We start from the raw sequence: 72,089 nt of genomic DNA, 5'->3' as shown, positions 1-72,089 counted from the left end.
GGTCTTTGCATTAGGACACAGCCAACAAAAATGTTTACTTTGTAACAGAACTACTATGGTCTGAATAATAAATCAAGACCAAGTAATTACTCATCACCTATTTGGGGATGGAAAAAAGCGATGACGCCAGGGAGGCTGGGCTCAGCCCGACCGAGCCCCAACGGCCACGTTGGGAATTAATGTGGCTGCTACTGCTGGAATTGGGGAATTGCATTTGCATAATGCAGATCCGCAGGTCTCACCCTGAGCCTCCAAACCATGTCCAGTTGGGAGTAACGGGAAGCCAGTGTGGCTGGATCAGGGAAATAAAACCTATTTCAGAGGCCTCAACTGGAATTATGGGCTCCAAATTTTAAGATGAGTCTTCTAAACGATAGTGATGGAGGACAGCATATTTTCTGTGGAGCCACTCCTAAGCAGCCCATAGACCACACGATTCAATACAAAAAGTGAAATTCAACTTGTTAAATTAACACAGAAGCTATGATTAAAGCACAAAGCAGGTGTTTTAATATCTTTGGATATAAGACACCCTTGTAAAAATGTTACGTTTTGGGGACCAAAAGATTTTGAAACAAACAGGAAAAAAAAACAACAGCCACAAACCCCTCAAATTTGTTGACACAGTGAAAATTAGCAGCAAGCATCAAATAGATATGGAGACAAAGAGTCACATGCTAAGAAAACTCCTTTTGGACAATTTCAGCCATAGGTTGCCATACCAACAAGCTTAAAACAGGGGAACTGATGTAGCTCCTTTATGGATTTCAGTCTGTTAATATGTAGCAGCCTACAACCTGGTCTTGTGTTTCAGAGAAGGTTTTTCTGAGTCTTAATTTAAATTTACCTAAATCTTAACCTGTCTTCACAGATCAATGTCTCATTTTCTGGAGTTTCAAACACAGGCAATTTTTGATTTTGTGTTGTAGGCAACTAGTTTTATGCAACTTAGACCATTAATCTAGTCAATGGACATTCAGCTGTACTTTATAGTAATAAAACATTGGCAAAGGATATGTTCCTACAGTCATAACTGCAACCAGCAATTCCTTTGGAGTGTGCTGGGGCTACACATTAAGAACAGGCTACAGACTGTTTTCATGGTAGAACCGTAACACAAGCTTTGGGCATAGGAACACCAGGAACATCCAACACATCCCTTCAAAACTGGACAACTATGACATACAATCTCACTTACGACTTGTCTTACTGCATCTTAAAAGTTGGATGTCTTTGTTGTCCTTTTCTAAAAAGTTGTCCAGAGCTTCACAGTTTTGTTGATGATTAGAAATCTTTGATTTCCATCTTAACCATATTTGTGACCAGTTTAATGTTTTGCCTTGCTGCCAACGCTGTTCTTCAGATTAACTTTTTTCCCCTACCTTTATTATTTACCCACACGATTTGTTTATAGACAGCAATTATGCCCCTTCTCTGCCTTCGTTTTACTGAAAGAGCCAAACTTTTTTTAGTTCCACTCATAAAACAGACTCTCCGTTTTCCCAGTCCTCTATGCTAACCTTTCTTTGAAGCTGCTCCAGTAAACCACTCTCCCTTGAATATGGGTGACTAAAAGTTACATCTTATTTTGTGTATACAAAGCCTTATTTACAAGCATTAAGAGCTCACACATCTACTGTAAATAGTTGCCTGCACTCTATTTGCCTTTTTCGTGGTTGGATCACAAGGTAGCTCACAATGATCCTCTGTTCAACTGCTGTGCCCTGCAGTAGTTGTTGTACACCTTGACAGTACAAATATTACTACTTCTCTTACTCAGTTTCTAGTTGATAAGCTCGCAGTTCACAAGAAGAACTGATGTTGGTGTTCCCAAAGTCATGTCCTCACCCTTTGTACCAAACAATATTAAATTCCCAGTCATTTAAAAACTAGGCTGTCCCAGGTATTACAATCATTCATGCATCTATGCCTCCAACATTGTTGACAGCAACATATCTGAATGGCACACTAGCACACTAACTTTTTTCTTCCCTCCCCACCCCCCCACCCCACCCCCCCTGCCCCAATCCTTGAAACTGTCTCCTATTCATCTCCCTGGAACCAACACTAATGTTTTCTTCCCTTGGGTAGTTTTACAATACCTGCTTTACAATACCAAACCCTACCTTCTCCTCAAGTAATAATTTCCTATTTAGCACTGCACTAAATGCTTCACTGAAAAACAAATTTGTGAGATCTAGTACAGTTGGCTTGCCTATAAGATCAGTTATTGCATCAAAGAACACTATAGGATTAGTCTGGCATGATCACCTTTTGTTAGAACTACACTACGTTTTTATCACATTCTCCACTTACTATCTTGTCTAATAATACTTTCCCTCATACTTTGTTTCAAAGTTGCATACTTCTCAGGCCAGACTAACGAGTTTGTAGTTGCCCGGATAATTTTTCCACATTTCCTTATGTCTATGGATAATACATTTGCTATTCCACAGTCACAACTTCAGCTTGACAAATACATTAAAAATCTTCACTGGTGGAATTCCACTGCACACTGCCAGATTTTTCAATTTTTTTTTTGAATGTAGATTATCTGCTACCTGCATCTTGAGTGCATTAAGTTCTTCAGTCATACTTCCACCTCAGATGTGCCAATTTTCACTCTACGCATTCATTCTCATTAGAAGTCTTGGTTTCACCTTCACACTTCAAATTATCATCTTTATTTAAAAACTAGAGGCAAAGTATCAACTTACTTATTGGGAGACTACTTTGATTGCATCACTGCTCAGCAACCTCACTTCCTCGTTCCTTATTCTCTTCTATTTGTATGGCTAAAGAAAGTTTTGCTATTTAACTTCCTTTGCGAGGACGTGGTCAGCTTGACCTCTGGCAATTCTGAAAGCAATACAGAGGCTCGAGAAAGTTTTTAGCAATCTGGTTTATTCATCTATATGTTGACTGAGCTGCGAGACTCAAGTTTGGCAGGACATGTGGAAGAAAAATGGATTTATAACACATTACAAAACCAGAAAAATACTGCCAGCTATCTAGAAGTGTGCAGAGTAGACTCTGTAGAATAAAGATGACAATTTAGGTATCTAAAGGACATTAAAAAGATCTAATGAGAATCATGTATAAAAAGGATTTGCCACTGAAATAATCTGAGTGCAGCCAAGACCCAAATTATCATTAGAACCTTATTTTCTCTCTAGAAATCATGCTTTGACAGCATGCACATATGCTCTCAAGCACTGTGAGCTTGCAGGAAGCAAAGTTATCTGTGAGGGAGGTAGCTTAAGGTCGGCTCGCTTATTGCATGACACTCATTATTATAGCATCACTCAGGGAAATACAAGGTAAATTTATATCCATGACTGCGGGTCATTTTTGCTTCTGAGACGTCTAAGGGTAAGGGTGATTGAGGTTACCCCATCCTATCCACCTCTTTCCCCACCTCCAGTGACTGCCATTTGGAACAACCAAACCTCAGTTTTATCATGTCATTGAACAAATTCTGTGAATGATAGGGAAAATTATTTTGGAGCATTTGCAGTAATACTAGCTGACTATTAGAACTAATTGTACCAATTTCTTGTCTTATTTTACAATCGACTATCAAGTTTTTAATATAATGCAGCATCTAATGTCTTCCAGGAAAGTGTTGGACAGATAACTCGTCCTGTCTTAGCCTAACCAGAGTCTAGTGTTGGAGCGAAGACACTTCATAAGCATTGGACCTTGGATTCAGACTGAGATTTCTGAGAAAAGTTTTATCTGTGTGCTGTTTATTAGCTTCTCTGTTCCATGCTACTTGAACAGGGTACAAGCAAATGTAGGACTATAAAGCAATGCTACAGTCTGGTACGAGGTTCAATGTGAGGTCCAATTGATATGACTTTGACATATCCATTGTGAGATGACATAAGAAGCAAGTTTTCCTATTTTAGGGAAACAGTAATGTTTGATCCCAGTATTGTTAACAACAGCAAGCACGTGTGTTGTGTGTTTTTCTGAACACCCAGAATTGCTGAGAGTGTGTAGTCTTTGGGACAGGAGCAGGGAGAAGGAAAGCAGCTGTTCCCCCTACCTTCCTGGTCCCAAAGCGGAAAAGTGATTTGCTGTACTCCAGCCTCAAGAATCATAATTATGAATCAAGGACTTTGATGGTGATATCCCAAAATAAGAACCAGCCGTTTTCAGACTCAACATTTATCAGCAGCTTGGACACAGTCCAATTCTTCTAATTGAAGAAGGCAACATCTGCAGTCACCACATCCAGGTCATTCCTTGCAGGGTCATTGGCACGGATGCATTAACACAAGTACAGGACTGCGCCTCACATCTTTTACTCCCAGCTTCCCTCTCACCTTAGGTGAAGCCCTCAGGTTGAGGGCCCTGACTGAGACAGCCATGCTTCCTGCAGATTTGGGACCGTGCCACAGCACTGTAGAAGCTACTAAATGGTAATTAAGGGTAGCCTTGTGAGGACTCCATTTTAAACAAATGACACCATGGTCATTCCAGTGAATATCCAACTTCTGGAGGCTTTCCTTACCCTCCAGCACCCTGGCTGTGCATCTCAGCTTGGCATGCCAAATCTGAGCATGTTCGTCTGAACATGTTAAGGAATATGTGACAGCCTCAATCGGATCACAACATTACTGGAGAATGAGGTAAATCAACATGAAAATACTATGAGGGTGAGATCACCTACTCCTCAGTCAGTTCAGCATGGGTCCTGCCAAACTGTGTGCCAGGCAGCTGTGAAAACCCCAGGAGCTTTATTTAAAAAGTGGCTACTGAACATGTCCACATGCTGCCGGTATTTTAGGTCTTACTTAGCCTCTAATTGCAACAGCATCAGATCGTGCTAGTTACAGCAGGGTTAAGCCCAGCCACCCAGCTACAGCATCAATGTCTGGCTTCATCTGTGTTGAGCTGCTTGTATAGACACACCCCAAGTTGGATATAACCACCATAAGTAATCGAATGGAAACTGCGAGGAGAAAATATAACAATAATTGCTTTTGCCTTGATGTGATCACAGATACAGTTAGATTCCCACCATACCGGAAAAGTTAAACCAAGATACCAGGTAAGCGCGCAAGTGGTTCGCTGCAACCAAGTGCCCCTACACAGCTGCAGTCAATGTTTTAGACACCTTACATGCTCACTCAAAGCACCAAACTGGACAGACTGTATTATATCTAAAACTATGCTGTGTTATTTTTTTTTCCTAAGAATATCCTTCAGAATGGCCAGCAATGTCTTTATATCAGCACACCAGGATTTCTAGCTCAGGTGATGGCTGTGAAATACAGTCAGACTTCCCTTTCAATCCTACTTTCTCACTTCCTCCAAAACCTTTAAACTTTGTTTGCTCGGTTTCATCCCCAAGGCAAATTGGTCTGGGAAGTCTGCAGATCTGTTTGGCCTTTTGACAGTTATGGGAGAGCAAGGAAAATGTTTGGTTTGTTTGTTTTGGTTTTTTTTGGTTGGTTGGGTTTTTTTTAATTGAAAAAGTTAAAGTCGATTTGCCTATCAATAACAAAACCAGCAGAACAGAGGGCGAAAAGCCCTCCAAGCCCACCATGTGTCTCAACTGCCAAAGAAAACTCAAGGAGAGGAGGAGAAAGGAAAAAAGAAAGCATGTAAGCAGTTGTGGGGGGAAAGTCACATGAATAACCTGAGGAAATCATATCCTGAGTGCTACAGGTATTGAGAGAGCTCTTCCTTTCCAGCCTTGCAGAAACTGCTGAGAGAATACGCGTGCAAGAGATTGCAGTATCGTTGAAATATGTGCAGTCCTAGCCTGCAAACTCCAGAATCAGAAGCAATTTTTCCTAACATCAGCAACACAGAAGAACTTCTGAAGTTCTCAAGAAAAGGTGGATTCCGTCATTTGAGGTTCTGTGCATTTGTCATGTCTCCACACACTGCAAATGTCCAATAGCTCACAACATAACAATGGCACAAGTACAGTCATTGTTACTGTATGGGTAAGAGGTGCAAAACCAAGAATTATGAGAAGAATATATTTATGGTATTAGGGAAAGAAAAAAATTACACATGCTATGCTAAAAGGGGTGTTAACTAAGCATTCACTGACAAAGAATTTGAAATACAAAGAATTGATGTATATGAAGTTGAAAATATTGTGTGGGGAGGGAACTTATCAGTACTTTTTTTTTTTTTTTTTTTTTTAAAAAAAAAGTAGCATCTTAACCTCAAATTTCTGAGCTCAGGGTTGATGAACAGGGGTCACTAGAGGGCTTCAAGTTAGGCCCATTGCTCCCTTCAAAGTGTGAAAATTAAAACAAGCTCTGCTGCAAATAACCAGCACTTTTCAATAATTGCTGCCATGCTAGTGCGTCTGGAGATATCTGAATGACATATCTCTTCATTACCAAAAGGTAACTGCATCTTCATTTTGACTAATATAATTTTAAAAACCATCATACCAGGTGCCTTATATTTGGAAAATCTTGAAAGCTTTTAGATGTACAAACACCCTTCCCACCGCTCTTGGCTTATCTTTTATTTACCCTACTGGGTATACAACAATTGATGCTTCTTCAAAGCAAGGACTTCCCAGCTGATTAGCTGTGCTGAGCTGGCTAAGCTTATTAAAGGTGATTAATGCATTCAAGTATTTCCCCCCCCCTCCCGCTCGTTAGTTCAATTTCTTGCTCATTATGCTACTGGTCTTTTTATATTAAAACAGACCACCTGGATAGCAGAGAACTTCATAATCTCGGTCCAACAAGATCAACACCTGTTGTACATGTAATTAATCATAAGGCACTGCACGGCTGTATTCAGTTAAAAAGCTAAGATTATCTAACAACAGAAGCAATACACCATGTTAGCAATCAGCTTTTGAATCCTTAAAATGCAGTTAAAAAAAATCAGAGAAGTGAGTCAGTACAAAGGGGCTCATAATTATTCTCTCTCCATATTTAGGAGTCCATATGGCATTTGTGACGTATAAAAGTCAGCATACAATTTTCTGATGAAAAATTCAGTTCTAAAAAAATTCACATTCTCCTCAAGGCTGAGAAAAATCAAATGGTCTCTCTGTCAATGACATTTTTCACTATACATGAAGAAATCAAAGAAAGTTTTTGGATATTACATTACATTTCAAAAAGAACCCAGAGGTTCAATATGCTTTACTAGTCTGAACACGGATTGGGAACCACAAAGTCCAATCGTATCTCTGTCTTTGACTCACTGTGTGGTTTGGCAAGTAGCTTAACTACTTTGACTGTGTTTCTTCATCTGTACAATGTGGGAAAAAATACTTTCTAACTTCATTGGAATTTTGCAGGATTTAACGTATATAACATGCTTCCAAATACTAAAGCCTCATACGAGTATTATAAGCTTAGCTCTGGTGCATTAAAGTGGAAAAGACATTTTCTTTTTAACAGTGAAGAGAAAAGATATATCTCTAATCCACAAGCAGGAGATTCACTGTAAAAGATAAGACCAGAAAAATTAAAATTGTTTGTTTGTTTTAAAGAATTACAACATTACAATATACATACAGGAAAAAAAGAAGCCATATAAATACCAGCAAATGAATAAAGCACCTTGTGCAATTACACACACACCAAAGAAAAGCATCACTAATCCTAACGCTCAGGCCACCAGCCTAGGACATTTTAAATGAATCTGCCTGAATTTTCATATTGCAAGCTTCAACACAGTCTTAAGGTAGACTGAATGAAGAACAAGAAAAGGCAAATTAGAAACCTAGATCTTGTTAGCACTGTAAAGATGGTTAGGACTGACCCAAACCCCATGCACTATGTACAACCTACAGTTAGGGGTGGGTGCTGGATGGTCAATTCAGATGAATGCAAAGATGACACATGCATTAAATAGTAGTAGTAGTTATGCATTTTTTCCTAGAGAGCTACAGGTTCCTTCAGGGATGTTGTGCGTTTTATCACATCATGACCTTCAACTGAGCAGGTGTAGAGGGATTTGCATCAAGGTTACCGCCTCCATTATAGCTAACGGCACACAGGTCTAACTGCCTGCATGAGCTAAGCTCATACATCTGTCCTGTTGAACGTGCGGCCCACACTGCCAAGTTTAACAATGCTAACTGAAAATTCATTCAGACTTACTCAGGCCATATGATATTTAGTGCAGATCGGAAAAGTCCCAAGACAAAAAATACTCTGCATCTCCTCGTTTGCTTGTTCCCATCCGTCCCCCTCATCGTGCCCATTTTCTGATCTCCAAGTTCTTCACTCTATCTAATTACATTTCCTCCGGTAGCTTTTGATCAAGATTTTGTTTTGCCACCAGTAGATGAGAAGAAATTGGCACGAATTATCTTTAAAAAAAATACATAATATACGTATGGATCCACTGTGAACTTCTTTGCCTCCCTTCATTTATATTTCATGTCTGTATTTTCTGTTCAAGAAAGCTAAAGATCCACAAATACACACTTGTCTAAAAGCAGGTAGCTGACTATGTAGCTGATTTCAAATGGCTTGATTCCTCTCCTCCAGACTGAGAGAAAGCCTTTAGGTCATATAATTGTATAGGACATATATCATACAAGCTGAGGCAGGCAGAAGGTCCCACCCATTCTTCCTGAACAATCCTCATTGTTATCACCTGCTCAGCACTGAGCTGCAACCAACTCATTAGCACCACTGCCAAGAGCTAGGGAAGCAAAGGAACCACTGAACACAGGTCCAATGAGAAGATGATTAGAGATACAAGTATCAACCAAACTTCGGCGATACTGCAACCCACATCATTTTCATAACCTTCCATCTTGGATGGAAGGGAAGGGACTGAGGAACTAGCAGTCAGTCTTCAGGATTTACACACAGCAAGACTAAACTCCATCCTTTCCATATCTTACCGTTAAAACTGAAAAAAATTATCCTAATTAGTGACATCAGCAAAGACCCAAGTGCAGATGGAGTGAAGACGGCTTCTGAGGATCACATTGTGCCAGACACTCGTAGCAAAGATCACATGTGCAGACAGACACACTCCCAAACTTCGACTGATGCAAAAAGTGTCTGGGAATCTAGACAATTCACATCAGTTTCTGCAGATGTCTCACTTGTTATCTTAAACAAAACCATATCAAAAACCTTGGTGTGTTTAATTTGCAGTTGCCAATTTCAGTTTTGTCACTCTCAGCAAGTTATGGCTACGCTGCCAGTGCTGTCTGCTTAATTCAATCTACTACCAGTTCAGTAAAAACTCACCCTTCTGTGTTTGTGAGAAATACATAACATACGTAACATGAAAGTACCTGAATTTCCATACTCCTCTGGCCTGCCTAGGGCTTTTACAGATCAAAAATAATATTAACATCCAACTCCCTTGTTCCAAGATTCTTCTTATTTTTTTAAAGTGTACATTGTCACTCAGTGGCTACTTTCCTATCCTTCCAGGATATTATCTCTCTCACCTACACAGTATTTCCACCTCAAAGGGACTTCAGCCCTCCAGTCACCTTTGACTGTAAAGCATTGCCAAGCGTGCCGGGGAGTGTGGGTGGACCGTGCACAGATGATACTCAATTCTGGAAAGGGAAGCATCAGCAATTCACGCACAGCAATGAATCAATTGCTCACCAAACTCCTTCTGGTGAAACCAAACAATACATTTGTGATGCACTACATTATTTGACTGTATTTTCAAAATACTATCGTAACATTACTTATAAGTGTGATGATACAGGAAAGGGATATGCCATTTGAAGTGCTTCAGAGATACTGTTTCCTTTTACAGATGGAACAAAAATTGTTTAGTAGTTCTCTGCATCTTTTCCCAGACAGATTTTCTGTGCTACTGATAAACAAGGGGGCAGACAAGGGGAAAAAAAGAAATATTTGCAAGTTTCTTTTACATTTTCTGCAAAAGGTTAATTTAGAAAGTTTCCAGCAAAGAGAGTTTATAGCATTTTATTAGATCTAATTTAAAAAAAATAAATAAATATTTGCTTTAAAAGAGGACTTTTTGGAAGACTAACTCCTAAGTCATACTGTCCAAACCAGACTCTGTTGTATGTGCTTTCTACCCCTGGATAGTTCATTCCCACCCTTTGCTTTCAAATTTGATGTGTCATTTTCCTTAATTTCCTAAACTGCTCCAAAACAGAAAAGAAAATCCACAGAAATTTTACTGTCTCTGTTAACTAGCCTGAAGACTCTCTCCCAATTACTGTCTAATCTAACCTTCACACTGAGCAACTCCCACCTGCTGCTCACAAAACATGCCAGCTCCTACTTTCACACACCTGAAGCTATGAGAATCTTCTCCCAAGCTGTAGATTGAATGCCAGACAAAATGATGCGGTTGCAATGATGAAATTGCCTGTACCGACGGATATCAGAGGGAAATGGTGAAGAGGTAGATCATCTTACACCTGGGAATGATAGCTCCAAAATGGACTAGCCTTGCAGTGCCTATAATTTCACAAAATCATAGAATGGTTCGGGTTAGAAGGGACCTTAAAGATCATCTTGTTCCAACCCCCCTGGCATGGACAGGGACACCTTCCACTAGACCAGGCTGCTCAAAGCCTCATCCAGCCTGGCCTTGAACACTTCCAGGGATGGGACACCCACAACTTCTCTGAGCAACCTGTTCCGGTGCCTCACCGCCTCCACAGTGAAGAATTTCTTCCTAATACCTAATCTAAATCTCCCCTCTTTCAGTTTAAAACTGTTACCCCTCATCCTATCATTATACTCCCTGATAAATAGTCCCTCTCCACCTTTCCTGTAGGCTGCCTTTAGGTACTGGAAGGCTACTTTAAGGTCTCCCCGGAGTCTCCTCCGGGCTGAACGACCCCAGCTCTCTCAGCCTGTCCTCATAGCATAGCTGCTCCAGCCTTCTGATCATCTTTGTGGCCCTCCACTGGGCTTGCCCCAACAGGTCCACATCCTTCTGCTATCCATGGGATAATTGCTTGGGGTGGGTTGGGGGCGAGTGCAGTGCTGCCTGCCCAGCTGACTCGGTCATCACTGTGCGAGCCACCAGCCGCCACTCTTGCCATTATGGCCTAGGGATTCAGCAGAGACATCAAGGACTGAGCTACTCCTTCATTTTACAGATGGTTCATTAACTGGGTGGAAGCACATGAGAGCACTTGGAGAGCAATAGGAAGAGGCAAGGGGCAGGAGAATTAGACTAAAGTTGTTTGGCAGCAGCTTCCAGATGAACTAAAAATCACACACAGCAAAAATAGCAAGGGTGTATTTGCCAGCTGAGAGTGGCCACGTGCCAAGTTTGAGGTCTTAAAAATTAACTGCTTTTGAACTATACAAGAACAACAACAACAAAGATCTCTTATTTAAGCTCAAAAGATTTTTCATGCCTATCTAAGCTACTAATGAGAAAAAAGGAGGAAAGAAAGAGACAATATCTTCAGGCTGAGGCTGAGAATCAGAAGAGTCAACCCCTAAGCAATATGTTTGATTATATATTAATATTAGGGGCTTAATTACACTAAACAAGATTGAGGCATCCATTTCAACTTCCCAGATAAATAATTTACACACATATACACATACATACATACAGCAACCTAAAGGAGTTCTCACATATCCCCACTCAAATAACTGCTCAAAAGCAGTTTTTAGGCAGATCGTCTCAAGTCCAAAAATACCAGGTATCAATGAGAATATTCCCCCAACAATTTGTTATCTGAAAACTCCCTTGGAAGTCAGCCCTCACAAAACTTCACATTTGCCAATTTTTGTGTAGTCCTTATTACACATTTCTATTTACAGTCAAAAAAGTACCTGTACAATATTCAGTGCCTTACTTCTGAAGGCTAAGGGGCTCAAAAGCTGAGACCTCTTTTCAATGTAAGAATTTGCACAGAGTCAAAATGTGCAAATTCTGTTTGTTTGTTCCTATTCAAAAAACGGCACAGGAACCAGAAGCTGGGCTTTCTGCCCCATCCCCCATGTTTTTTTTGTTTTAAAAAGCTACACATTATTTCCGTATATTTTTATATTACTATGATAAAATCACCACATTACGTATATACATGCGCCCTTCAGAAGACTAAACTTCAGATAATGGGTATTATAAATGCTCAATTTGAGGCATCAGTATGGCTTGAAATATGGAAAACTACTGAAAATTTTCATCATGAGATTTTTTCCCCCCTATATTCACACACATCCATATGCATGTATCTATCATATATAAGTAAAAAATGTTAACATCTTGAATTGCTGACCCAATATGAGAATCACTAGCAGCTTCTCTTATAAAGGACATGGCAGAGCCCTTTCCGTTTCTACTTTCAGTAAGTTTTTCAAACATTCAAGACAACATTTTGGATGCTCAGCTGTGATTACTTTGCTAAAATGTAATGCTACATACATTAACGAGTTTAATTCTTGGAATGCAAAAATGGTTTCTCTTTCTTTTTAGCCATAATTTGACAGTGAGAATTGCGAATTTACCTCCCTGCCAAAATAAGTTTACCTCCCAACCAAACAGGGCGTTTCTTCCATGGAAAACCATGAATGACTAAACTATGAAAAATGAAAGTTGGCAGGTAGCTTTTCTGAACTTATGTGCTTCCTGACCCTGCCAGAGAGAGTTAAGCTGGGTCAATATGCAAGTGAGAGAGGAAGGAAAGGATGGGGTGCTTCCAGAAGTGCAGTCTCCTCTCCCCGCAGCCAGCAGTGAAGCAGTGCTCCTGTAACATGTTTTTGAAGATCACTGTGTTGGAGCTGTTTGCGATAGTCAAATATTTCATTTTTCACTTTCATGAGCCCAGAGATGCAAACGCGGATGCCCAAGCCAGCTTCCACTCTGCCTGGATTTCTCTACCGTGTCGTCGATGTTCTACTCAAAAATGATGTGCGTGTTGCAACTGCACGACCTACCCCAGCACTGGCTGCATTTCAAAACTAAGCAACAGGAGCCATCTCAAAAACCCAGTCATGTGAAACTTCAGCAGTCCTTGACAGTTTCTGCTTTTGGACAGCTTTCGAATGCAAGGCTCTCGGTCATGCTCTGGGGAGGAGAGTGGGTGAACTCTAGAAGTAAAACTGTTCCTTCCCTCTAACCCCCTTCCCTTGTTACAGCACACTCAGGGTGTCTTCTTTTCTCCCTTACTATTTAAATTGAGACTTCTATCCCTTGAATATTTACTTCACAAACACACATGGCTTTTCAGCACATCCCTGCCTCCCCCAGCTCTGACACCCACTTCATCACAAGCATGACACAGAAGTTTAAGGCAAGAGTACATGGGTGCGGTGGGGACGAGAGGCATACCCTGAATCTGGCAAGCAGGATGGAAACCTGTTCCTGTGATCCTTTTCCCCTACCTGTGAAGGACTTCATCCAAGAAAGCATTCAGAGCCTTTCAGAAATGGGATGGGGCTGCCCAGCACACAGAATTCAAAGGAACATTTTGATTTCCCACATAACTGACTTGACCTACGCTGCCCACAGTCACAGACTTTGTCAGCTGGTTTGGTTGTCTTTTTTAATTATGTATTTGCCATGGAAAAGGAAAACAAAACTTTGTTCTCACACATCTCTGGTCCTATCACATCAGAGCACTTATCTCTTACCCTGTGCTTACCTAAGCTGCAAGCTATACATTCAGAAGACTGTTTTGTTCAGGGTTGTACCTCCTTGGGAGCTCAGTATCTCCTGACAGCATAAACATCTACTGAAATTAATGAGATGGTTTGGAAGTTGCCTGTGAGAAAGCAAGTCTCACCAATTAAAACTTGCTGAACTGGGACTGTGGTGAGTTATGACCAATACGGAAGCTGCCACTACTTGCAATGTAACCTTCTTTCATTAATGTAAATGCATACATTTGAACCATAGGTTTTATTACCAGGAGCAATTGCATAAGCAGAATATTCCGCTCTTCTTCACTGCCTCAACTGAAACTACCTAGAGAAGTGAGAAGTCTTTTCCAGCAGGACAGCATCTAAAGAAGCACCATACCTTCACCATACAATAAAATACGTGTTAGGGGAGAAGAATCAGGTAACACAAGGAGATCATTTACAGAAGAGGATTAGGTTCCTCTGTCCACTATTCTCTCAAAGAGTGTTTCCATGTGTCTACTAATCATGGACCTCAAAATACCGTAGTAACTCAAAGGTCAACATCTCCAAGGCTTGGCCACTTCAGACAGAAATTTAACCTTCTAAAAAGCATCAAACTCACTTGTTTTGTCTTAACTAAGTCCCTGGAAATCCATACTTGTTATAGCCACTACCTGGAACAACCCTGGCTAAACACTATTGTGAGCTGAACTTGGGACAAGTTTCCCGATGTTTCCCCCTAACTCCATTCCCGAGCAGCACAAAAGAGATGGCTTTCAAGAGGTTCCTAGAGTCGTTTCATGAGATAAGAAATTTGGAGGTTTTTTCCCCCCGTCGCCACAGCCACTTCCCACAGAAATATTCTGAGATCTACCACTGGGACAGAGGATTATCCACTCAAAACTAACATATAGCAAGTAGCATTGGCCAGATGAGGGGACAACAGGAGACACCACAGCACAACACTTCCATACAACTTAATGGACACTCGGGATGATAGCAGGGTGCCACTATTTTAAGGGGTAGCAATCTTTGAAAATGTCCCAGCAACTACCCGATGAAGAAATGTTGACATCTCGAGTATGTAGCTGACCTCTGCCTCCACCTAAATGCACTTGTCAAAAGACTAACCCGATGACCACCTCCCCATCTGCTGTAACGAAAGGAAACTAATGAACATTCTTAGCAGGCATGGTAAGAGTTTTCTGGTATATCCTTAAGTTTTTCAATCCTCTTTTTCAAGACTTCTTTCTCTTATCTTAACCGTGTAACATCCATTAATTGGAGACTGTTTTGTTTTGAGAGTGAAACACGCAACTTACTGAGTGAGTTTCAGTCCGTTGCAAGTTGTCCACGGTCACGTTTGTGGTTTCCTTCAAAGTCACTCAGCAAATTCTTTACGTGAAAAATAATCATGCCTGTAGGCAGCTTGTGTGCAGATTGTTCAGCAAATGATACTTAAGTCTTGTTGGTCAGTTTGAGCAGGCCCATGTTTGCCTTTTTTTTTTTTTGGAAAGGAAATGTTTCTCAAAAAAAACCAACCAGATTAAAGGGGAATCATGCATATTCACAAGTTCGCAGTTTGTTCATAATGAATATTTTATACAAAAAAAAAAACCAACCTGCTCCAACCATTCATCTAAACTTTATGATAAAATGAGCCCTCCTTTGAAGGAACAGACAAGGGCATTTTCCAAGAGCAGGTGAGAACTGAAGCAGCAGGTCAACTATATGGCAAAGGTAAGTTTGTTCTGAAAACCACAAGAAGCCAAACTTCCAGAGGAACTCCAGTTTCCTCTGAACAACCTCATTTTATTTGCTATCAGCTTGCAGCTACAAGGTTAGACCAAAGAGATTGCAGTCAGATTCCAAGATCACTTTGAAAGCTTGCTTTATTTTCCTAACTCTACTTTCCATCTCAATTCCCACCTCAAATATGTAAGTGTTCTCCTATACATTCCCCTTATGCTCTGCATTCCCCTTCCATAAAGAGCATATTTTAGTTGTGGATGAGACAATAATAGTACATGATCATTCATGCAAAGTATGCACATATAAAAAAATATGTTGTTGTTCATTTATCAGCAGTTAGTTAAGTCTGTAAAATATGAGGCAATCCCTTAAGGCTCCGGGAAAGTTCTGCTGCGCTCTGATATGGCAACATAATGTTTTTGTTGTATCCTAGTAGACAGGGAACATTTTCATTGACAGCAAAAGGCTCGTAGTGGTTACACCTTTCAGCCGAAGGCTGATCAGAACGGAGTATCTGCTCTTATCTGGAATCATCAGTTGTAAAGATTTCAAGTATACATGTAATTTTTATGCATGTTGAGCCTTAGCTTGTAGCTATTTTAGCATTGGAAAAAGCATCCTCTTAAGTGGATTATTTGCAAGGTGTCAGCTGATCAGAAAGCTAGATGCGTCCCACGGAAAATAATAAAAAAAAAAGCCAACCACCGAACAACAAAAACCAGGGGTGAATAGTTCCCACTGAAGGTCGGCTTTCTGACCACGTGAATGAGATACCCCACCGCAGTGCAATTCCTATTGCATAAGTCAGTTCTAAGAAGATTGCCTCGCTGTTGTCAGGGGATGTGCGACAGATTCACAATTTTCTGTGCTTGACAGCCAGAGTACTTGTCACTTAGTTCCATCTGGTAGAGAGATAACATTTCATTAATGTTCATGCTTAACCTTATAGCTCAGAGCTTTGACTCTGCAAAGTCCTGAGCATCTCTGAAGAGGTGCTGGATGCTCAGCACCCAACTAATTCGGCACATTTCAGCTGCCTGCAGGATCAAACCCTGACTTTCCTTGGGAAAGATACAGTATTTCCTCCCCTTGGCTCACTGCTGGTTTCTTTCCATTTTAAAACTCTCTCACAGAATAAACTCAAAATCCATTGTAATTGTCCAGGTTGCCATTTTTAATACAGATGGTGCAAAATAACTTTATGAAAATATGACTTGCTGAGCCGACTGGACAGGAGATGTCAGTGGATATGAAACAAATGCTTACAGGTCTCTTGGGCACCAGGTTATATATTTCCGTAGCTTCAGCAAATCAAACCCTTCATTCCTGTCACCGCATTTAGTATGGATTATCCTAGGCCTGGACATTTGGAAACAAATTAAGAAAACAGAGCCAGGATTCCCCGGTTCCCTCTCTGCTCTGCCATGGGCTTTGGCTCTGTCTCTGTGCACAGACCTCAGGTTGTCACAGAGACCCGACGCAGGACCAGCTGATCCACCCACGTACAAACTATCCCCCAAACAGGCCTCCCTTCCAGGAATAAGGTCTGATCCTGACCTCGGTCAAGTCACTTAACCTCTGCTAATCCACCTGTGAAATGGAACTAATGAAATACAGGGGTATTGTCAGGCTTAATTATTTAATACTCTTTCAGGTACCTCGAGATCCTTGTGGGAGAGACAGTGTACAGCTGCACAGCATTATTATTTTATTAAATGAAGTACCTATCAGTATTTTACCCTCAGTAGAATGACTGCTGAGGCTGAATTGCCTCTTCACATTAGTTGTACGCATTGATGAACAAAAATGCATTAAGAAGTGGTGCCGAGGGAAATGAACTTATGCTTCACCCAGCACTTCTGCAAAATGATGTCACTGAATCTTTGAAATGAAGCTTATTTGAGTTTCTGGGGAAGGGGCTGCAGTTAGCCACCAATTTAAGGGGACAGCCTGGATAGGAGAGGCTCACTGTTTCCAATAAATAAATAAATAAAAATTAAAAAAAAAAAAGGCAGATGAGCAGGGAAGAGTTTCTGGTAGTGCCTTGGCTGTGCTCAGGTTTTCCAGTCTGATAGTGGTCCAAATATTCTCCTGATCCATTAAAGGGAAGGATACACAAAGTCTAAAACTCAAACGTCATTAATGCACAGCATCTGAGAAAACAAAGACTTCTTGGACAATAAGTTACCCAAATTACAGCCACACATGCTGCAGGGGGAAGGACAGATGGTACAAGAACTGGAGATACAAGAAACAGATTTGTGACCACAAGGAAAAAGAATCAGGAGACATTTCTACCCAGCTAGAAATATCCAATACTTAACAAAGCAAATACCAACAAATCCTTCTCAGGGGGAACAGAAAAGAGAGACTGAGGGGTCAGAAAAAATAGCTATCTTTATGATATAGGAATTACACAGTTATGAAAGGAGGCCTTTCAGCTTTCCTAAAAGGGCAAGGAATCCTCAAGGATTCCACAGTAGGAAACATGGAAAGAAAATTCAGCGAGGTGCACAAGGACAACAGGCTGGTATGCTCCCTCCCCGAAACACAACCGTGAGACAGAGGCAAAACTGAGTGGGAGGATGAAGTCACCTGGCAAGTCTCCACTGGTGATGATACCTTTGGAATAAGTGACACAGCATCCCGTTGTACTACACGGCTTATATAAGACTTCAGGGAAATGTAGAAGCCCAGGTGGGGGAATATTAGTCCATGTTTGGTTTAGACCACCAAATCACATCAGGGAGCAGGATGATTTAATCCTTGAACACTTGTTTAACGTACAGAAATAAAAAACACATTACACATGACTCCAGTTTGCTAGAAGCCCCCACTGTTTGTAATGAGATATTTCTCAAAATTACAGATACTTTTTTAACGCAACACTTATGCATGACAACCTTTACACGAAGAATCTCTATTTTGTACTTACTATGTTTCTGAGGCTTCAAAACGAACGTTACCAAACTGCATATCAGCAGTCACCAAAAGGACTGGTTTTGACCCAAACTCATTCAGAATAGGTGCAGGCAGCTCCACAGACAGTAGTACCCAAAGTTTTGCTTCAAAAGTCAAGGACAAAGCTCAGTGGGAAGGAATACCTAGATGCAAAAGGTAAGAAGGGAAGTCTGAGGTTCTTTGTGAGGAGCTGATTAGGAGGCCATAAAGCTTCTTCCTAAACACAAGTCAAAACCATTTCTACTGTTTCTGCAGTGTTACTGACAACTTTACCATCTCCATGTAGCAACCAGCCTATAATGTTCCTAGAGTTTGTTCACATGTATGTAAACTACACGAAGTACATTCCATTAGTAATTAACATTTCCAATTCTTTCCATTAGCAGCAAAGAATATTTATCATTTAAAAAATTAAGCAATGTTTACTAGTGAGTAAATCCAGATAATCTGTAACTAAAAATAATAAAGATAGTACCTTAAAAATATGCATTTTTCTAATGTTCTTTTAAGATTGGAACATCAGAGTGGTTCCAGAAGATCCCAAAGATAAGAATACACAAAAAGACAAATATTCATATATTATATTCATATATTATAGAGTAACCAGTGAAGCTGCAGCATATTCAGAATAACGTGGCCTGAGTGAAAACAAACAAAAAGCCCAATAAACCTGATAGAGGTTCAGCTAATAAAAAATTCAAGTTATGATTTGAATCAACACCTCTCAATACGATTTGATTGAAAACAATTACATATAACCACACAAATATAAAGTTTTCCACATACATACATATATATAAAGTACATCAATTCTTTGCAGAGGTGACAAGACCGATACAGCTACTTGCAGAGAAATCTGGTTTGCAGTGCTTGGTCCAGTGTGACATTTTGACAATAAAAAGTTGCAACAGTACAGCTATCAGTAGCACACACTTCCCAGCTAAGGTATAGTTAGCTCTGGTACAGAAAGCAATCACAGAAGGGAGTTCTGAGCAGTTCTCTGCATCTAAACGCACATCTAACACTGAAACTTGCAGACATACAGTTATGATGTACAAGATAAAGCATTGTTAAGTGTGTGAGACACCCCTAGGATTGACTGATAGTAAATAACAGTAAGTGCAGGGCTGTTGTACAAAATAATTCACATCAGTTGCTAACCTGGAATCATTCAAACAGTGCATTTCAGTACAGAAACGTTAAAACTATAGGAACGAGGAACTCCTATAGAATAGAGAAACAGGTGCTTCTGCAGCTCTGAAAGCTGATGTTAGAGAAGTCACCCATGAGCAAATCGTCATTTTGTTGGGTTTGGAGTGAGGCGAGGCAGGGGGGAGGGTGGTTTTACATCTGTAATATTACGGTATGTCACATTAAAATACACAGACAAAAACGGAATTGAAATAGGATCAGATTCTCAAATGGTGTCAGCGTAACACTGCTATACCAGCTGAAGACACAGCCCTTAAAGTCTGTGAAGGCCTTTGAGCCATACAAATGCAAAGTGAGGTATTCCTTCATATTGGTGATGAATCACTGCCTTGTTCCTCTTAAGAACAAAGATAAACAAAGCAAGGGACATAAGTCAATACAAAGGCAAGATAAAATACATGCAAATACAGTTATGGCCTATTAAAATATACTTAAATGATCATTTTCCTCCTTCCTCTTCTCTTACTTCTGAGCAAAGTTTCTTCCTTGCCCCAAAAGTCTGCAATACTGATGTTGATCTCACTTGCAGTGGTAGGGAAATCTGCTGGAATCACGCACATAGACATATTTTTGCACAAGGCGGCAAAAATCAGTCATCGGTTATTTGCTTCGTTGTTCCTTTCAGCAAATCAAGAGTGCCATAAATGCAAAAACATTTTCAAGCTTTATCAAGTATAATCTGACAACCCCCTCTGGTAAAACCACAGATATAAATAAGCATATTCTTCACACACATTAATCTGCTACTCATGACAACACAGGGGTGACCTACAGGCTAAGAGATCCTGCATACCCTTTCTCCTTGAGCCATCTCAAAGTTTTCACTCCCCCAGAAGTTGCGTTTTCCTTTCCTTTTATCCATATCCAACCTCTACTTTGAGGAAACACTGTAACATTGGGTATCCTGAAGGCTATCCTTAGTCCATATATAGTGTTTTCTGGTTTGCCTAATTGCTTTTGCCAATTAAAAAAAAAAAAACAAAAACAACAAAAAAAAACCCAATTACAAAGAGTCTGTTATTAAACGAACTCCCAAACAATGATATTCCCATCTCAGTAATACTTCTCCAAGATAGGAAAGAATCAATTATCAAAGGTAAATCACACAGCTTATACCAACAGTATTCAAGGAGGCCAGGGACCAAGCTCAAGCATAAGCATCCCGGTTGTCCACTGCTAATTCAACCTGTTTCAGGCCACTTCCGCTCCTTCCAAAACAAGCCTGCAAAGAGGGGATCAGCCCTGCAGCCAGAGAGGATCAGGAGGTGCTACTTTAGCAGTACAGGCAGGAAGAGAGCAGCCAATTCAAATCCATGCAGGAACCCAACAGAAAAGTCAAACATCGTAGTCGGACACCTTGCACCCCAATAAGAACAAGAACCACACAGAATGGTTGGGGTTGGAAGGGACCTCTGGAGATCATCTAGTCCAACCCCCCTGCCAGAGCAGGGTCACCTAGAACAGGTTGCACAGGAACGTGTCCAGGCGAGTTTTGAACGTCTCCAGAGGCGGAGACTCCACCACCTCTCTGGGCAGCCTGTTCCAGAGAGGTGGTGGAGTCTGCCACCCTTAAAGTAAAGAAGGTCCTCCTCATGTTTAGGTCAAACTTCCTATGTTCAAGTTTGTGCCCATTACCAGAAACTCAAATTCTTCTTTTCATCAAGTTTAATATAAAGAACTGAGGAAGGGGGAAGGGAAAGCCAACGACATCTGTCTGCTGCTACCAGTCCAGTCGTACTACTCCCTTTTGGGATTGTCTGGATCACAGCCTATGAAGGCAGTCCCAAATCCAAAGATTTCATGGCTTTAATATAAGTTATCAAATGAGGCAGTTTAAGTGCGTATTCCTCCATTCCTCCATTATTCCGCTGTGCTTACAAAGTTTAAGCCATTCACTCAAAAAGAAAGAGTGCAGGCTGACTTCAGCAGCCAGCCAGGCGCATCACAAACAAATACCAGCTAGTTACAGAGCAGAGGCCTCACGAGCAACTTGCCGGCTGAAAATTGTTCAGAAGCAATTTGGCAAACACCAACAAGTTGCAAAGAGAAGCGAGGACCAGATTATGAAGGATTTAAAAGTGGGGGGGGAAAAAACAAAGCTAGATTTGCTATGAATTATTTGATCATCTCTAGCAATATGTGAAAAGATTAATCCATTTTGATGTCTGTTTATTCTTCTACTGTTTTAGAAAAGACATCTACGTGTTGCTACATGGTATTCAGTAATGGCATTATTCCTGTCTTAATGCATGTTTTTCAGCAAAACTGTACTTTAATTAAGTTATGTTATCTAATCCCAACAGCTGATGAATTATCTAACATATTTTATACCCTCTGGTGTTGAATCTGACGGGACAGGATCTATTACCCTACAAACTCCTGAACTCACATTTAAACTTACCATTGTCCCAAAAAAAAAAGTTCCCTGCATTTATTGCTTGGAACTCCATGGAAAATGGTGACTTGAAGCTGTGCTCGTTTCAGGACAGGAACCACCAGGAAAGGATAGTGTACAGCCCAGTGTGCGCTAACCCATACGCACTCCAGCAGCGGTAGAGCAGTCAGTACAAAAACCAGCTTTCTACATGGATGCAAGGGTTTGAAATGATTTTTCTCTCTATGGCTACATGGGCAACAGAACATACATTTAACCAGTTTTGGAGTTGTGACCTATGTAGGTCCAGGGCTGAAGGTATACAAGCTGCTGTGAGGCTCTCTTCCAGCCAGCGCTAAACATGCATTACTTGGGAAACTCTCCTCCTGTGGAGCAAAGAGAGTTATCTGCAATATCTGAAGTGCCCAGGTACTGTGACGAGCAGAGAGCTGGGGGGAAGGGGGTGCAATCTACGTGGCTGCCACTACGAATGGGTTTTGAAGTGTACAGATAGTGTATCTTTCCTTTTCCCAAAACGCTGTAAGACACTCCACCGCTTGTGATAACGCGCTTTCACAGGCTACTTTAACCCCTCAAGGAGGTACTTAATGAAGTCGAAATAATACAATAACTGGTCTTCTGCTGGGATTTCAGTCTCCGGATGCTGATAGAAGGCTAGGTTTCTCATAGCCCCTTGACTTTGGCAGGATTTCTAAAAGCATCAAAAAGAAAGAACAGCACAAACCCAAACGCATACCCAGATCCAGGCTTAGCTGTGTTTACTCTGGACATCTCTGTTATCAACTGTGAGTTACCACAGGAGCCAAGTATATTGCATTACCAGCCCTGCTTTACAGCAGTAAAGCTTAAGCACAGAGCAGTTAATGGATTTGCCCACGGTCCTGCATGTGACCCGACCCACCCCCCAGCGAGTCCTGCAGCACTGACCTTGCATTCCCCTTCATTCCCTCATCACAGAGGCATTTCTGCACCATCTCCCACACCTTCTCTCATGCTTGGAACAGCTTTCCAAGCTCTAGTCAGCACACATCAGCCCCTCACCTCATTCAAACTGCTCCTGAGAAATCCCTTTGCCTACGAACATCAAAGAGCAGGCCCTGCGCTGAGCTCGTCGTTCACACGGCATGAGAATCTGGCCTCCCCTGTTGGTATAAACAGAGGACCCAATAAAATATAGGTGCATCTAAACTCAGAAACCATGAATCCACAAGCTGTAATATCCTGCTCCGCCCTTTTCTGATGTCTGTTATATCCTCATTTATCACATCTGTCACTTAAGCCAGTAAGCGATTCATGAAAGGGACCCCAGCCTCTGGCTGTTTCCTAAGACGTACCTAGAGCAAACACGGGGATTATACAGTTAGACAGAGAGTCCCAAGTCTCCTGCTGTAACAGCACAGTTACAGTTTCAGACAGCCTGACTAAAACGTTGTGAATGCATGAAAGCAAATGGAAACATTCTGTTTTGAAAATGTGATGTCTGGGCACTTTCCCGTGGTTGAACTTATTTTTCTAAGGAGTGTTTGTCTCAAGAGAAGCTAAGCCTGCTGAACCTTTTCCAAGACTAAAGAAAGCATATCAGTCCAGACGCCAGTTGTCCCAGTGAACATTTTTCCTCCGTCTGTCCCCAGGCTGTCTGACCTCTCCCCTCCACCGGTGGAGCCGTCCTGGGCTGAGTCTGTTCCAGCTCCCTGGTCTGCAGAGGTCAGAGGTACCTCACGATCAAAGCTGCTATCGCAAACACCTCTGCGGGATTACAGCGTACCGAGAAACCGGGGCAAGCTTCCCGGTACTGTCAGAGTTGCTACATCTGCGAGGAATAATGCAAAGTCTTTCTCTTTCATTGCCCTTGGAATATGCCACATAGCGCAGCACTCCCTCATTCCTACCTCCTGGGGACGGCCTCAGCGCTCCCGTTTGCCTTGCACATAGATCAGTGAATCCAAGAGCACAGGTTAATCCCAGGTGTAATTCACTGAAATAACTAACAGCTTGGGGGATTTGTTTGCTTATTGAGGGGAGAGGAGAGAAAGGAAGTGGCATCTCTCTGTTTGCAAATGTGACCCTGAATCCTCCCAAACCCAGCAGCGTCCCACCTTCTCTCCAGCTCAGCCAGCTGAACCGCTCACACCAGCGCCCCAGGTCCATCCACTGCCACCACTCAAGCAAGCTCTTTTGGCTAGAACAGCTCGCCTAGAATGAAATAGGTCTGGGAGCAACCACACCAGCAGGTCGCTCCTCCGAGCGGTCACCCCAGGCCACCGAGACAATTCTGGGCAGAGATGAGAGTGAGAGGCTGATCTCCTGGGTCCAGCCCTGCTTTAATCACAAGGTGCCTCTTCCTCGCCCCAGGGAGAGCAGAGCAGGACACCGGGGCTCCTGCCACCAGAGGAGCTACATTCAGCTCACCAGCAGAGTGGACAGTATCTGTGCTGCTCCTGGCAGGACTTCAGTGCAAAGGTCATTAGTTGCAGACACACAAATCACCTAATTTGCATCTCTCTAAAGTGTAGCTGTAAAAATACTTTAGGGAATTATCAGAGGGTGAAAGGAATAATTTTGACGGAGCTAATGAAAAATGCCATCTCTTTATCTACAGGTACCTTTGCTGCCAGGCCTTCTCAGCCCAGCCCTGACCTGCAAGGCTGAATTTCTCACAGGAGATGAGAGCAGAAGTTCAGTGTCTGCAGCTCTGAGCTCTGCTAAGTCCCACAGCTCACAGCAGTGAGTTTGGTTTGCAATGTGGTGCGACAATGGAGGTTCCTGAAGAAAGCAGCCACCAGGCACCCATTGATTTAACTCGTTTTCCTACAGACACTACTAATCTGGGTTGGATTCTTACGTACAAAGAGATCTGAAGCTTAATGCCATCCCATGAGGTATCCAAGCCCAATAACCATTGGATTTTGGAAAGAGATTTGCCTCTGGAAGGACACACCACTGTCAAGCAAGCTCCAACATTTTGTACCTCACCTGAGCACAGTTTGCAATGCTGCACTCCCATGTCTCTTCAGCCAGCATCTCCACCTTCTCCGCTTTCAGAGGTGGATTTAATTAACTATAGCAATTAATCAGGCATCTCAACTCCACCCAACCTCAAATGTCACCTCGCAGCACCTGCTTCACTCTAAAATTATCTCCATAATAGTAATTATTCCAGGACCTCACAGGACTTTTGGCAAACATGCCCCCAAGTGGACCATCCCATGGGAAATGCCAAATCATCACGTCCACAGAATAAGCCTCTCCCACTGCAGCTCAGGGAAGGCATGCTGCTCTCCAGGTGTATCAACCAACACTGGCAGACTGCAGAAATCCACAGTTATTTGGAAACCTACTGCACTACCACTGAGTGTCAGGTATCCCTCTGCTAGCTTCTCCTTGGATCTCAGTATGCAGGACAGCGTCATCCAAGGAGGACAGCCAGGTATAATAAAGCTCCATAGGGATCACACATAGAGGGTCTTCCAAAATCTGGAAGCACAGTCCATAGCAAGTTAAACTAAAGGATTATTCTTACTGGCAAATAGGCAACAACACATTAAACCTTTCGCTATGGTTCAGTCATCACAGACACTTTGCTTCTTGAAAACATTGTGAAAAAGCGAGTGAAATGTAGGTTCACTATAGCAGACACTTGGGTCCCCAGACCCAGCCCTGGAGGATACTCCCTTCCCATATTCTTGTTTGATACAATTATATGCAAAAGGATTAGTCTGAAAAGTCTTGAAGTGCACAGAAAGGTTACGAACAGTCGGTAAGGGAGCAGAGATTAGATCCCATGGGCTGTTAGGCACTAGTAGAGTGCATTTGCCCAAGGCTATTCTGTGTAGGAAAGGCTGTGCTGTTCATGACATTTTACTAGTTGGGCAGGAACACATGACAGAATATCTGACAGGAATATGACAGCAGGGTCTTTATATGGCTCAACAATCTTCACATGGATCAATGAAGCAGTACTGGTCCAACTCAGACTGAAAGAAGTGCCAAGAAATAAATAATTACAAGGGTGGAGCTTTTTTCTCCCCCTTTTTCTTTTTAAGAGTCTTTAAATCAACAAACAGCTACATACTCTACCTATTTTCAAACTCCGCCATAGCCCTTGAGGCTGATATTGCAGACAGGCTAAATACCATACCTAGAGTTTCACCTGCACCTATCCAGTAGGAAGGATAAGCACAACCTGATCCTTCCTGAACCCATGGACAAACAGCTCATGGATTCTTGGAAAAGTATGAGCAACTGGGTGAAGGAGAAGGACAGAGAGAGGTGACCCAGATGGCTGCCCTAGAGATCGCAGATCAGACCTGCTACAGTCAACCACAAGCAACGTTCTTCAGTGTAAGCAGCAGAGAGTGCTGACATACCTAGATTGTAGCACCAGGTCCCCTCTCAGCTTTCTGCAGCACAAGGGACTGCGCTGGCAAAATACTCATAATTTTGTGGGTGACTACAGGCACCAGTGGTATTTCCAAATTCAGTTTCCAAAGACAATTGCACTTGCTCAGCCGAGGCCAGAGCTCAAGAATACTATGTATTCAGCAAATACAATGCTTTTTTTGTCCAAACTAGCCAAGCATTTTGCCATTGGTATTTCCTCTTGCATTATTTAACTTCACACCTGAAACCGTAAGGCATAGCTTGCGTGGTCTGATCAAGAGATAGAACCACTTAGCCAACGTGCAAGTCTTGAAGATAAACAGCACAGAGATCTGGGAGGTTCTGTCACTCTCTCGGATATTTCTTCACATATAGGCAGTAGGACCCAAAGCCACCAAAACTGAAAGCACCGTTCATGGGTCTCTGCTTTGGATGCATGTTGCAAAAAAACCATACAAGAGCACTCTTCCCACCTGGTCTCCTTGGGAAGGACTGTGGGTGTGCTGGTGACACCACCACCACAAGAGCCCCTGGTCTAGAGGATCAGACCCACCATTGGCTCCAAACACAATACAAGGTCCAGCCAGTAATGTGACCTGCAGCAGCTTAAAAGCAAAATGCTGCCAATTAAATGAAATTCTGCTGGCTCACTTAACCTCTCATTTGGGAAAGAAAAGCAGAGCATCCCTGAAAATTTGGTTTGCTTAAGTTAATTAAAAGTAATTAGAGCATTTTTATTACTCAAACACAAGGAAATGTATTGTTACACAAGTCAGTGATCTTGCAACTCTTGTCTTCTGGCCTGGGCTTCCAGAGACGATGATGTTGGTCTTTAAGATGTCAGCCCTCATTTTTAAGGCTTAAACCTGTTACAATATGGAGAAATCCTAAAAATAAGAACCAAATGCAGCTGGCATTCAAAAGTCTACATGGGGAAAGCTTGGCAACATTCTTGACAACTATTTTATTTATCAATTTATTTCAGATCAACAGGGTTTGATATTGCACGTCAAACTTGGATCTGTATATTGAAAGAGTTGAGAACAAATTCAACAAGTCAAACTGCTTCCTGCAGGCTTTTAAAAAAGTTATGGGTTTGGGGGAAGAGTTAAACAGCAAAATGGGCTTTAATTTGAAATGTCTTTTTTTTTTTTTCTTAATAAAAATGAGAGAAGGCTCAGATAACAAGAAATGAAAGATACTGGTTTGACCAGAAACAACTTTTGCTTGTGATGATTTTTTATTTGGAAAAAGAAGAATTAAGTCCATTTCAATTGACCCAAATTAGTCTTTTACAGGGAGACACTGAATGTAGAAGTTGGAGGGTCTGTGACTGCTGCATTTAAGTTGTCAGCATTGCTACCTACTTCATTTCCTATATGAAAGAGGAAAAAAGTAATTAAAACAATGAAGTGACTGAGCAGAGCTGGACAGTCACTGGGGACATCAGGCCAAGCCCTACTGCATTGAGTGGAGAGCTCCGGACTCCACCATCAGCCATAGCTCTCTGCTCCTTCAGCACCTCAGTCACGTTTCCCAGGACACCCACAGCCATACTCCTGTAAGCCGCCGCCACCACAGGCAGAGTTTGGACCCCACAACCACCACCAGTCCCTCCCCTTTTCCTCCTCCAGGGGCCACCAGCCACACTAGTGTCATGAAACCAGCCAGCTGGTCACGTCTCACCACCTCTCCTCAGGAAGGCATGAGATTGGGTAGCAGAGCCCTATACTTATTTAAAGACCATATACTTTACGCAACAGAAACCATCTTACTCCATCGCTGGTCTCCGGCACGGAGGCTGACTTCTGGCATCTACGGCTACACCCCTCATCTTGCCCAAGAGCAGCTGCTCCATTTCTCCGCTACAGAGAGCGGTGGTTTATTTTGGCATGTTATTCTTCTTTTGTAAGAAGTATTTTGTATTTGTATAACCATATAATTTTGTAGCTGGAACTTTCCCTTCCTTACTTAGCAGGTGATGTTGTATGAGGGCAAATAGTAGTCATCGGTTTGACATGTTGAGGCTCATCAGCTCTTTGCTGGGGAACAGTTTTTGTTTCCAAGGTCTAGACCATAGAAGGACCCTTGCGGCAATGTTAAGTCAAGCCTCACTAAAAAACAAGGCAGAAAAAAACCCCAATCTTCTGTGAGTTACAACTGTATCTCAGGTACTTGCTTAGCCTCTGGGCTCTTTCAGGGTCAGAGGCATGGAGCTAACTCTTTCTGGTTCCCGCTGCTCTAAGTGAAAAAGCCATATTCACAGGCAGCCTGCAGCACACACTAACATTAAGGCTACTTTAGCTGATAAGAAGTTTTTAAGTGCATGCACATAGGGACGGACAAGAAGGTGGCAGATATCTGTGGAGAAGGCATGAAGGTGAGGAAAGAGATCACGCTCAGTTATGAGAGCTAAAGCCAGATCAAAGCTTAACCCATGAGCAAACCTAAAGTGTCCTGTGGTCCCAATGGGGATAACCACCAGCAAGAGATGTCTGTTCAGATGAATCACGAGAAAACGTTCTGTTCTTCACAGGTGTCTGATCTACTCATCCAGGACATGGTTCAGTTTCCTCTTACAAGAGGCCATAGTCACAGATTTCAAATTTTGCAAGCGACAGAAAGGCACACGAACTTGGCACTGTGACTCAGCCCATGCCAGCAAGAGCCCTGAGTCACGCCGCTCTCACCCACATCTGACCTTTCCCCAGGAGCCGGCAGCACCAGAGCCAGTTATGGCACCACAGACTCACTTCACTTCCAGTTTCTTCAAGTAAGAGGACAGTTTCGATAAAATCAAATAAGCCTGTGCCTGATGCTAGTTTCTTTCATCATAGCTTTCAAACAATGCTCAGTTCAAATTAGTCTCATTTGTACTTGTTGCATAAAGCCATGCATTTTACCTACATGTCATTGTGCTATGGTGAAGATACAGCGCACCCAAGAAACATCTAGGAATCTCACTTTCTGTCCAGCGCACAGATGTTGGAGACTAAGCATTATCGCTGCAAAAACACATTAGATCGGTTGACAAAGGAATGACTTAAATCACTCAAAGACCAAGGGGGAGAGTGACAGTCTTTTCTAAATTTACATATTTTACTCTTTAGCAAGAAACGAAACAAAATCTACATTAAGGACGCGATTGAGATTTACAAAGTGTAAGCACTTGGAGTTACAAACTGCCAGAATTTCAGATGTCAGTGTAATCTCAGTTCAACACTCTTGTGAATGCGCACTAAGAGACAGGTTTTACTTATTCGTATCACCCACCAATGAATGCAGGCACCTCATGAGAGGAAAGCAGAGCTGCATTATCATAACACATTGACAGAAGTTTAGGAAGGAGGGGGGGGGGAAGGGAAGAAAAGAAAAAACACCCAAAAAAAGCAAACCACTGAAAATAAACTGGGTAACATAATACTGGATAGAAACAAACTGAAAATGCATGGGGGGTTACTAGCACAATAGCCCACGCCAGACAGATACAGTTAAAAGACACACCTCTATGTCCTACAAATCACAAAGAGTGATTTTTAGCAGTCAAAAGTAGAGTGGACCTTAACACTTTTGTTGGGCTTTTTTCTGGTTGTTTTTAAAAAAAACAAACACACACACAACAAAACCACACAAAAAACCCAAACACCATACAACAAACAAACAAAACAAAAACCCCCAAGATTTTCAGCATCATTTCCCCCTTAATCTCAAGGAGTATTTATTTCTGAGCATGTACTTCAAAGTAAATTACTATACAGATAAAGAAGAGTATTCAAAACTGAGCAAAAATGTAAGTAGCCCACAAGTATCTCCTATGTAACTGCCTATCTCCATTTCTATCTTCAACATAGATGCAGATTCATTGGAAAGTAAAAAAAGGTCATGCTACGTATTTCTGAAGCACCAGACAAGACAAAACCACATTCAATTATTTAAAATATTATCCAGCTAGTATGGCATTGCTTCCTACCTCTAGGATTGAGAAACAGAAGGTTTTCTCTAATTAAAACTACAGCTTGGTTTAAATTTTAAGGCCACTCCTGGTCATCCTTCTAAAACATAGTCCAAAAAATGGTTTGTCTCAGACTTGATCCGGCTACAGCCATGGCTGAAGGAAAAATCCTCAACTGAATGAAAAACATAAAGTATAGCTCTAGGGAATAAGTGTGTATTCTTGGAACAGATAAATTAAACTCAAATTTATGGCAAAAACACCATTTCAAGCTTTTGTATTACATATTTTCTCTGTAACTGAAAAGAAAAGCCCCACAAGACACAGAGGTAAAACAGATTCTGTGGAGTTGCCCAGAAATGCTCTCTCATTAAATGTCATTTTAAGTACTGCTAGCATTGCCAGCTCAAAGTGTTTAAGCACCATCATGACTTTTCAAGCCCTGAGAATCTTGTTATTTGCCTTATGGCTTTTTCACACATTAAATGCACTCAGATCACAATTCAAGCTTGACTCCATAACCACCTCGGTAATATTGAGACTCCATATCATTTCAGTAGAAACCCAAGAGTCAAAATATAGAAAAGCAAAAGATTTTAATGTAACTATGATTTGATGGACTAGAGGGTGTGAGCACAAAATATTGCAAGAATAATAATTAAAATCACAGGAGTTGGAAGCGCTTAGGCAACCTCAAGAAATTACATTTTCTAGTGCGTCTTCAATCAAGCTCACATGCCTCCAAGGGCAGGGGTATCACAACTCTCATCAAGGGGTGTTGCTGCTATCACCTTAACTTTATCATCAAGATTTTATTTTACGTCTACTTCTTTCCCACAATTCTAGCTCACACATGTCTTTGTTTACTTCCCTCCTCCTGCACTGCAGCCATTCAGATATTTAAAGAGGGGCTTCCTAACTCGCACTCCCTCTGCTGACTCTCCAGTGGTGCAGTGGATTTTTTTTTTTTATTTTTTTTTTTAATTTTGTTTTTAATGGGCTATACACAACACTTTCCATTCTGAAAGCATCCTGGCACTCTCACGCATCTTTTTCAAGCGGAAAATGAGAATCCAACCCACCAATCTTTAAAAGGTTAAAGTCAGGTGGGTTAGTGGATTATTTTTTTTTGGTGGCTTGATGCAACTGGACAGTGTCACTGATTTGTCTGTGTTTAATTATGTGTTCTGAGCAAATCAGAGACCGTTTACAGTTCCTGTAGTATCAGCATAATGTATAAAAGCAGCCAGCTGCTCGTTCTTCCCAGAGACCTTGATATCATCAGTAGCCCTGGATTGCACACGCCACAGCCTTGCTATATATACATAGTGTTGCATGGTGCTTGACCTAATATTATACTGATGAGCTCACTCTGTACCTAAAAGATGCTGCAGAGAAGGAGAGGGTGAGAGAAGAGTTTAGTTTTTGTGCCTAAAACACAGAGTTGTGGGGGTTCGTGGACTTCAAATTCAGGTATGGAAGAGGACCATGAGGTCATCTGCTCCATCTTCCTTCGCTTGGTATGTGTACATATACATATATATAAAAAATAAATGCATGCATATATAACCTTCAGCAAGATCCTTTGTTTTCCCTAGTTTACTGCCGTATGCCCCAACTTCTTAGGTGGCCGTACCAACGTCTTAAATGCTTTTTTTCTTTTTTGAAAGAAAATTCACCCCAAACCCCCACACTTTATGGTAGGACACCTCTCCTGGCTACACCTCTCCTATACCACACTGATTCCAGGCTTTCCACTCGGTAACCAGCCTTGTGCCCCTTTTGCCTACTTGTGGCCAGTTTAACCTTTCCTGACAACTTCCATCCGTTCTCAGTTTAACCTTTCCAAATTACTACATCCTTCCGCTTCCAGCCTGCCCCCCGTCTTAGTCCATTTACAATGAAAGTCATAATTTGACATTGCACCATAAATTCAGCAATTCAGTGAACAAAGGAATCACCCAGTACTTCACAAAACATGCACAGGCCCATTCCTTAGTACAACACAATTCTGATTCAGTAAGTGCTGTCAAGAGGATTTTACAAGAAGCTGAGCCAATATCAGGGAAAGAAAAAGAGATATTTTTTTTCTTAGTAACATACCATGAACATTTGTTAGAATTGAAAGGCAAATTTCTGATTAACCAGATTTATGACCTCTTTAACGTTCAAGCATTTGCAAAAAGTGAGTGCAAAGTTCTGCGCTCATGAATATTCTCCTACCTCACATGAGCAAACTGTCGCCCAAGGTAAATTCCAAATTGTTTGTGTTTGTAAGATCGGGAATGCTAATTAGTTATATAAGTCACAATGTATTGTTTCTGTTCCTTAACTTGATGACAAAACTACTTAACACATCTTAAATTGCTAAGTGTGAAAATTACCGATATACAATTTATCACTCATTTTGGATTGGTTAATTACACAAGTTCCCACACAGATTGCCTATGGCATATTTGTCTAATGATCTAATTATTCCCTGAAGAAATTAGTGAATAACTTTACATGACAAACCTGACAATTTCACAATCTGCTCCTGGACAATTTGTAAATAGATAAGTTTGATGATATTTTGATTTTTATCTATTGGTGAACTAGTCAATCAGAATTGCGGGTCTTCATCACCTCCATAAAAATCAGACTGTTTTTATTTAAAATAACTATTTCTCCCACAGGCGAACTGGGTCTGCCCCAAGCATTACACATTTGTCTGTTTGTTAAATGGGTTGAGAATATGATTAAAGTAAATGGAAAAATAACCTAAATCAAGCGTGCTTTAGACAGCTGGTGCCTATGGTTTTCTCTTTGGAGAAAGCTGAGCAGCACGTGCAAAAATAATATATCTAGAGGATCGTGAGGACTTATACAGAGGTCACCTGGAGTCTCTGCCTAGAAACTCAGTCCACTACAACTTCACCTGATTTTTAAGTCCTAGACCAGCAAAGAACTGAGCATCACTGTTTTGCCAACTGCAAAATACCAAAATCCTTGTGCTGTCGGAGTCCAGCCGTACCAAGGTTGATGCTTGGTATGGGGGTCTGTATTCAGCACCTCTGCTCACAAGGCGACACAGGTCAAGCACTACAATGTTCACTGTGGCTCTGCAATGCAAGACTCTGAATAAAGGGGTCCCATAAAACCTTCCGAAAACTGATCCCTTCACTTTTGGATAGATTGGGCTGTGACTGCCAATGCTACTGCCACTGGGTCTACTTGGAGCTACCAGCGCAGGACAGCCTTGCTCCTACATTCAGCTTACCAAGAACTTCTTGAGACTAGACAGGGCTTTAAAGACCCTGAGATTGCATTTCTTACAGTGCTACAGGTAAATATCTTCAGAGGGACTTATGAAAGTCAGTAACAGCTCAGAAGTCTTCAGGGAAGGGCAAAAGCTATTTTGTACTGTCCACAAAAACAAGAAAAAAAACACCAAACCAAACAACAAACCAGTGAGAGAAGCACTGAGGCTTCCTTGTAGGACAAAAACCATAGACCAAATAGACCAACTGCAAAAGGACATGAAAAACTGGCCTTTTGGAGCAAAGCGAGCCTGGTTTGGTTGCTATGGCTAGAAAGAAAGTGGTTTTCCCTGAGTTAGCCTCATTTAAAGATACTGAGGCATTGACTCCGCATATAAAACCTATTTTTACCCAATACTGTACACTTCACATAATAAAGTCTGACAACAGGGCATTTCAGTGGCTAGGGGCATAAACAGCTTGCAATAGAGTACACATATAGACATGTAATCGCTAGTCTACATTATCTTCACTCTGCCAGATATACGAAAAACGGTGTTAAAATAGTAAAGGTCACCCTGAAATAATCCAGGGAAGGGATATTCTGATCCATACATAGCCCTGCTCAGTCACAGAACAGGTTCTGGTGACCACCATCGCTGCGTGGAAGTTGTGCGTCTTGAGAGTGGAAAGCAAGGACCCCACCTGTGTCCCAAGAGGCTGAGATCCCTTACCTATTGCTTCCTGGGACCCTGTGAGAAGGTGGTCTTTAAATTACAATGAAAAGAAATAACTGACTGCCACGGTGACAACAGGGTGACCTCATGGAGCTCTTGGACGCAAAGAGAGCAGAAGTGAAGTAGCTATGCCACTTTCTGATCGCTGTAGTGCTGCTAACCACAAAATAACAGAAAGCAACTCAAAGGCTAATTCCAGCCTGGCAGTAAGGTTAAATATTTTGCGGGGTGTAAGCGCTTGTCAATTTTTTAACTAAATTTTGGCTTGAAAAGAAAAACATGCTATCAGAACCTGCATCTTTAAGGACTGAAACCCCGGGGGAGGAGAAGGCTGGAAAGCCTTGTTGTTATGCACTGCCAGTTGGAACCAGACCCAGATTAAAGCAGATTTCTCACAAGAATGTGAAGCATTGAGTGATGGCTGAATACCACATGTATCGCACCTTCACCACCAGATCCCTGCTTCTGTCAGTACCTCCACGGGCTACCACGCTGCAGTCCCCACTGCAACCAGCGTCAATTAGAAAACGAAAAATCGCTTGAACGCACCAGACAAGCCACTCAGCTGCGCTTACCGCTTGCTTATGCAAAGTCCCTCTCTCCCTTCAAATTTCAACCACACTTCATATTTCAGACTGAAAACAGAGTCCAAGCCCGAACGTTTCTATACGTACAACACCTACTACTTTTTCCGCGCTATCAAACCCGCCTGACAGATCAATCACAAAAGACACGTTCTATTCTTCAGCTCAGCACTCCCCTCCGATCACACGAACAGGTAGCACTCAGGCAGCAGCAGATTTCTCAAAGTGCATCCAGCTGTGCATCACGTAGCTCTGCTTTTATAAAGAGGATCAGATAAAACAGGAAAAAAAAAAAAAAGAGATGACATTATAAGGCACAAGCAAGCTAACAAAGGGATGTGCTCGCTTATATCAACAAAAGCTGAGGATAAGGTGTTAACAGAGCCTGACAAGAAACACTTTGAGTGACATGAAGTCCATTTCCAATGTACCAGAGGACAACACAGCCTCTGCTACCCATCCTTCGTCTGACGCAGTCATCGACAGTGATGAACCGGGGGGTTAAGAGAGAAGTGACAATTCTTTTGAAGGCCAGATTTTTTAATATTTGCATCTGTAGCCTTGCTGTAATGAAAACCTTCATGGCTATGGCAGGCAGAGCATGCTGCTTGCACAGTGCACAGGTGTGCTGTGAAAGATGGAGTCACCTTCACCTGAGGATTGTACCCCAGGAGATCAGGCAGGCAGCTGCTTCCAATATTTATAGGTCCAGGAGAAAATAGAAAATTATGAGACTAGGACACATACCCATCCTAAGGGAGTTTGTTGACTTTAATTGACTGAAGTGAGATAAATAGGACAGTATTTGGGAATTATAGATTAATTACCTGTATAAAAAAAAATTGTAGATAATACAAATAGCAGCCATAATTTGAGTACCCAGACTCAAAAAAAAAAAAAACTAAAAAAAAATACCCACACCACAAAACCTACAACTTTACTTTCTCATATAATAGTATGGGAAGCACATTTGCAGGCCAGAAATAACGAAAATAATCAAAAGAAAGCATTAACGCAGCACACAGTTAACCAGTGGAACTCTCTGCCACAAGGCATTACCTTCCAATTGCTTGGCTATGACTGAATGAAAGGTTTTTAAATGGAAGCTAATTGCTGGGGCTACAAAGACCCAACTGGTTTGTGTCTGTTATCAGTTTTCTTGCACTTTCCTCAGAGGCATTTTTTAACTGGGCGTTGCTGCAAATGGGATGTTGCAACAAGTGGACCTTTAGTTCCAGCCACCACAGCAATTGCATTTATGAATTTTGTGCTGCTGTACGTTGAAATAGCATCTTTAGAAAAAACCCAAACTGCATAAGAAAAGAGAAATCTCAGAATAAGATCTCGAGGCAAATGTCTTAGTCTCTTTCTAGCTAATTCAAGAGTTACCTATAGCATATACAAGTAGTTCTAACCACACGGTTATTTTCATAATTGCAAAGGTTGGAAGTTTAATTAGACAATCATAAGGAAGCCCTCAAGCCAGCCCATTTTCTTAAACAGCTTTACCTAGGCAATGGGAGCAGCATTGTGTAACGCGGCGATTTACTCTGAATAGCATAATGTTCCCTTATCTTTTTTCCTGATTAATTTCCTGACTGAAGTAGCACATAAAACCAAGCTGGTTAGACAACATGTGTCAGGAGCCACGTGTCCTATTCAAATTTGAAATGGAGAGAGGCAGAACTGAAAGAGATCAGGTCTCCCCCCTTTCTTTGCACAGCCATTCCGGGTGCACTGTGCTTCCACCGTGACCATCTTCAGTGGTTGTGGGAGCTGCGGTCTACGTGGGATGGATTTCTTTTTTTTTTTTTAAAATGTTTATGGTCCTCAGGGATACAGAAGGCGGCTTGAGAACAGAAACGCAGTGGAACTGGGGTTTGTGATGCAATTCCACAAAGACTTGATGGCCTCACAAGAGCCGCTGGTGCAAGCAGGAGACCATCACACCAGGCTCTGGGCTGCTTCTCTTCACCACCACTTCTCAGTTTCAGTTGCCTCCCTCCCCAAACACACCTGCATGCATGTACACGCTCACCCCCTTTTCAGGAATTTTACTATTGTTTTCAAGATGGAAAATAGGGGGAAAAAAAAAAAAGTGAATCTGAACTCTGCCAGGGCCTCCAAAGCACAGCAAGGAGGGATGAGGGTTGGACTGCTGAGGATGAAGATGAGCAGCGAGTCACAAGTGAAACAAACCCCATGGCCAAGCACTGGGGTCCGACCATGGCTAGGGGAGAAGAAGGGGGCTCAGCGGAAAGGCTCTAGTCCTCACCAGCCTCCCCGTGGACACCAGCCCCCGGCTGACTTTCGGCAAGACACAGTCGCTCTGTACGTCTGCTTCCCTCCCGCGGAGCATAAACAGAAGCAGCTGGGCCCAGCTCTGCTCCGTCCCACATCTCGCCTTGCCATTTGCACCCACGCGCAGCTAGCGGTACCCAGCTACAACAGCGGCAATGTTTTCCACACACGTGACCGAGGTGCAAACGACAACCCGAGGCGCTGGCACATCCACTGCCTGCCAGCCTGGGCCCCGCTCACCCCACCTCCCCCTCCTCCTCCTCCAGCCCCTCTCCTCCCTCCGCCTGGTCCCCGTGGAGGAAAACAACCTCAATTTCTGGGGGGCTTGTTTTCTCCTAAGCAGTGAGCAATCATTCCCCCCTCCCCTCACACACCAGCTCGGGAGCAGAGCTTGCTTTCCGCCCTCATCACCTGTTTCGCTCTTTCTGGAGTCCCCCATTTCCCAGAGAGTTTCCAGCGACAACATTTAACCTCGATGTTTAAAAGCCCTGGCGGCAAAGCACAACATTCAACTCACAGCCAGAATTTTGCTTGACCTCAGCCCCCATGCATCAGGCTCCCCAGCTGTGCAGCATCCCTAATTAATCATACCCATTAGGGTTCCTGCCCTGGACAGTGCCCGTGGGAGCAGCTTCAGGGCTGAATTCAGTACGGCTTCACATCTTTTTCTTTTGCGGAGGTGATACTACATTGCCAGCTACGCTTTTTTACCATATGAAACACCAACACACTGGCAGTTAACGAGCTACAACACAGAACCACTTGGCAACACAGAGAAAATGGTCAGAAAATCCCCAAGCAAGGCGGGGGGGGGGGGGGAGGGTGGGTGAAATGCAATGAATTGACAGTATTAAGCATGCAAGACAAATCTAAGGCAGAGGCTGCCAGAGAGCAAAGGTGCTGTCCCAGGCCTGAGGATGGCCTCACAGAGGGGGACCTCACCAAGGGAAGCAGCCGCTACTTAACCATTAGACAGATGAGGCACCTGAGTAGCTTCTGGAGAGCAAAGGAGGTGAGAAACCAGACCGATTTTAATGTCAATTCCCCTCTTGAAGTCAACAGATGTGACCACCTGCCACAGCTAGGGATCCAGGAGCCCACAACGTGCCACCCAGTCCTGTGGGACCTCTGAGTTTGAGACTGTCCCAGGTGTTAATTATGGCACAGACAATACCCGTTTGTAAAAATCATGATGTAAATGTACCGAAAATGCCTGCTGCGAGCAGCGATGCCCTGGAAGGCAGGGGTTCAGGCAGCCCGGCTCTGCCTCAGGGTGCTGGTACGAGCGGCTGATGGAGATGAGCTCAGGCAGCATCAGATCCGAGATGGGGGAACCGGGTTTTGTTCCTGCTGCAGGAATGAAGTTTGGAGCTGTCTTCGCTTGTAACACCACATAATTCTAGATGGCTGCAGATTTATTACTGTATTTTCGCAAATTTGGAAGGTTTCCACCTTTGACCACATAAAAGAAAGAAACATTTTCCTTTTCTCAATGTGACCTCCATTTTCTATTCTGAGACAAAATCCATTATAGCAATGCCTGGAAAAACAAAACATCTAATCATTTTCCCTGAGAATTCCTTTGCATTCTGCAATGGATTTAGCTTGGCCAGAGACTTTTTTTCCCCACACCCCTAGCAAGGGAAACTGCTTGCGAGATTCTCAATTTTTGAAAGATAATGATGGCTCAGTGTTCACTGTAGTGATTTCTCATGTTATCACTTTGATTTGCAATCACCGTTGAAGGCCTACACCATGAATTACTTACCAATTAAGCAGCGCTTGCATGGAGACTATGTATTTTACACCTTGACAGCTATTACAGTCAGAAGCTAACTGGAGCTTTGGCTTAAATGGGAATTATCAAATACCGAACAGTCTGAAGCAGAGACTCAAGCTGACTTGGACGGAAGACATAACAGAGATAAATTTGCTGCTAGCATTTTATCTTGGGTAGGAGTAACAGCGGGAAAGACAAAATCAAACTATCCATATCTTCCTTGCTCTTTAACAGCAGATTTTTTAATCCTCCCTGAAGACACCCAGAAAAATTATTTATGTTGTGGAAAAACTATTGGGGAAGATAGCTGCCCTCTGCTACAACTAATATGATTAATATCCTTGCGTCATTTTTTTTTTTTTCTTAGGGAGAGGAGGGAGTGATCTCACTACTCCAACCACGTTATACTATTAGATACCTTTGAAACAGAAAAATAGGCATGTAAAAAAATGTGAAAGTGAGATTTTATTATTTATTCCATATTTGTGCCTCAAACACTCTTCAGTTCGAGATCCTTAGAGTATCCCATGGGTACTGTCCACAACCACATTCAGGACCCAAAAAGTTGTTCTCCACCCCAGCAGAGCCAGAGCAGTTGAACTATTTATTTTGCTGCGGTTAAACCCTTTAACAAGCATGATGTCATTGCACTCAGCCAAGCACTGGGAAATGTTTCATTTTTCACTTGTTTCCAAAAGTATAGCAGAAAAGGTCTTTAAAACATTTACTAGAGATTCCCTTCGCTCGTTCCATTTATTTCAGAAATAATATATGCAAATGTAGTTACTTTATCAGTGACATAAAGCCTATTATCTATTGAATTTCAAGTCTAGGGTAACTCCCAGCAACCAAATACATGATTTAATAATAATTCTGTCATCAAGTGAAATCTTTCCCCGAGATAGATACTGAAAGCAGCCTGCCTACATAGCAAGATACTTATTCTTTCTCAGAGGCTTTTCAACAGGGTCAGACCTGTGAACGTGGCTACCACAGACCTTTTATTTCACCTAAAGTTTTGAGCAAGATTGACTATAGTAGAGGACTATGATGTCCGGCTACCTATTTTGTTCACGCTCTTGCTCTACACTATTCCACAATCCTGCAGTCTCTCTGAAATCCCCATCTACAGAACAATATGAAAATATCAGCTTTTTCTGAAATGAATACCAGGAGTTGTTGACCAGATGATAAAGATTTTAATATTCATAAAATCAGAATGTCAATGAAGAACATCTTGTATGAGAATTAATGCTTCCAAGTTGTAACCGTCATTCCCAAAATGCATTCAATACTACTAGGAAAAGTCTTGCTCTCTCCTCCCTCCGACATGTGGAAGTTTAATTAAGCACCCACCAAAGACTGAGAATTACCCGCTGGAATTGTTCAGCTGTTCTTTTTTTATTCTTCTCTGTGCTGGCCAGCAAGCCAAACCAGTTTTGATTTCCATATCTTTTATTTGTACATTGTTCAATCAGGCACGGGCCGATTCCACATTAAAAATAAATATACTATGTCACCATCATAAACTGCACTGGCCAAAACCATAACGTGCTCCTGATTAAGGCTGTGCAAATAGAGCATACCCTAAAGCAAGAGGAACGGGCACCTGCGCTCATGGGAACCGAAGGAGCAGCCAAAGTCTGGCACCTCAGCAGCTCTGATGACCCTGCAGAGGATTATCAGCTCTTGACTTCGCAGTGGAAAGATCTGAGTCTCCACTGCCCTCAGGGGAGATTAAAAAAAAAAAAGCAATTCACTGATGCAGGTGATGTTTCTAGTTGTGGTTTTCCACACTATGAGGAGAGGAAAGGAAAGAATGACAAGAAAACTCATTCATTTATAAACTAACAATCTGTAAGGTATTGAAAGCTCAGGTCCCCAAAGTACTACAATATAAATGCTTCACCACTAATCTTCCACACTCCAAGGGCTAGAGAGAGTCACCTCTTGGCTCCCCCCATCTGCAGTTCTTACAGTAGGATATTCCATGACAAAGATCAAAAAATTAACACCATCCCATGCCACTGTGCTGTGCATCTGCCACTGTTGCACTGATTTTCACGCTGTAAGCAGTGGGCTTGTGGTATGTGTGCTCTATTGGAAGTCCATAAATCTGAGTTCAGTTTCCACTTTAAAGCACATCTTTTGTTTATAACTAAAAGCTGCACTAATTTAACTTAAAATTAGTTTTTAGACTCTGGCAAGAAGCTTTGTACAGATGCCTATTTCTATTTAGGCCAAGCTTTTTCAGGTGCAGTTCAAACTTGGGAACTTGAAATAAACCTGATTTACACTGCAGTAGATTGCATTTGCAGATTTCACATCTGAATCCATTTGATTCATATTGAATCTATTTAATCTGTATTTTTAGTCTCCAGTCCTGCTTTCTGTGTCTATTTAAGTGTTAAGCTCTGTCCTATTCATTAAAGAAATTAATATATTCATGTTAAAATGAGAAATGCAGGTTGAGCTTTTACAGTCAAATTCTGCCATGAAACAAATAGTTAAAATCATCACCAAACACACTGAACTGTTTCCTTACCCACTGAAATTACTACTGTTTCTCAACAGTGTCTTCCAAAATACTATGCCGTTCCAACAAAAGTTGTAGGTAAAATCTGGGAGAAGAAAAGAAAGCAAAACATCAAATATTTATTTTAATTCAGTTGCAAGTTGCTTTCTACTTTAACTCGATCTCTTTGCCCTGGTCACACGTCCATTGTCCTCCTTTCCTCACGTGCTGGCCACCTCCAAAGGCAGCCTATGCACATCTTCGCGACTGGGGTTTTTAGGTTTTGTCTCCATACTTTCTCTCTCGCTTTGTCATTTTCTCTAGGGCCAGCTTTGCTCCTCCAGGGTAAATCAGCCTGACTTCCTACAATCTCAGTCCTTTTCTGGGAATTTTTGGCACTCCTTCAGCCTTCCCTCCGCACATTTCTTCCCATGCAATTGCAGCACTTTTTTCCCCCCCAAAAACAGGCAAAGGTACAGTGTGGTTTCATCATGTTGCAACCCCCTCCTTCACTCTGCCAGTCTGAAAGGTCGAAGTCTTGGAACACCTTTCCTATGGAAATGTGAAATTCAGCCTTGAACAGTCATCAACACCTGTACAACAGCAGAAACGCACTTCTCTTCTTGAAGTCTTGTCTGCCCTCAGTCCCCATGACACCGGTCCTCCTTAATCACTTCCACTGCATCCTCTTTATCACTTTCTTTCCATCCTGCCTCTCCCCAATTCCAGTTCCTAGGAAGGAAGATTGCCTGGGCCTTCACTGCCTCTCCTTCTTGCTATAGGACGATGGCACAACACATACATTCAGGTCCAGCAGAGTAACTTCCCAACCAGTCTCTCTGCTGCACCAAGCAAATGTCTCAGCCTCTGACTGACTTGTCTTTATAGGTAAGGAAGCTCAGCATGGATAGAAATACCCTGTTAGCCTTCTTGGAAGTGATCCTTGCTATCTCTCTTACCAGTCATTTTGGGCCATCCTTCCTGTATGATCCAGAGGCCTTTATCTAGACCTCAACTTCATCGTTCTAAATCCTCATACTCACATGAGGCCGTACTTGCAGATTCTTCCCAAATAATCTAAGATGCAGCCTTCCCTGAACCTCTGCACAAGTGTAACATAGACCCCTCTATAATGTCAGTAGGATAAATATGTGTCATTATTGTGTGTGCCATCATTTTATATACTCAGCTTTGATCCACTGGTCCCCTACAGTATTCTGCTGCACAGATCAATGGATCATTAACTACATTTTGTTCATAAGCTCTTTGGGAAGGCACCATATTTTGTTGTCTGCCTGTGTAGTGCCTAGAGCAATAAGGTCCCTTCACACCATAGCAGTGTCGATAATATATACTCCCAACTGTGCTAGGTGCTATACATACATACAGTGACACGTAGTAGATTGGTGCTACCACTTTTGTCTTTGTTGTCTGCTAGTCTAGGTAACAGATGATCACAAGATAGAAGAATAAATGACCCTGCATTATATGATTTCATGTCCCAAACATTTAAAACCAACACATATTTGTAAGCAATTTGGCTGAAGAAAGCACAAGACACTACCAATGGAGGTAATCTGAACAACAGAAAGTACAGGCGCACTATCATCAGAGGAATAACTAGAGTAATTTGTAATATTTTCCAATAAAACAGAGATTTTTGTTAACCTGTATACTGTAGGCACCAAGATGTGGTATGATACCCAAGATACAGAGGAAAAAGAAATGCTCTTCACTAGGGCATACAGCAGCAGCCACGCAATACAAAGAAATTTGACCTCCAGTTTACCACTACAGGGAGATAATTCCCCAGGGTTGGGGTATCTACCCCTACCTAGTCTCTCTCCATGGGCCTCTCCACAATGGACTGTGGAAATAAGACACATATTCCTCTTACCTTTATTAGAGAACAATGATTAGGCTGCTTTGGTTTTGTTGCGGAACAAACATGACTAAATTCTAACCAGAAGTGCCACCCCAGCAGCACACACGCATACCCATAAGTTAACATTACCTTCCCAGTGATAATGTCCCACCCGGGGGTCAGAGACAACCAAACCTCAGCCCTCTTACAGGTTCTTCTAACACAGCTCTTGCAGACCACAGATCAGGCTGCAGAGGGGCTCAGAGCTGTGCTCACTGAAGCACCCACAGCCTACGAGAGACTGGGACCACTCCTGCCATGCCCAGCGTCATCTCCTGGAGCGACTGGCCAGCACTGCCTGGAGTACGGCCAAGTAGCACATACTCGCTTTTCCCAAACTCCTCCCAAGCATGAGATCAACTTTTCATTCTTACCCAATGCATAGATGTTTGCCAGAGATTAAAATAAACATTGCTGTGCTTTCTGTTAGCATCAAATCACGAGGACTGTCAGGTGCTCATGCTTGATTTGGAAGGCCCGTCTGCAAGGCCACCTCTCCTCCCAGCTAATCTTTGTCTCAGTGTATTCTCCTTAGGATTTTTCATATTTTTCTGCCGCTGCTGTTCTTCCGTGTTACCTTTCACCCAAAATCATTACGCTGCAGTCAAAGACACCGAGAAAACCCTCAATTCAATAGTTCCTGTGCTGCAGGGCAGAGGTTAAAAGCAAACCCTCCTGGTACCCAACCCTTCTTAGCTGGCTGTATGAGACCTCCCGAGCTGTGCAGCAAAAACGTATCTGGGATTATCTCTGCCACCAGAGTTACCAGAGTTTTATTACAGTTTTTTTCCCCCCCATTCCTGGAGGCAGGAGCATGAAAGGTCTCACACACTAGCAAGTCTAGCTCCCCATCTCCAGCGGCCTGCAGCAGAGGGTGTGACAGCACACCTCTGCCATCATCAGTTCTTGAGGAACATCCCCGTGGGAAAGGCACCTGAGTGAGCACAATTCTCTATTTGATGCCCTGATCACAGAAACAAAGCTTTTGCTCTTCTTCACATCATGCTGGCTTTTCACTGTATGAGGGGAAAGAAAAAAAAAAATAAAAAAATCTTATCTAAACTGAAGCAAAAGCCAATTCCAGGCTGCCGCTTTCCTCAAAATACACACCTCTTAGGCACACAAAGATGTTTCACAAACACAGGCCAGTTTCTGAACCCATTACATTAACATTAAAGAAGAATTACTCCAGCAGAGGTAAAACCAGCGTAAAACAAGCACAAGTGGGATAAGAATCACACCCTTCATTTTAGTCTCCATGTAGCCCTTTTTCCCCCCTTACATAAGCCTCAACACTCCAAGTTCAAGGCAAATGCTTGCAATATTTCTGTGTTATCCTCAGTAATGTGACAAGAGTAATTACAGAGCCCAGGGAAGCTAAGTAACACTGCTAAAACAGTGGGTGGTCTAATGGCTTGAATGGCTCCTGTGCACTAACGTTGCAGTGGCAGTCCCTCAGACCCCCACTTTGAACCCCAGGTAATTCAACCGCACTCTGCAACACTGGCCTTTTTGTCCAGGACATCTTGGCACCAGCGTCGCTTAGCTGTCTTGAGACGTACCCAAGTTCTTTCAGGTGGTCTGCAAAGTTAAGTCACCCTTAAAAAGTTTGTCCTTGGTACCCACCAGATCTCCTTCATTCTCCATTTCGGTTAAAAGCTCTAGGCAGAAGCACACAGATCATTTTGCAAGGAAAATCTGCTCAGAGACAGCTATTCCAGGTGCACAGGCTTTTGCTGAGTACAGCATTATTTGGGGTATTCTCTGGAAAAAAAAAATATATCTACTTTTACAGTAAAAGAGCCATTTGCCATGTGCAATGCGCTGAAATACTTTGCCACAGCAAAGTCTGGTCTAAACATGTTGTTGGCCAATAAAAGGGGGGAAACACGCTGCCAGTAAACATTTGCGTGGTATGTCTTTGAAGGCTTCAAGGCAGACTAAATGGAATAATTGTGAAGACGTATTATTTATAATACAACAAATCTTCCCCACAAGATATAGGTCTCCATTAATCTAGTACCCAACTGCTTTTAAGTGCATTTTTTAATGTGTTTACCCTGCTAAGGGAGTTATGTTTTATTATCTCCATTTTGCATTTGGGGAATTGAGGTACTGGGAGATTAATAGATTTGCTCGAGGTTACATAGCAAATCTCCAGCAAAGCACAAACGCAGACCAAGTGTCCCAGATTGTTCTTCTGCACTGGATGTAGCCATCGATATGCCAGGACACATTAAAACATCAAAGGTATCTTGGGATGCGAGTTGTTCCTATATATATAAAAAAAGGCCCATCTCATGCAAGCAAGCAACATTGCATTGGAGTCAACAGAAGTTCATCTATTTACATGAAAGCTGAAGCAAAGTCTGGAGCTGTTATTGGAATATCCTCATTTTTCTATCCATCCAATGCATTTAACCCAAATTCACACATATCTTTTCACTGACAGGACCTGCTGCATCTGGCAAACAACCTATTCACTGATAAAGATTGACTGATACAGTCTTACATTTCACATAATACCGTCTGAAGTCAGATATTGCTTCATGTCTCACTCAAACTTAGTGGAACTGCAGGGGGGTTCAGCTTTTGAAAGTCTGCCCGCATACCGAAGCTGCTAAATGTGGATTTGGGACCCTTGCTGTGGTACAATGGCTTTCTGTATTGCGTGGTTTGGTTTTGATCTTGACTTACGAGAAAAAACGGTGGCAATTAACATCTGAATCTTTCACAGTACTCTACACCAGAAGCCCTTTGGGTGAATGGTTTTACGGGATTCAGTAGGAGAAAAATCTCTCTCCTTATGTCCTCTTCGCCAGCTCTCCACTAAGTCAACCTCCCTGGAGATGGGACCTATACGGGTCTCTAGTCCATAGTGGAGTTTGGGGAACTGGGAACACTGCAAGTCCCTCTCTCCTATTCCCCACATGCCAGCTCAGTCCCCTCAGTGAAACTGGAATGTCGAAGCTTTCAAGAGGATGATGCTTCCATTAATTTCCAAGCCCCAGTTTAAACCCAAGCGTAAATGGAATTTGAATGAGTAGGGCTGATAGCAATGGGAGCAGGATAATCTGTGCCTCCAGATACCTACGCATGCCCTTGTCAGCACATAGATGGAGGTATCATAAAACCTCTATGTCCCACCACAAAAAACAAAAAAAACAGCAAAAAACCAACACCACAAAAAAACACTAACAAAAAAACCCCCAAGGGCTTTGCCTAAAGCATCTTGCCTGGGGAAGGTAGTCATGGGAGCTTAGATTATTCATTTCCAAGACTAAAAGCTCCCTTTGGTGCAGCGAAGTGAGCTGCACCAAAGGAATTCTATGGAGAACATGGGACTGGTGACCTGTGTCTCCTCAGCATGGACTACGGGCCCATTTTAGCTCACAAAAACATCAGTGGCATAGCTCAGTAAGTTTGCTCTGCAAGTCATCGCATCTAAATCAGTCTCATGACTAGAGCAAGCAAGATTTAGTCCTCACTGAAAAGCTGCCACCAAAGAGCCTATAAGAAGGTTTCATTTAGCGAGCAGCAAGTACTTTCTCACAGCAGGGGCAGATTTTCTTTTCCATTTAAGGTCAGGAATACGCACAGGTAAACAGCAGCGATGCACCTTTAGGCTGCTCCATGCCTCAGCTCACTTCGAATAAGGCTACCCCAGGGAGGGGAGGTGGTTTTGAGGCAAAATACAAGACTGAGGAACTCGGATATTATTATCCTTCTTCACCAAGGTAAGCCACGTTCAGAACATGATACTCTGCCTCCAGCACAGAGTTTGGGCTGCTCAAGACATGTTCGACATCCCCCCCTCTTAAAGATCGTTCAGTATCAAATGTTCGCCAGTGTTTTGAACAGCTAAACAATGAATTTTCCCACTGCCTCTCCTGCTAATGACGAGTGAATAAAGAATCCCCTAGGGAATTTCCCTTCATCTGCTCACGAGTGCCACTTCGCTAGTCACATTTATCTGACAAATCTTACAGATGGCTTGGCACGAGCTTGCAACAAGCACACCATCTTTGGAGCTGGGATTGGCCGCCCGAGCCACGCGACGCTTTCTGTGGCAAATTGGGCAAGCCTGCGGGAGAGCCCCATACCAGCAATCGCTACTGGAAAAATACCCCTAGCAAATGTAAAGCTTCATCCAGAGCTGTTTCAGGAGAAGACACCAATGAAGGTGATAGCATTTCCGACACCACAGCCGCCCCACGATGAAAAGAGTCTCTTGGCACAGGCAAAGTTGTGCTCTGACCCAGACAGAAAGACATCCTGGAAAATGACTCCCATTGAGTCATTTTCCTGCTGTTATTGTGCTGAATGCCTTTCTGTTAAAGACGAATTTTCCCCGTTAAAATAATGGGGAAGAGAATATAAAGACCCATCTGCAGACCACATTTTCAGAGGGGTTTTTGTTTGTTTTCCAACATTGTCTGTGAAATGTTGGTTAAGTCTTTCGAGCTCTTTCCAGATGTGTACTCTCCTTATGCTATGTACCCAACTCCAATTCCAGTTTGAAAGCTGTTTGACTCAGGCAAACGAATAGCAGAATTTTAAAACAGCCACAAACAGTAAAACCAGGGCTTTGTACAATCCCATAGGTACTATAGATGGGACCATCCAAACACAGACCCTTCTAATCCACCAAGAAAATGCCCTTAAGACCTGTTCAGAGCCAGACTTAAACCCATAAAATCCAGGAAATTCAGAGATAAGCCTGGATATCTGGACTGATATTCTGTCCTCAGTTCACCTTACTGGGTAAATGTTAATGAATGCATTTGTTTATTCCCTACACTTCTATGCAGAGAATATCAACAATCTGATATTATGGGAGGAGGTGAAATTTTTTCTCCTGTATGTATGTGTGTAGGAGTTGCTCAATATAATTTATTCTCTTTCACAATAAGACTTTACAGCTCCTTGAGCCTTTCAGAGCTCTGAAGCTATGCAGGGTCTGTCTTGTAAAGCTTCGGAGGCCTCGAAGGAAAATCAGTTATTACAGGAAATGGAGCCGATTTTCAGTACTCCACAGCCTCTCTCCTCTGTTCATATTAAGCAGGTATTCCATCACAAAACATCATCCAGATGCATTTCACTGAGCATCTGAACCCAGACCCTCACAGGCAACACGAGACCAAGTTCCCCAGACCGAAGGACAACTGGAGCACATAACACCTCTGGAGCAGTGACTTGTGTCCACCCGCTGCAACAACCTGCGTAGCAGAATTACCACGTGGATTACAAGTGGAAGAACGGCCACACCGGTCCACCTAGCCCAGCATTGAGTCTCCTGTAGTGGTCAGACAGCCAGAAAACAGTAGAAGCACAGCAACTACTTACGCTATTTCCCTCACATTTCTGCTAGCCTCCAGCTATTTTCAGATCAAGGTATTTCCTAAGCCAGATGTGGTTTCTAGCTACTTAGTAATCCTCCATGCATTTCTTTACACAAACTTGTCCAGTCATCCTTTGAATCCTAATAAGCTTTTAGCCTCCACAGCCACCTTTGGCAGTGAATTCCTGGTGTCCACTACCAGTTACACAGAGAACATCTCCTTTTGTTTGCTTTCAGCCTGGCTTCTTCTAGTTTATTTATTGACCTTAACTGATGTACTGCCACAGAACAAACAGTCCCTGCCCACCTTCTGACTGATGCTGCTGCCTTGCAGAATTCACTCCTGCCCCACCAAAGTCTCTTCTCCAGGCCAAGGAGTTTCAGCCTAATTTATTGTTCCTCACATGTAAGCCGTTCAGCTCAGCATTTTTATCTTTCTCTCGACTATTTCAAGTTCTGCTATGTTTGAGATGAGCAGTCCAGAACTGCTTGTGCTATTCAAGGTAGTGGGAAATATGGCTGAAGTATAAACCATCTCCTTTTCCTTTCGAGCTCCTAGTATGACTGTTTCACTTCACACTCAGGAAACACTATGCTTCTCATGTTAGAGGCAGTACAAAGTAGCTAAAAGGCTCATCCTTAGTTTTATAAGAAACCTGCAAAGTATCAGAGAAGTAGACTAAAATCTCCAGGGTCTATTCCAATAATGGGAAGTCCGGCGATACTTTCCAATGCTGAATCTTAGCCCTGGTGACTTGGCAAATTCCAGTTTGGACAAAGTTCCCTTACAATTTTTTTAAATTGTATGAAGCAGTCTTAATTTGAGTTATAAAATTATGTACAGCCCTACTCTTTCACCCCATCAATGGTGAATACCATGACTGATGCATACTTTGGGTCTTGCTACATTCAAGAACATGTGTCTGACCTTCCAGCTGGGCTCTGAGCAAAACAAGTCCCAAGGTCCTGACACTCTCAATCTAGATACTACAACTGTGAAAGGAGGTTCCTGCAGAAAGGTTGAATAAAACCCGTAGCCACAGCCATCTCTACCCACCTACAGAGCACCATACATCTTTGCTACCATCAGCTGTTCTTCTCTCCCTGTCCCCAAAATACACAGTGCAAATAAGTTCAGCCTGAGCAAAGACTCTGCAGCATGAGAAGGCAGATGTGTCAGAGACTCTGTGAAGTCTGCTGAAGGTTTTGCTATTGCCAGCTAATTTGATGTAGAAGATATGCAGATAGTATTGTGATGGGCAGCCCCACAAGCCCGTAAGATAGATAAAACTTCCAATTATGACAAAATTCGTCCCTGGTAAAAATGGCACTATTCCATCGAAATCAATAAGGTTGCACCTGTGAATGCCAGCTGTGAATTGAGTCCATGGTTCTCAAATGATGTAAAGTGCTTCAGGAGGAAAGATGCTATATTTAGGTGCCATATTATTGCTATGTAGACATTTTCATAACCCCTAATTATGGGGCTTTTTTTTGCAAGCTCTGTAGTATTAACTGGATTGGATAAATATATAATTAGAGAGTGTTTCAACATGCACACTCTTGATGCTAGAAGCTTTATCAGCTCTTTCTTTCCTTCATGATCTGTTTTGCTTTTCTTTTAAAGCTGTTTCTATCAATTACGGCAAGATTTACTCAGAGCCCCAATAAAGGGTCACTGCAGACATCCCAGCGGAATAGAAGAGCACTACATTTATGTTCCAGAACTCTTCTGTTTTCCAGAAAGACACCTCTGGGTTGTCATTGTATAACAACATTGCCAGAAGCTAAGCTGATCAGACAGAAAAGAAAAAACACACCAACAACAGAACAACAGCAACAAAGAACTTTTCAGATGTTCCCTGACCCCAAATTATTTATAGGCTAAGGGTTCGTACTCCAACAGCTTCAACAGAAGGTCTGCTGCCCAAATATTAGCTGGATCCTGCTCCTCTCTTCTGCCAGTGGACAGAAAGGAAGACCCAAGGAGGTTCTTCATTTTCTGCACGGTGCCAGAGATGCACAAATAGCTTCAAAGATCTCTAGATAGGAGGTAGATACACCCCTGCCTAAAAGAACAACCACCCTGACAAATTACTAAATTAGTTGACAGGGAAAAGGCAAGTTACCTTTTTTCCCAGCATCCTGCTTTGTCAAATTAAAATATACCATTAACATTTAAATCCAACTAGTCCTACAAGAGTGGGGAAAAAAAAAAAGTAGCACCAGCGTTTTCCTTTCTAGGTGTTGATGAAGCCTGTATTATCATTTACTGCTAACCAAAAAAAGCCTTAAACAAATACACTGCTTCTCCCTTTTCTGATCAGGCAAGGCCAATAAGTTATTTGCCAGATTCTTTCAGATGTGTTTATGAACTTTTTCCTCTTACACCAGCTTACACCCAGTGCGAATTTGAAAAGCTAAATTACAAGTATAAACAATTCCAAACAGAAGTTAATAATAGAAAGAATTAAGAACATTGCTAGAGTGACATGACACGGATGCTGTATTATTAAATAAACGGCACACAATGGTGTTATGACATGAGTCATAATGCCTGATGCCGTGAACATATTGCAGAAAAGAACAATAGCTTCTATCACCAGCTACGGAGGTACACAGAGCACAATATCGGGAGCCTGACTGCTGACTGATCTAAAGCAAGGGTTTTGTCTACAAGCCAACAAGGATAAATTCACACCTGGTGCAAAGAGGTGCAACTGAACGGAAGTTCACGGAGTTGCAGCATCTTCAGCTAGGCTCTGATATCGCACGGAAAGCGCTACGGGCTTTGCTCCGTGCAGTCCTGCAGCCTGTTTATGACTGTAATTGACTGGGGAATTCTGATTTGGTAGGATTTTGAATCCACTTTCCACAGGTGTGAATAACTAAATCTGGCCCTACATTAACACCAGCAGATTTTTAAGCCCAGCAAGTCACAGAGCACATCTGAATGGTTGTAATGTTCAACGTCACCACAAGAAAGCCTGTCAGAGACAGAAAACTGGTGGCCATCAGAACACGGACTTGTTTGCCATTCCTTTTGTTGTTATATCCAGTAACTGTGGACTGCAACTGGTGATGCTGAAGATTCTTGTACGAGTTGGCACATTCACAAGCATGGAATCAAATCCCAGGGTGCACTTACAGTATATGCTTCCTGTAATTAAAAGTCTATTTGTGGCACACAGAGTAGAAAAAGCTTTCATTTGGGGTAAAACTTAAACGTAGCTTTACTTTCCCTGCTTGATGCAGTAACCCAATTCGAGGAGATACGGTCTGGAAGCAATGTTGTCGGAGCTTCACATGCCTACAGTTGTCAGGGAAAGGGGGCAAGAAAATGAGAACAATGTAAAGGGAACCCACCTATAAATTAAATATAGGGCTTGATTCATTGTCATGCACTGTTAATGTAGCAATTCCGACCACTGTGGTGGGCAGCTAATATAAACAGAGCTGGCTTACACCCTAAGTCTCTGTGCCTATCATGTAGCCAGCGAGAAACACTGTCCACTTAGATGGGGTCGACTCTGCCCGAGTGTCACGCAGCAGCTCGCAGTATAGGAAGCACGGCCCAACCGAGGATGCGTGACCAGAGCACTATGATGTTCTGGCTCTCTCTCAGCTTTTACAGCAGCACTCGGGACCCCTGGCAGCTGTCCTAAAGGCAGCCTCAAGGTTGCTCCGAACTGTGCTAAAGACCAAACCAGCTTCTGAACAATTTCAAAACAGGGGTTGAGCAAACGTGGTTTGCTGTGCTCTCTTGGATGTGGAGCTGGCTGGAGCACAGCCACATCTGAGAAGAGGCTGCCTTCTCTTCAGCCATCACAAGGGCACCTACCTACCACATACTTAATGGCAGACAACATACTGAGGATGAGATACTCAAAAGCCAAGAAATCTACTCAAACCAGTGGGTAGTTACCCTGCATTACCTCCAGTCTATCATCAGGGTCCCCCAAAATACATTTTATTACAGAGGTATTAATATGGTAGAAGTTGATTTGCTTAGAGAAAGCCTTGCGTTTCTTGTCTGTGTGTGTTTACACATAAAATGCCTGCTCACCCATGCAAACATGCCACCCCAATCAAGCCAAACATACACAATGCATATAAAACATAAATAAATACTTATGAGTCACCGATAACCACCTCATAAATTACATGGTCTTACAAAGTATCACTGCTAAAGATAATTCATACAATTGGATACAAAATACACACATACGACTCTCATTAAGACAGATAAGAGTTGTTTGTTTCCTTTCACAAGGGCCCAAGACCTTAATTTACAAGGTCCTGAATTATTTTTTTTTAAGCTTGGAGTCCCACAGCTAGGTCAGTTCCAAAACCTGACCCAAAAACAATCCAGAAGAGACCAAACCTGATTACAGAGAACATAGTGAATAGGAGATGGGACATAGCAGGGTCCAGAAGTCCAAAAGCCCAGCCTGCACCAGCTCACAGGAGCTGGATCTGGCAGCATTTATAACCCTTTATCTTCAAATGGATGTCACTTCAGCATCCACCTCTCCTACCTCGCTCCTGCCGCGCTGCCCAGGACTGGCTCCCCCATCACCCAAGCGAGGAGCTGAGCTCTGACCGCAGGAAAGCGTGGCCGCTGCAGCTCTTCCACAGCTCGTGACAAACTCTTCTGTGGGAACAGGCACAAGCCACCCCATCCGACAAAGCAGAGAGGGGCAAGATCAGCCCTGCAGCCTCCCCTTGGGCAAAACTGAAATGCCACTTTGGTACCACTTGACTGACACAGCCCAAACACGGCGTGTTTGTTTTGCTGACACATAGGTTTAAGTTTGCTCCCCAGCCACATCTTCTTTCGCCTTGGATACAATAGTCATCTTCATAGCACTTATTATAACATATTGCAGCAATAACGTGCAATTATCCTCAAAAACAAAGCAAAAGCTCAAGATAAAAATAACAGGCACTGAGCACACTTACCAGCTGGAGGAAGGCAGCGAGGCAGCACTAGCTGCAGCCCTAAAATGGCTGTGCTGTAGTAGGCTACAGCTGCCTCTCCCGGCCTGATTTGAAAGGCCAGTCTGCAGGAGGACAGGCGGGGACGTGGGTCCTCTCCAAAAGCAGGTCCAAAGTGAGAAGGAGCAGGCAGCAGCCAGGCCCTGCAGGGCTGTCGTTAGGTCAAGTTGTGCCTCACCTGGGGCCTGTGCACTTTGCAGCTGGGTTCAAGGATGGCGTTTGGGCCAGGCAAGAGCTTGAAACGCTCGGCACCTGGGAGGGCTGATCCTTTCGTTAGGGGAAGCCCATCAGGTGCTCAGCAACTCCAGCTCTCACGCTGGGTCTTCTTCCTTGATGGTCATGTCTGACCCAGGGAAATCAATACAGCTCTTGGGTTTTCTTTTCGCCGTTTTTCCTGTTTTGCTGGCTAGGCCTACTTTGTCTTTGCCCACGACAGATTCGTACACGGACCCCTCTATCTCCTCGCTTTCACAACAATGTACCCTGAAAGCAAATTATAGTGGGGGGAAAAAAAACACTTTCAAGGACCAAAAAGAGGGAACCGATGAATTTAATAAAAGTACTGGTGTAAAATTCTCCTTGGCAGACCATAAAGGTGGCAAATCTGATCAAGTGTAAGGAAGCTATACACATATCTTAGGCCTGTGATGGCTTCACAGCTCTCAGGTTGTGGCCTGTGTGTCAAAACTTGACATCTCTGCTTTGTTCAAGGAAGACCGGTTAGAGCTGCACACATTCAAGGAGGGCCTCTGTTGAATAGAATTGGCCAAATCAGATTAAAAACCCAATATCTATGATGAAGGCTGCAGGCTGCCTGCTCAGAGAGGTTCCACTGATGTGAACCAGAGGCTTCTTGCATGTGGTTAGGGCCTAAATTTGATACTGGAATTTAAAAACAAATTAAGATTCCCATGTAATATTGACTTCTTTTTTTTTTCTAGAGTAAAAGATTTTACAGCATGGAATGCTATATGCAGTGGTTACATGAGTCCAAGTAATTGTACCAATTATATAATTTGATATAATTGCACTAATTACATAAACACATAATAATGAAATATAAGTTATTCCAAGAGCTAAACTGGAAGAACATTAAAGAGCCTAAATCTGCTCCCACTTATTCTAGTACAAATCAGAAACAATTCCCCTGAAATCAATGAAGTTACCCAAATAAAATTGGCCCCTACCATTACAAGCAGCCAGGTAAATCCAGCTTTTGGTTGAAGGGCACCAACTGGGCAAGCAAATGAAAGCTACTGGGGTATTTTGTACTGACAGAGACTGCTAATTCCTGGACAAATTCCAGTGTTTGCAGGGAAATTCTCCCTGTGTTCATGACCAGATTAGGAGTCTTCTCCTCTTGTTCTGATCTGTCACGCAGCATCTGTGGGTTTTGCTAAATCTTTTAGCTGCCGATGCTAAAGCAAAAAAAAAAAAAAATTTTTTTAGAAATACTGAGAATTAGCTGGGTGCAACCAAGAAAACCAGATTCAGGTATGTCTTTAGTTATATTGGTGCCAACCTGAATTACATCTGCAGATTTTAGGAGAGCTACCGCAGAATGACACCAGTATTAACAGAAACAGACTCTCCTCTTAGACAAAAATTTGTACTTCTGATCCATTTTGTAAAACTTTCTTCAACCCTTCACACTAGAAACCACCCCAAACAAAAATTATTCTTAAGAAGGATTCATTCGGTGAGGGGTTTCACTCTTCTCCTAAGGCAGGGGGAGCGCAGCAATTAATTTCAGCTGCTGACTTCATCTCTCATAAAGTACCAAAGCAAAGAAGGTAAGACCTGGCAATTTTGGAGCAGGTGTCTATTATGTGTGGAAATGCGTGACGTATGCAGAGTTAATCCACCAAGTACTCTGTTGCACCACAGCGTGACAGTCACCCCATTCACACCATCCTCAGTAACACCAGTGGGAGACCCAGGCGCAGGGACGGGGGTTTGCCTCTATTAGAATATTTTGAAGGACAACAATTTCCCAGCTGCAGAGATTGATTCTGCTGCATGATAGAATACAATGATTTAGCATTTATAGGACCAAATTCAAAGCCTATCAGAGACAAGGGAGAGACACGTAGTCACCTTGGCGGGGGGGGTATAGACCTGACCCAGATGGTTTTGTAGACACGGTACCTAACTTAGCATAAGGCCATGAAACTGGATGCTGAATTTTATAAGGATGGGAATGACAGACAGGAAAATAAAACCAAAAGTTTTCAAAAGCAGACATCAAGTTTGGGCATCTTACTTTTCATTTTGCCTGATTTCAAAAACGCAGGAGGTGGAAGCTGCAAAAAAATGGTGTTCCTGCAGCTCCCTGCAAAAAACGAGCAAGAGCAGTAGCTTTGTCACATCTCCCAAAAATCAAGCCCAAACTGTCTCAGATCGGCCCCTCAAAATTAAAGGCCTTTTTAAATTTTATTTCATTTTAGCCTTAGAAATCTTTTGACAGGTTGCCATTGGCACCAGGACTCAGGAATTCCTCACTGTGTGCAGGGTGCCGAGCAGTGAGTGACTCCACACTGCAGAAAACTCAAAGTGTGTTCTGTCCAGATTGATTTCCAGAGATTGTCTCACACAGAATACAACGACTTGGGAATCTGGACTATGGGTCTTCCACTCACGGATGATGCCCCTCACACCATACTGATTCATGCTCTTCTTTCCAGTTCTGTTTCTGCCCATGAACATCAGGGCCGGAGCTGCAAATGGGGTGCAGGGAAGGCAGGGGAAGAAAACTGGAAGCTTTCTACCAAGGAAAGGGGTGTTCTTTGCTGGTCGTTGAGAAGAGTTCGGGATCCTGGAGCTGCTTGTGGGTTTGTGGAGGGACGCAGAGCACAGCCTGCCCTTGCTCCCGATGGCATCCTGCCTGCCTGCAGTTCCCGGCTCCCTGGGGCTGCGGGTCCAAATCCCACGTGGAGAGACTCTGGTCTCCTCCTGGGAGGGCCCACAAGTCTCAGTGTCCCATGCAGGGCTTGGCTTTGACCCCAGAAAGCAACGACTTTCAATTAAGAATGAAACCCAACTGGACCCAGCCTCCGGGGCCTTGCATTCAATGGGCAATATGTCTTAATATAACCCATTTTTAAAAGTGCAGCCCAGTCTTATTAATGAAGACTGTGTCATATTAGGTCAAATGTGCCTTCAGACTGATGGGACGTGTATTTGCCACTGATTTCAAGGGGAATTTATTGAACTTACCAGTAGCACAGTTGACCCAGGGAACAAAGACAGGGGAGAAGGCTGCCAAGAGATAGAGCAGGAGCAGCGAGCAGTGGCTTTGACAATGAACGTGCCGTTTGAGGTTGTGAGAAAGCTATGAAATATTCAAAAAATTTGGTCTGGGGAGCAAAGTTCTGCGCAGCAGGTTGTTGACACAGCTACAGCAAATTGCTCCTAGAGGTCTCCCGAAACAAAGCCATTTAACCCCAGTGTCTGGGTTTAGTGGGGAGGGGTGGGCAGGCAGAGCTGCGCCTGAATGTGAATTGTAACTAGAACCCATCATTAGTTGCAAGAACTTGCTTCTTCGACACTTTCCAAGTCTCAGGGTCAGATGCAACGTTTGCTAAGTCAACAGAGGTCCTTCTGTCAGCTTCAGCTGGCATTTGCTCAGGTCTCCAGGAGGAAGAATTTATCTGTGAAGATCAATGAAATCAATATCTGGATATATGCGCAGCTGATGAGAATTTCTACAAGTATTTTTCAACATTTTGGGGGTTTATTAGTTAAAGGGGACATAATTTAACTCAAAAACCCTCTCCTTGGTACCAACTAATTAGAAAAAAAAAAAGCGGTCAAACTTAGTATTGACGTCTTTTTCCTGGAAGTGCTTTCCACATTATTTTTTTTACCTCTTGTAACCGCTCAGGGAGTGACCTAGACAAGGAGTAACATTCTTACACAGCAGGTGAACCAGGAACTGGCTGTGAAGGACCTGCAGGTATGTGGAACAGCGCTGCTCCTGTGCCCGGAGACCCTGCACGCAGGCAGATAGAAAGCAGCAGATGCTCACATGTGTAGACAGCAACAAAACTAGAGCGTAACATTTTTAGGATCGCAGCTGAGCTCTCAGACAAGGCTTTCTGCAATGACTAATTCGACTACGGTCTACTGCGACAGTTCACCGGCTGCAGCCGCATTCGGTCCCGAAAGTAAGCAAGTTTCTCCAGATGTTACACGCCGATAAAAAAAAAAAAAAGCAGAAAAAAAAAAAAGCACATCCAGTTTTCAATCTTTTTATTTATTTAAACTGTACACAGATGTAAAATACTTCAACAGCAAATCTAAGTGAAAATTGTTTGGTTTAAATTATTATGGAACAGAACCTAAAAGGAACTTTATTAAATAAACATAAAAATTGGATTTAAAGGATGCACATATTGTAATGTATTCTACAATAGTCTTTTTTTTTTTTCACTCTACGTTCCATGTGCGTATGGTATAGAAAAGACACTGAATAGAACAAACAGAATCCATTTTGTACCCTGAAACAATTGGTAGGCCTCGTGAGGGATTGCTCAGTATGACTACATGATATATGATGGCTTTGCCATCTCATAAAAATTATAACTAATATGTTGGCCTCTTTGGTTCCAAAATTTATGTATAATACATTTAACTGTATTCATTTTTTGCTGCTATAAAAATAACATTTTTTTCAAATGGCAGTTTTTTGACTAATCATGCAACTAAATCAGTGCAAACATTAAAAGCAATCATTCGCTTTAAAAAAGAAGCAAAAGATTTAATTTCAAGTATAAAAAAATATAAAAAAGTCATATCATAAGTCCAGTTTTGTCTAGTATGGGTCAACACTTTAAATTGCATAGCTCATGCGGCACCTGTTTACCTAGATAGTGAGCAAAGATAAGTGCACTATCAAGTACCACTTTTCAAGGCATTGAAATTTGCAAGTGCTATTATACGTGCATTCAAGCAGTTTGCAAGTGCTATGCTGTATCATTATTTTCTGATCTTTATGGCCATCCTCGACACCTCCTGGTAAGGAAATTGAAAGCACTCTCCTCTCTTCTCCTTTCCAAGACTTGTTAAAACGTTCCTCGCCTGTTATTTAAAAGCACTGCATTTTTCAGAACGTCTCCGCTCTGTTACTGTCACTCCTCTTTAGGGTTCATTGGTTTAGTCGTGGTGGCGGTTGCTTGTTTGCTCATCCCCCACGTGACGTGCTCTTGCCGAGTCCCCTGTTGAAGAACACAGGTGATTGAAACTTTGACTTTTCTTTCTCCCAACAGTGAGAGATGCCAACGGTCACCACAGTCCAGATGCGTTATCGGATCCCCTTTTCCAAGACACGGTGGGAATAGCCATCCACAGGTCGCCAGTGGGCAGTTAAAGCATCGGATCACGCCAGCCCAGCTTGTGACTTCGCAACGGTCGGATGTTAGAAATACAGCAGTTGCTTACGCCTCTGTCCCCTTTTCTCTCTCTCTGATGGTACCACGCGATTCCTTACTGGAAGTGCTGTAGGAAGATGCGCGTATCTGTGATGTTTATATTTAGATAAATTTAAATTAAGAGGAAGTGATCACCTCCCAAGGCAGGTGTCCTGCAGCTTCCCATTAGACCTAAGAGGTGACAGTCGACTTTTTTTTTTATTATTATTTTTTTATCTTTTTTTTTTATTTTATTTTCTAAGTTTGGTCATTTTCGACACCTGCGTGCAAGAATACGTCGTGTTCTCGCAGTCTGTGCTTTTGCCTGAGCAAAGGGAGCTCATTTCGGTGTGACTTCACCGGCAGGCGGGGAAAACAGCTGCTCAGCCGTTCACTCGTACTGGCAGGCATTTAGGTCCGTCGTCACTGGTCACTGACTTTCTGTGCTCATGTCCCTTTTCCGAGCTGCCTCATATGTGTGTGTGTGTGTGTGTGTGTATGAGCGCGTGTTTGTGTGTGTGCCCACGTTTCGTGTGTGTGTGCGCACGTGTGTGTCTTTAAGATATTTCATAGCATTAACTTATAAGTGGTAGAATATATAAGTGTCCAAGATCCACAAACTGCCACTGTCCTGACACCAAAGTGAAATGATTTTTTTTTTCTTTTTTTTTTTTTTTGTCAAACTTTTCCACAGTGACTTTCCAACACTGATGCCTGGATACACAGTGAAACTTCCTCCAACACCATCTCGTACGGGAATGTTTCTCTCTCTCTCTCTCGCCCTCTCTCTCTCTCTCTCTCCCCCCCAAAAAAACACACCTTAAATCAAGCACAACCACATTCTTCCACAATCATATTGGGAACGTCCCTTTTCACAATGTTGTATTCATCATCAAAGTACAGCATTGACATTGTGCTAAGTTTGGTTGGAATGCAACAGGAGTTCACGGTGCCCGGGTTCAGCCCCCGCATTCGGTACTGATTCACGACGGCGGTGTGAAAGGAGGAAGCCGACCCCGGGACGCCGGCCAAGTAGGCCGGGCAGCTCCCTTCACAGTAATTCCCATAGTAACCTGATGGTGCTATGATCCAGTCATTCCACCCAATGAGTCTAAAGTCAATGTAAAACTGTTGCCTGCAACATAGATTGGTCCTGCCATCGCACTCCAGGCCTCTTTTCCGGATCCTGTGTTTGTTATCGGCGAGGCGGGCTTGCACCACTAAAAAAGGCCGGTGGGATTCCTCCCCGGGGTCCACATAAATTGGCAGCACTGAATACTCTTCACAGCCCTCACATTGAACATCCAAGTTCAGTCTCCTTTCTCCTCTCTCAAACAGAGCCTGGATCGCCTCTGTCATGGGAAAAGTGTGCCAACCACTTCTTTTGAGATCAACTTTCTTTTCAACCACATTCCACTTGTTGCTAGTGTCCGGGTCTTGGAAATAGACTTTGACTCTTACTTTTCGCCTGCTGCCTTTCTCTAAGACATATGGAAGCAGCTTCAAGTAAAGCCACAGGCTGGCTTGAACGACAAACAAGTTCTGGTTCCCTTCATTCGAGATGAAGAAATAGAGGCGGACTCTAGATGAGGCCAGATCGTCTGCAAGATAAGGAGAGATCAGCAAGATTAAGTCAAAAAGGAAACGTTAGCTTGTGTGCCATTCGGGATTCGGGGAGAAGGCTAGAGCACAGCGGACCGAGGGAGCGGCAGCGGGGCTGTGCCGGCCAGAAGGCACGCACTGAATCAGATATCCCCAATTTGCAATCGAAACGCATTGAAAAGGGACTTCCCACAGCAACGGTCATCACCAGGCTGCAGTCGGATGTGTCAGACCCACAGACACCAGTAAGAGCTCTCCAGAATATGGGGTTTTTCCAGCCAGCCCAGCTTTAAAGACGCTACAGCAGCATCTTGAAAAGACCAGCACTCGGACTCTGCTATCTCATCGGTTTAAGAATAGTTTTAACTTTCAGCTACCCGCCGATTCTCACGGGGACAGCCCTTTCAATAACCACTGAAACGCCAATGCCAAACCAGGGATTCTCTTTCGATTTTCACATATTCTCGATGCAGTTTAACAGAGAGGATTCATGAGACGGAGGGGAAAATATTTCAGTAATGTGCCTGCTTGTCCAGCACATCAAGCTAACCCCCACTTAGTCTGGTAGAATATCTGCTACTATTAATTGTTTCGATCTCTGCCTTTTCGCCCCAAAACGACAAACTCCCATACACGGCGAGGCAAGGAAGCGGTTGCTCTCGCTGTAACGCCGTTACTGGCTGTTCTCAATACGCTTTTCAATAACACCAGAATTAAAGGAGCGAAATTATCACGGAAAAGCAAATGTCACCAAATGTCTGACATAACCCCTTATTTGTAAACAAAAGAGCCTGCTGCATCAAATGTTTCAGAAATACCAGCGGCCCCACTGCAATTTTGTACTATAGGTCCTAACCGAATTTGGCATAGGTGATAAATGTGCGAGCTGGCCTTTACGGCAGAGATTGTAATTCTGGTCCTTGAATGAAAGCCTCCCAATCGCTATTTAAAATTATTGCTGGAAAGGCATTTTCTCATCTGCCCTTATCTGTTTTCGCTTCTTTCTGTACAGTGCCAAATGTAGATTTTTTTTTCTTCCTTCTCTTTTCCTAAGAATCTTTATTATTTTTGTCAATCTCTGAATGGGATTTTTTGCATGGTCGGTGTCTTCATTTGTTACCCTACATGCCTTTCAAATGTGCCTCCAGGGCCCATTCGGTACCTTGTAATATTTCAGGGACAAAAATTTTCACTGTGTTTCCCTATGTTTTACATAAAGTCGATTTTGGAAGTGTTACAAAAGCCAGCGATTGATTGAATACTAAATGGAAGTACGAGCCCACCCCAGATCTCCCCAGAACAGCCTATTTAAAAATAATAAACCCAAACAGGTACCCTAAGAAAGCCTTTTGCATGTTAGTAAACACACAACTTCTTTATAAACTGTGGCGACAGTGACAGAAAAAGAACAGTACGGTGTTGCTGCACCGATCCACATCACTTGTGTTGTGTGAGATTGTGTGTGCCCATAAATTTTGTATGTGAATATAACAAGCATATGTATAATGCAACAGATCCCATAGATACTGTAAATGTATATGCCTTTGGTAAGTGGGAGGGTAGATAAAGAAGATGAGTGGGCAGTATACAGGATAGAAAGAGATTTATTTTGCGGACAAATGATATCTAGATGCCACAGGAAGATAGAGAGAGAAAAAAATGAACTGAGCGATGGAGCGATGAAGGAAAGGAGAGATGGGCAGATAGACAGGAGAGAGCTAATTTGCAGAGTGACGGTGCTATGGCCAGATGTGCAAAGTTCACAAGCACAGCGGCTGCCTGGATAAACTGCTGGAATGCTACGCTGAAGAGATTCAGTGACACATAACTGCAACGGCTGGACAGGACTGAGATGGCTGGTACCGTGGGGATGGATGGCACAGTTAGTAAACGGACAGATGGATGGACAGAGAGGAGACAGGCACACTTGGGAGGAGGCTGCACGCAGTGGACGAACAGACAAGGCCAACACTACAAATGAAAGCTAAATAAATGGGAAACGAATGGAAAGGGAGGACGGGCGAACGCAAGCCTCAACAGACAGATGCATGCAGTGAACCAGATGAATGTGCCGGGCAAGCAGATGAGGCAAGGGACACAAGAGATGGAGCAGGACAGGCGGAGAAGGGACAGTTGGGACACACAGGGACAGAGGCAAGCCATGGTGCAGGTGGAAGGTCCGCCAGAGGGAAGCCGGGGAGCACAGAGGCCACAGAGGGATGGAGAGAGGCAGCGAGGGGAGATGCAGGGCACAACCCAGGGGAGAAGCACAGGGACACAAGCAAGGAGGACGGGAGGGAGCTGGCAGGGCCAGGGCGAGATGGTGCGGGGCAGAGGGGAGAACGGATGAGGCGGAGGCCATGCAAGTGAGCCCGGCAGCAGGCAGGGGGACAGGCAGGGGACACAGGGGGTCAGGCAAGGAGGACAGGCAGGGGACACGGGGGGTCAAGCAAGGGCGGTCAGGAGAACTGCCAGGGGTCAGGCAGGGGGACAGAGAGGGCGGACAGGAGGGCAGGCAGGGCAAGTGGGAGGCCTGACAGGGGTCGAGCCGGGGGACTGCGAGGGGTGGCGGCAGGACGGGCAGGGAGCGCGGCAGGGCAGGGGCCCGGGGCCGGCCCGGGCAGGGGCGAGCGGGCGGCGGGGGGCGCGGGGCCGGGCGGCGCCCACCTGTCTCGGCGAAGCTGATGATCTCGGAGACGGGGTCGTGGGCCGGGGGCCCGGCGCTCGCCTGCCCGTCCAGGCTGGGGATCTCCACGCGTCCGTCCTCCCGCACCTTGCCGGCGTGCAGCTTGCGCAGCGCCGTGACCATGGCCGCCTTGGGCACGGCGTGCGTGATGTTGGGCCGGTCCCGCATCTGCAGCCGGCTCAGGATGTGCCTCTTCACCGCCTCCAGGAAATCCCCGTCCACCTTGCCCGGCTCCTCGGGCCGCCGGAAGCCGCAGGAGGTGCATGTGTCCTGCGGGGAGCCGCCGGCGGGGGCCGGCGGGGTCGGGGTGGCCGCGGCGCCCAGCAGGAGCAGCCCGCAGGCCAGCAGCGCGGCCAGCACCCCCCGGCGAGCCGCCCCGTCCATGGCGGAGGAGCGGGGGGCCGAGCTGGGGGCCGCCCCGAAGCGCCGCAGGGAGCCCGTCTGCAGGCAGCGCCGCTCGGTGCGCTCCGCGGAGCGGAGGGGGCGGTGGCAGCCAAGCTGGGGGGCCGCAACCGCTCCGCGCAAGGGGGGGAGCCGCGGCGGAGGGAGGGGGGCGCCCGGGGAAGCGGCGTGTGCCGCCGGGGAAGGCGGGGGGGGTGGGGGGGTGGGGGGGTGGGGGAGGCTGCACGCGCAGGCACCGAGGGCGAAGTTGGGGGGTGGAGGGGTGGGGGGGGGAACGGGGAGGGGGGCAGCAGGCTTGGCGTGCACGGAGAGCCCGGCTCCACGGGGGAGGGGGACGGCAGCAGGTGAGGGGGTGGCTGCGGAGCCCGGGGAGGGGGAGCCGGAGGTGCGAGGGGAGCCGAGGAGCAGGGGGAGGAGGCGGCGGACGCGCTGCCCCGGTGCCCCGTGGCGCTTCAGAGGGGCATCCCCGGGCGCAGCCGGTCCTGGTCCATCGCTCGCTTCGGCAGGTCCTGGCGGGCCGCGGAGAGGAGCTCCTTAGTCCAGCGTCATTGAGGGGGGTCAGGGGAGATAAACGAAGCAGATTTATATACAATCCAATTTATAGCCTGGAAGGAGGGGGGGTGGGGGGTGCGGGGGGGTGGGGGGGAGAAATGCCACTTGTACCCCCCCGCCCACTCCGCCCCCGCAAGACAACAATCCACAGGCCGTGGGTGCAGGTCTCTCAGCAGGTCGGCTCCGCGCCGCGCCGCTCGGTTGTCCCCCCTTCAGCGCCCGCCGCTTCTCAACGTGCCATCAAAGTTGACCCGGAGCATAGCTGGGGAGGGGGCCGGGGGCGGCGGGGAGGGGGTGCGCGGCTGGCAGCTCCACAGTTGCGAGTCTTCTCCCCCCACCGCCCCGCTTATTATTAGCGAGATGCTTTTATTTTCAAAAGCAGCCCCGCGGAGGGTCCGGAGTCCGGCGAGGATGATGCTGCGGCGGCGCCCGGCGCGGCCCCCCCCCGCCGCGGGCAGCGGCACCGCACGCTGCGCGGCCGCGGAGCGGAGCGGGGAATCGGCGCGATCCCGGCGATCCCAGGAGAAGCTGCACGGATCCACTCGGTCGGACCAGCTCTTCGGCTCGCTCCCTCGCTCGCTCTTTTTAAACAATATCTCCCTTGTTGGTGGTTTGGGTTTTATTATTATTATTGTTATTATTATTTTAAGTGTGATTTTTGTTGTTGTTGTTGCTGCTGCTGCTCCAGTTAATCTGTCTCTCCCTCTCTCTCCTTTCTCTCTCTCCGCGTCTTTTTGATCTTTCGCTCGCCTTGTGCTGGCTTGAACGCTGTGTTTTGTTTTGTTTTGTTTTTTTTTAACGCGTCTGATGTTCTCTCTCGGATCTGCAGTGGAAGGTCTCGGGGAAGCGGCTCGCTCCTCGCTTATCTTCCTCTGATCTCCTCCTGCTAATTTTCCCCCCCTGCAAAATCACGACATTGTGGCACTTTCTACTGAAACTTTTATACAGGAGTTAAAACCACGTGGGAACTCCAACCTATAACAGAGACGCCATGGGTTCCTCACTATTTAGGAGATTAAGTTAAGTCTTTTGCCCCCTGGGCTATTACAGTAACTTCCTGATGTGGAAATATTAACTATGCTGTTTCTTTAACTCCCCCCCCCCACCCCCACCCCGTCCCCTCCCTCCCTCCCGGTTCCTGCAAACACACCCACGGCACACCGACCCGCGTCCCCCGTCCCGTCCCCCGGCAGGACGGACGCATCCCGAGCGGCAGCAGCCCCGCTGTGTCGTGTCCCCCCTCCAAGTCCCCCCCCCTCCTCGTTGTTCCTTGCCTTTTAAGCACTTGAAAGAAAGTCATTAGAAAGTTTACCGTCGGGTTGGCTTTTGCGACGGGGCGGGTTTTTGTTTGTTTGTTTGTTTGTTTGTTTGAATGGGGCGGGTGGCGGGAGTTGTGTGCGTGTGCGCGCGTTTTCCGTGGGGCAGGAGGGACGCGGAGCCGGGGATGGGGCGGGGGGGCGGCTCGGTGCGGAGGGGAGATAACGGGAAATCCGCGCTCCCGTAGACGCGGTGGGGCAGCAGCTCACCTGCGCGGTGCCCCCCGGCCCCGGGGATGGGGGGGGGGGGGGGGGGCGCCGAGCGGACGAACGTCCGCTCGGCGCCCCCCCCCCCACCCCATCCCCGGGGCCGGGGGGCACCGCGCAGGTGAGCCGCGGTGGCTTGCGCCTTCCTCCGCGCTGCTCCGCGGCCGCTGCGCGCCGCCGCCGCGGGGAAGCCTGAGCAGAGGGCGCCCCCTCTGGGCCGCCCAGGGAAACGGGCGGCGTGTTGCCGGGGGGGGGGGGGGGTGTGCGTGTCACCGGGGAAGCGGTGATGCTCAGTACTGGGGGACAGTCGGGAGCTGAGCATCCCTGCAGGGAACGGGGCTGCCGGCTGCGCTAACTACGTCTTCTATTTATTAATATTTTTTTTTTCCTTTTAATAAAGAAAATTCTCCCTCCAAGAATGAAAGCAAATCTCAAGACCTTCCTCTTTTTTTTTTTCACTGCGCCGAATGCTGGTTTTCAAGGGGCAGAAGCAGGACGCCCAGCTTCTGTGCACAGAGCCTTCTGTGCATTTCGGTTTTTAAAAGAAGAATAAAACTTCTTATATATTCCTGGACTGCACACACACGTGAGCTCTGTTAGTTGTCACTAATACAAGCAACACAGGAGCGGAAAGAGGGTCAACTGGAGGATCAGCTCATCGCTGCGATTTAAGAATGAAAGGGACAAACTCTCATAATAAATGTTTTTCATCATAAATATTTTCCTTCTTGTTCTGTGCTGCAAAAGGAAAGACGCTTAATGCCGTGCTTCAAAATCACATTGCAGTCCCAATCTGATTGTTCCTCTTGGTTTTAATATAAACACGGTCTAATTGCATATACAGCATTGTAAATCAAATCCTCAGTATCACTGGAGCTACCCTGATAGGAGATCAGCATTAGATAGAGTATTTCCTCCCTACCAGTAACAGCTTTTGAATGGAAAGACTGGAATGTAAAAAAAGAAATAATGCTAAAAATCCAATCACTCTGACATCCTGTGAGCTAATAAGAGCACGTGAATGCAACAAGCTTAGTACTTCACAGTAATTAATTTGACAGCAAAGAGCTAACAAGAAAACAACAGGCAGAGCAGTGATGACTGGTTCACAGAGGTCACTGTCAAACAAAAAATAGGTGCCAACACAGTCCCTCTCGCTTTGAAAACAACTATTTCATTGCCCCAGTGAGAATGAAATGCCAAAAGGGAAAATATTGTGTCTTTGGTGCGGATGACAAACCCGGGAAGGTATTTCTAGTAGTAAAACAAGGTAGAGGTTTTCCTTTTTACATAGAGTGATTTTTAATCATCGCTGTTACTCACTGCAGTGGCATGTTTTGGCTTCTTTTTTTTTTTTCCCCCCTCTTTCTTTGGGTTAGCCAAAGCCATTTTGCATATTCAAATATTGGGAAGACTTATCTTCTCTAGCAATAACTACAAACTAATACACTAATAACCTCTACTGTTATTTAAAATGTGTCCAACAGCATTCTAGAGGCAGCTCTCACAATGGACTTTCTCTGGCTTCCTCCTAGAGAGGAACTTAATCAAACCTCAGATGCTTTCGGGCAGAAGAGCCTACAGGGAGAGCAAACAGGGTTAAGAGAACGAAATGTGCCGTTTGGTTTGTAATCTCGCTCAGGGAGCACGGCCTATTGACTGAGCCATAAAGCTCGGTTAATTTTAAGATCTCCTCAGCTTTCAGTCCTTTTCCCTTGGGCACAAACTTGTTGCTTACACATAGTGGCTGAACTATCAGGGGAAGGGTGGCTTCGCACTCCCCCCCCACCGCGCCGCCCTCCTCCCCTCCTCCCCTCTATTCTATTTGTTCTGAGCTCATCTGTGTGAGGATACATTTTCACACACACCTTCTCAAACCGGCTGCTATTCATCTGATTCAGGGTCACACTTTTCCATACATTAAATGCAGGGGAAAACTGGGAAGGAAATGGCTGGGATTTGTGCTTAATGGGCAAGCGCACAGTTAGCCCGGGAGCCCCGCTGTGAGAAGGTACGGTATCGGACGGTATTTTCTGTAGAAACATCAAGTGTCATGACTGGAATCTGATGCTTATTAAAGCTACTAGTATAATGAAATTAGTATAAACTGAGATCCTCAGCCAGAATCAACTGGCTTGTTTTCGAGGCATCAAACGGCTACAACTCTTCCTCTATAACCTAGATATCTGCTTATGCACATTTATCTCAGGGGGGCGGCAGATGCCCAAGTCACTCTTTTGGAGAGGCCAGTCAGCGCAGCCCTGCGCCGTCCTGAGCCGGGGGGAAGCTCCAGAAACCGTGCAGACAGCGATGGCACGAGGCAGCTCCCTCACCTTTCTGTGCTTACATGACACCCTCAGTGGGACCGTAACAATTTACACTAGCAAAGGATCGGGCCCCTCACACATTGCTCTTAAACCATTAATAATATCTATTAGGTAACCTTACTAATCCCTTTGAGGAAGGATTTTCTTTACTGTACCGATGGCTGAACTGCATAAAGCTTCATATATAAGAGGCCTGGTTTGCACTAGAAATGCTTATCCTTTGATAACCAGCAAATACAAGTTCTACTAGCACAAGCATCTTTTTCTGCAAGCATTTCCCAAATAAAATAGGCTATACTGGCAAAAGCACTTTTTTTTTTTTTTTTTGCTCATATAGCTGCATCTATATGGGGGATTTTTGCACGTAGTGAAACGCAATCTGTTTTAAATGGCACTTCAGAAGAGCATTGCTATCCTGCAGAAGTTTCAAGGCTAGACCTTGAAGTATAAACTTCTGCCTTGTATCTGAAAGCGCTCTTCACAAGGTAGCCATTGTCATCTTGCTGGAAATACAGAGAAAGTGAGACGCGCGGTTACAGGGGCAGGCTGGGAGCACTGTGCTCTATCTGGAATTTGTATCCACGCCATTCTTTTGCCTCAGACGGAATTATGTATCCGTAATCAGACTGATTCCTCACTATGCATGAATACTTTTTAAACAACTGCAACAAAAGCAGAGGATGTTTCAAAAGCACCGTAAATCTGTAGAAGGAAAAGTCCTATTGAAAATCAAGTAGGTAAATGCTGTTTTGAGAGACCTGGACATTTTCTGAACTGGCAAAAGTAGACCTAACTCATGAAAAAATAAACCCACTAAGAGGTTAATCTGGCTCCTTTCCTTGTGCCCATGCTTCTTTAACTGAAAACTGCCTGTTAACAGATATTTGCTCTCTCTCGAAAAAAAGGGTCCTATTGTGAACACCACTTGGGACAAGGGGCTATATCAGGCAGAAACAAAGTACCTGACCAAACTGGGAACTCCTCATCTAAAGCAGGTACAACTGAGAATCTGGAAGATGAGCCACAGAGAAATAAAATAGAGCCCTCAACAGGTTTTGAAGAGCACCTATTGAATGCCAGCTCCTCGCACAAGTGTCAGGGAGGATGGGGACATGGGGCAGGCGGCAGTGCAGGGCTGCAGGGATCATACTCACAGCCTCAGCCTCCCATTCCCACTGCATCTGCTTTAATGTGGCTGTAGTCCCGCTCCCTCCAGCTCAGCTACCTGCTGGTGCCTCCCGGGCAGCATGTTGGCCGATCGGTCCTCTTCAATGGCCCCTTTGCGCTCCGTGAAGGTTTGCATCCAAGCTCCCAGATTCGCTGTAGGGAACAAAGCGCAGGTGGATCTCGTGCACCATCATGAAGCAATGCAGTCAGGTACCTCGCCTCAGGCAGGTCTCCGCACAAAGCAGCATGCGTGCCCTTTGGCAAAGGGACTGAGTTCAGGGATCTGCTTCAATTTCCAAAGTAAAGGGACCGAACACCGTCGGGCGGATACCCCATGTGATACTCAAAAGCTATCCCCTGCTTGGTGACAGCCCAGAAGTGCTCTTGTTTTCCTCGCACAGTCTGTCCTCTGCAGTCCAAAGCTGTAGCCTTATAACCAGGCGGTGACTTCCTCTGAAGTTGCTTGTATTGACCTAAATAGGTTGGGGCGGGTGAGGACACACAGACAACATGAAAAAGCTGTGCTGGTTGCCCAACAAAGAAGTGTCTGCTTTGTGGTGAGCACTTTTAACATATAAGCACTTTTAACATACTGTTAAAGAACATGATTTTCATGTTTGTTTAAGTTCACACCAAAAGCCTTGCAAAGTAGCAAAGTGAGTAAAAATAAAATCTGCATTTAAGTGGTAAACAAAATAGTTAAAACTTGACTTCTCGTAATTTGAACTCTACTTACTGAGACAATGCATTTCAAAGTCGACTGGTGCAATTCTTCTATGCATCCAGCTGTGACTGACACATCTAATAGATCAGGAAAATGAACAGTAGGATGCAGCAACTTTAAAATCATCTCTCATGAGAAAATCAGTGATTATAAGGGGGTGGTGACAAGATGGAGAGGTTTCCCCCCAGTTTTAAATGGAGCTCAGAAGCAAAAAAATCACAGGTACCTTTGCAATGCCATGGGAGAAATGGGATGCAGAAGCTCAAGTCATCTCATGATGGACAACCAGTAGCACCTGACAAGTACCTGAACATAAGCTACCTTCTCTTTTCTACAAGCAAGCAGCACAGTGTAGAAGCAGCGTCTACACCTACTGCCTGTGGGACAGGCTGCAGCCAGAAGACCTGTGCTTAGGCCTGAATTTCTTCCTCTTTACCCCATTTTCACCAGCTGTAAGTTGAGGATGACGGCATTCAACCCTCTGTAAACTGCTTTGAAATTAAGTGGAGAAAAACAGCGTAGAGGAATTCATCCTCTTCATGGAGCTCGACACTAACCGCACGGCCCTGGTGCTGTATGTCAAAAGTTGTTTTTGGTCTCTTCATACTTAATTGTCCAGTTTTGTTTCCATGAGTCTTTTGATATCTCAAACCAAAACTGTTGACTGTTTGCACAAGAACATCAGAGTGCGTTTTTAAAGATGATTGCGATATGGTTGACTGATTCACTCACTGCTGGGGCCAGGAGCAAGGGGCTCCTGTAACAGCACCAGAGTCCCCCAGTTCAAGCAAGGAGGATCTTCCACTGGGGCAGAGCAGTAGCATTGCCACAGCTAGTGGAGCTCCGTCGATGTATCCCAGCTGAGAGATGGCCCACATGACTTACAGTCATTTGCCCAGTGCTATTTAGCCATTGAAGGCCTCTAGCAAGCACATTCAGGATGTCTCACCACCCACGTTTGCTATGTTGACATCAGCTACACGCAAGGTCGTCTGCTACCACACGCTGCTGATATTCCAGTGTTACTAGATTACATGAGAGGGTTATTAACAAAAACTTTGGGATTGCCTTCTGCCCTCCTCAGTATTAATCATTTAAGTCATTGCTGCCTGTCGCCTCATGAAGGAATGGCTTGAACGTGCCATAGGATTAAACCAAAAAGGACTGCAAACTCTATAGAACTTGGGTGCTGACCCAATGCTGCCATTTCTTCCTAAAAACCTGAAAAAGCACATACACCGTGACAGCTCAGGCTGCCCCCTTGACTGAGATGTCCCCTCAAAAGGGTTTTAAGATTATGGAAATTTTTCACTCCCTGGGTTACAAGCTGTTCATATTGTTCTGTTATCTCCCTGCCATGATCTCCTCAGAAGTGGGGCAGCTTATTAACACAGAATAACCTTAAAACTTCCCCACAACTCTTTGCTGTTTCTGAGTAATAGTCTCGCCCCCCAACATTTATTGCTGTGGTTTAGATCCTTACCAAGAGCATTATTAAGAATAAATCATAGTATGTGGAAATATTACTGTGAAATACACTGGTACTATTGTACAAGGATAAGAAAACAAACCACCGCTCCGGAGACAGCAGGAACAGGAGCACATGGATCATATTAAGCAGACTTGGGTCTACCAAACCTACACAGGTACCGGAGTGTTAGGAGGGTGCAGAGCTACAACAGGAAAGCGCGTTGTTCTCAGGTTTTTTGCTTAAAAGATGAGAGACAGGGCCTAGGGGAGGGGAATGCATGAAAAAGAAAAGGATGAACTTTTTTTTTTTTTTGGCTACTCCAGATGGGGTTTTCCTCTGTTTAAATGCTGAAGGACAGAAAGATTTTAAATTAAAATCTTAATAAATATAGCCCTGAGGCTAGTAACATTATTACATCCAAGATGATTACAGCAACCAAGCCACAAAAGAAATATATATATATATATGTATTTATTTGAAGCATAATAAGCCTCAGTATTTAGTTAGAAGAAGGCTAGGCAGCTAACTGACTTCCAAACTAGTGAATTTTCCATTCCGCTCTGCTGAAAGGATAAACCAACACGGCACGTAATTTGCAGAGCTTGA

General features: G+C 44.0%; 2 protein-coding genes across 2 annotated transcripts; both read right to left on the bottom strand.

Annotated features, from left to right (window-relative positions):
• Positions 1–57,588: 57,588 nt before the first annotated feature.
• Positions 57,589–63,779, bottom strand: INHBB (inhibin subunit beta B). Its single transcript, XM_074595689.1, has 2 exons — positions 63,299–63,779; positions 57,589–60,630 (listed from the first exon to the last, which is right to left on the bottom strand). The coding sequence occupies exons 1-2, from the start codon at positions 63,699–63,701 to the stop codon at positions 59,855–59,857; spliced, it is 1,179 nt and encodes a 392-aa protein (XP_074451790.1). The 5' UTR covers positions 63,702–63,779; the 3' UTR covers positions 57,589–59,854.
• Positions 63,780–64,295: 516 nt separating this feature from the next.
• On the bottom strand, positions 64,296–70,890 carry LOC141745975 (uncharacterized). The gene is made up of 3 exons (XM_074593522.1): positions 70,745–70,890; positions 69,347–69,571; positions 64,296–65,171 (listed from the first exon to the last, which is right to left on the bottom strand). The coding sequence occupies exons 1-3, from the start codon at positions 70,888–70,890 to the stop codon at positions 64,484–64,486; spliced, it is 1,059 nt and encodes a 352-aa protein (XP_074449623.1). The 3' UTR covers positions 64,296–64,483.
• Between the last annotated feature and the right edge of the window lie 1,199 nt (positions 70,891–72,089).

Source organism: Larus michahellis, chromosome 7, assembly GCF_964199755.1.
Source record: "Larus michahellis chromosome 7, bLarMic1.1, whole genome shotgun sequence".
NCBI classification, from domain to species: domain Eukaryota; kingdom Metazoa; phylum Chordata; class Aves; order Charadriiformes; family Laridae; genus Larus; species Larus michahellis.
Note: the sequence above shows the minus strand (reverse complement) of the source record. Positions and strands in the feature narration are given on the sequence as shown.

Excerpts from the sequence above, each read along its gene's own strand:
- INHBB (XM_074595689.1), bottom strand. The coding sequence starts at position 63,701 with ATGGACGGGGCGGCTCGCCGGGGGGTGCTGGCCGCGCTGCTGGCCTGC. Across the intron at positions 60,631-63,298 it reads CATCAGCTTCGCCGAGACAG|ACGATCTGGCCTCATCTAGA; the intron begins GTGGGCGCCGCC and ends CTTATCTTGCAG.
- LOC141745975 (XM_074593522.1), bottom strand. The coding sequence starts at position 70,890 with ATGTGGGCCATCTCTCAGCTGGGATACATCGACGGAGCTCCACTAGCT. Across the intron at positions 69,572-70,744 it reads CCTTGCTCCTGGCCCCAGCA|ATCCCTGAACTCAGTCCCTT; the intron begins GTGAGTGAATCA and ends AAATTGAAGCAG. Across the intron at positions 65,172-69,346 it reads TGCCCGGGAGGCACCAGCAG|GGGGGGAAAATTAGCAGGAG; the intron begins GTAGCTGAGCTG and ends GTGATTTTGCAG.